A 72,089-nucleotide genomic window follows, 5' to 3' on the forward strand; every position below is an offset into this window, starting at 1 on the left:
GGTGGATGATTTACTATTGTAAATGATGTCATGGCTTGAAAATATGGTGGTTAAAAAGTTGTAGAGGGTAGATTGATTGCTTTAGGAGTTAGTTTGAAGTCAAATGAGTCAGTTTTTCACATTTAGAGGCAAGTTGTTGATGATGCCTATATTCCTGTTCCTTGTTTAGTATCAGTTAGATCAGCTCCTCATCTTAGGGATTCAACCCCTGAAGAAGGGAGGAGGTTGAATGCTTGTCTATGACTTCTTGTTCTTTCTCTTTGTGAGGGCTTGGACTCACTTGTGCTCAGAGCTTGATTGTACATCATTGTAAGCAGTTTGGCAAGGATATTAATAGGATTTGTAGCTATTTTTATGGGATCCCTGTGGTATGGAGTTTTAGCACAGTTTCTTCTTTTGTGATAGGTAGAATCCATTGTAACAGTGCTCTACCTTGGGAAATCATTCAATATTTCATGTTTTCTACTGTTTGAGAAGGATCCACGACTGTCACATGCCCTCCTTAGCTCCTCATCAGTCTTAAACACCTCACACCATTAAGCCTAAATTCCTAAACCCTATGCCTACCTTGACCCATAGAACACCCTGCATTTCTAACCTAATTTCCCAGACCTAAACTGCCTAGCTCCATTTGATCCAGTGAAACATCAACAAAACCCAATCAAAACTCCCATGCTACTATACCTAGCCTAAAATACTTACCTGATCCAGTCATCTCGACTGAGATTATGAAGGAGAGAGCCCTCTCATGGTCTTGTAGGGCTAGCTACAAGGCTAAGCTTGGTTTGTGGTTACCCTGGAAGTTGCCTCCCTTCAGCCTGAGGTAAATCTTGGTGATAACACAAGGGTTGACCTTGTGGCTGCAAGGGTTGACCTTGTTGATATAAAGGTTTTTTTTGCTACTCCAAGGGTTGACCTTACTGCTGCAACGATTATTGATAAGGCCCTTGTTGTACATAAGGTCTTTGTTGAGCAAAAGGTTGATGTTGTACATAAGGCTGCTATTGGTAAGTTCCTTGCAGAATCTGTTGAGTTCCAGTTTGGTACCGATAAGTTCCAGCCTGACCAACTGCCGCAAACGAGGGATTTCAACCAGGCTACATTTGGGGGCTTGCCTATTGAGTAAAGGGTGGATTCTGAGGCTTTTGAGAGTCATATAGAGGGTACGGTTGCTAGTAGGGTATCTGAGCTGAAAAGGGTTGTTGATACGGGATATGCCCTGATCCAGATGGAATTGATGATCCACTAGGATAAGGTACACTACTAACATTCTAACTAGCTCTGATATCATGAGTTTGAGGCACACTCACATGAGGTCCACCTAAAATAGGAGGTACATAAGGTGGAGGTGGTTGTTGCCCCTCAGGTGGTGGAATAGGTGGTGACACGTATTTTCCACCGGGAGGACCTTAAGAACTTATAGGGACATTAATTTCCCCAACTGTAATTGTCAGTTGTACAGGAACTGACGAAACTGCGGCTGGTACAAGAATTTGAGAGGCCACATTTGAAACAAACGAACCTGAAGTAGGCATAGTGCCCGATGACCAAATGGGATTGTGATATAGTTAAGATGCACTTGGAGTGCTTGAAACCAATTGAGCCAATGACGTATAACCTCGTGGAAATGTAGGCCCACTGCTTTTAGGGTGTGGTGGAGGTGCAACACTTCCTACAAATGGATAACCTTCGGGTGGAAAGTCATATTGAGAATCATTATCAACTCCAGGAGTATGAGTAGTTGAGATTTCTGGAGGACCTTGAGAAGAGGTTGGAAACTCACCTTTTAAAGCCATGGGTGGAAAAATTTGGCGAGGAATAATCTCATATGGTCATGGAGATAACTCCAAAGTAACACCAGGTCTGTCATATGGACTATAATGTTGTTTAGGAGATATCACCAACAGATCAAAAAGCAGATTCAGAGGGAATAAAACAAACCTCTGGGGACTCTCAGGAGTTTTTGGATCAGATTCCTGAGATGATGATGAGTCTCGAGGTGGAGGACGAGAAGCAAGGGGTTGGATATTTGGGATAATTCTAAGTTCAAGACCTTGGGCTTCAAGTGACTGTGAGAACTCAGGATGAACTCCTTGTGACGACCCTTCAGTATCAGATGTTGAAGGGGAAATGTAAGGCAAACATGGTGGTTCATCCACGGTGACTTTCTCTCAAAAACAATAGGAGAAGAGATGATTTCGTTGAGGGATTTAAAATTAAAATTTACAAGGAATCACTCAATATGAAGGCAAGAAATAACTGCATGGGCTCGACATATTATCGTGGGAAGTTAAATTTTAGAACTTAAAACAAGAAATAAATAAAAAATGGTGTACTATGCAAGAGGGTTTACCAAGTATTCGTGAACCATTATATACACCTTAGGCGAAACCAAGGACTTAATGTATGACGGTCGATCTCCCTAAATGCCATGTTCAGTGTATCACGTTTATAAGGTGGCTGACTCGGTTACCTGTTACTAAAGGATAGCAATCTAATGGGGTCTCCCAATATATACTTAATGGTACGGGGAGCACAAGTCCGTGTTAGTGTTGTCTAATGCATAACCATTCGATGAGAGCGTTCCCATATAATTGCCATACTGAAGAGCCTCCGATATACCCGAAATTACTAGAGAACCTTTGATATACTTCTATACTGGAACGAGATTTCACCCTCGGGATACAATGCACGCAGTTAACGACAATTTTTAGGTTTATAGATGCCGGAACACATCTCTAGCCTGGACCTCTAATTGTTTGCATTAAGTTCCAAATGCTCCTTATGTTAATTCAGTAAATTTTAAAGTGTTTCTTAATTAGGTTTCAATTTCGGGCTCAACGATGTCACCTGAATCCTAGTATGAAACTATATGAGAAAAAGGAAACCTTTCATTTCAATGAATTCTATGGTAACAAGGGAAGAGAGTACAAGAAATTAATGCATCAAACAAGAGAATGCATCAAACCAAATGCATCCACTAACTTTTTCCAAATGTGAAATGAAAAAGCAAAACTAAACTTCACTTTCACTAATGAATATGCAATCTATTGAAAGCAAAAAATGATATTCATTTCACTAAAATGCACTTTTACCTATATGATGCTTTTTTATTTTCAGATGTCTATATGCAACTAAGCCTTAACTAAAGCAAAAATGAAGATTTTGTTCAAAAATGCTCCTAAGTGCAACAAGACACTAATCAAAATAACACCAAATCAAAGCACTTCAATGAAATGTCTTTCACTTTTTCTTTCAAATAGATAATCAAATACGTTCATTCCAATTTGTAGACCAAACAATGTATTCATGTTCGATAAGCAACAAATATGGATTTCAAATGCTAGATGACCTAATACACATGAAAAACCACTTTGCACAAAACAAACTGAAATCAATGCAAGTTAATGTTTCAAGCAATTTTACCAAATGAACAGACCCAATCACCAACAAACTAGAGACTCAAAGACACTTACAAGCTATAAGAGGCAACCAATCAACCTCTAAACCCTAAAATCAATCAAATTTCACTCATATACTTGAAAGTTCAAAGAAGCAAAGATTCACTAATAAAACAAGGTAATCAACCAAAACATCAATGAAAAATAGTGATACAAGATAGAACCAGATCTCAGGGGCTAAGACAAACAAGTGTTTGACAGAGAAACCCTAATTTTTGCTAATGTTATGAAACCAACTCAAGAAAAGATAGATCAACGCCTTAGAATTCGGCCTCTTCGAGGGGGCAACCTCCTTTACATTACATAAATGAACAATTCTTGGATGATACAAATGAAAATACCTCCTTTCTATTTATAGGAGTATAAGGGGTCATAACATAATCAGAGCCGACATAACAATAATAATGTAAGGGCACAATAATAAAAATAGTGGGCTTTTATGGGGCACGATAGTAACAATATGGGCACTACATGGGTACATCAATATAATAAGTGGATTGTACTAATAACAATAAGGGGTTACACTAGTAGTATAGGGGCCTAACATGCTCCTCTCCTTCAAAAAGCATTGTCCTCAATGCTTTAGTAGTTCTTGATGCTTTTGTATAAAATTCTTGTCCTCCCATGTGGAATCTTCAGCGGGTAAGTTCTTCCACTTGATGAGATACTCTGAAATTGATCGATTTCGCAGCTGTCGGGTTCTTGTTTGTGTGACTGCTCCAGGTTCCAATATGATTTTTCCTTCCTCTTCAATTTCTAGCAATATTGTTTGAATTGGAATCTTTTGCAACTTTTGAATAAGTGGCCATACTTCTTCATCCTTCTTCCATTCATCCATTGCTTCGTTTATCCAATCTGGTTGGATAATAGAAATAGCACAAAACAATGCTTCCACATCCTCATCCTTGAAGAGTCTTCCCATTCGGTAAGGTCGCCATTTTTTAAGTGCATGTAGTATTTCCAACATTTCCTTCTCATAAATAGTTTGCTTGAGATGTAGCTATAAAAATACCCAATCACCTACATCAAAGCATTTTTCACTACAATGTTGATCTACCTGTTGTTTCATTTGATTTTGCACCGAAGTGGCGTTATCCTTTAAAAGTTGGAGAACTTGTTCTTGATGCTCGATGTGATCTTTCACTGCTTGAACATTTTTCTTCTTGATATGTCCTTCTATCTCTAGAGTTTGAGTGGTAATTTCTTCAAATCCTTTACAAGATATGGTCGGATTCATTTCTTGATGCTCAATGTGATCTTTCACTTCTTGAACATTTTTCTTCTTGATATTGTTGTTGGGAAAAGTATCCATTCGGAATGCCCCTATCCCACTCTAAGGTGTGATAGTGCCTTAGCAACAAACAAGGAAAACTAATTGAGTATTTCTTCTTTATGAAATGTAAATGAGGAGAAAGGATGTAACTAACCTGTGTCTTCCGCTAGTTTGTTGATCCAATCGCTCCTCTCTTTAGTGGCTCCCAGCTCCTTGCTCCTTCACCGGCCCAGCTTCACCGAATTCCTGCAAGATCACAAGAGAGAGAAACTACACGAAGATATAGATATACATTCATAAAAAGCTCAAGATCAAATTAAGCTAAACATGTAAGCATAACAAAACATCATTGGTACACAGCATGTAGGAGAAACTCAAATAGTTTATTGATAGAATAAGAAAGTCCAAGAGGAGATACAACCAAGTGAGTTTCGATCCAGCATCTACCTCCCAGCAAAGGAATCCCTTCCTCTCCTCCAACAAAGCATAAATCACCCAATGTACTAATCTCAATCTCAAACCAACAACAATTCTCTGCAAAGTACAAAATTCCAGCCTCTGGATCTCTGGGATGAGGGATCCATATATAGATGTAAGCAGAGAGGATGAGTCAGCTTATGTTTTGACTTGTGGCTTCTCTCTGTCAGTTCTTGCTTCCACTTGGAGACTGAGAGCCTCTTACTCATCACTTGGTCGAATTCAGTGAGGCAAGTGTCATTGGAGAAGATTCTGGAAGCTCCCATGGTCTCTCCACCTCGTTGAATGACTCTGCCACTTGTCATTTCCCGCTCAGCACACCTGGGTAGTGTATCCAAGTGCGTTGCAACGCACCTAGCCAGTGCATTTGGGTGCTTTGCAACGCAGGCAGCTAGTGGAGCTTCTGAATTGATCCTGAATTGACTGTTTCTGAGTGTTTTTTGGTGGAGAACTTCTGGGAGAAGTTGTCATTGGTTGACCTTGTTCCTTTAGGAGCTGTGACAACATCTTTAGGGACTTTGGATCCCTTGGATTATGGACATTTCATGCTTATAGCTGTAAGGCACAAAAATGTCTATAACAGTTGCCCCCTAAAGTATGAGGCCGTTTATCGGGTGAAATGCTTTATTAGGAGGATCCGAAGTTCATTCAATGCTGGGAGGAGACCTGTAATAAGATACAATACAATACATTATTTTTCATTTTGTTTTCATGATCTAGCTGAGGTGGGCATTCCCATGCTCAGCTTTATAAATTCATTTTTATGTACATAGGACAGACAATCGTCTGATGGTAGACTGATGATTCTGATGAAATCATCATCCTTTTGGTAGGATGATTATCTGTTCTGCAATGCTGTACATGTCAATGTCTTTATTTTTCCTGAATATATATCGCAGCCCGGATGGATGAAACTAGATCCGGGGTCTTCAATCTCGTCCGATCTTCACTCTAAGTACAAGTCGATCCATGTGAGAAATGTTTTGAAGTCGAACATGGAAAGACATCGCTTGATTACCAGTCAATGATGTAAACTGTTAACAAGCGCGAGAGGAATCACCGATAATGATAATGACCCTCAAGGTACTGCAGTACAATCCACGTGGTGTGAATAAAGGACTTGGCGTCGAACACCACGCAAAATCTTTCGGTCGAAGGTCATTGATGTATACCTGTCGCCGGAAGTGAGAAACTTGCCATTGAGGCATGCAAGTTTCAAAGTACTGAAGGGGGGTGTTCCTAGATCAAATTCTTGGATAATGAGCTGATGTCGACAAGAAGCGATCCGTCAAAGGAGGGCCTTGATGTATCCCACATCAGTGACACGGAACGGAGCAAATGATTTTTATGGAGGTGAAAACGATCTGATGATATATGGTTCAGGGTGGCGGTCATGAAAGAATGAAGGATAATGTATGGTAGTGGATGGGACACGGTTGACTTCTCTTGAACATATCGGCGACACTTGTGTGATGGATTGGTAGCATTTACCCCAAAGGTGGATGGTATGGCGAGACCATGGTGATGTGACCGGTGAATGAAACAACCCAACCCGACTCAGGCATGGAGTGGAAGTGTCATGTTCAAGAGCGACTTGCTACCAATAAAAGTTCTTTGAGTTTCTTCCCAATTTTTCCCCAGTCATTGCTGACCAGTACCTCTTTATTTTTGTCAAGCTTGAGGAGGATAACATATGCTTGTTCTATAATTTTCCCTTCGGGCAAACCCATCGCTATGTTTTAACGAGCCTAGCGATAGTGAAACTCGTTCTCGTCTAAAGACAAGTTTGTCGCTATTAATCTTTTTAACGAGTCTAACGACAAAGATAACTCGGTCCTTTTCATTTTTAGAGAGTCTGAAAATGTACGTAAAGTCAACTCCGGAAGTCCTTTTTCGTCATCTAATCCCTTAAGTCCGAAAAAGTATAAAACAATACAGAAGGGATGAATTTTCGATAGTTTTAACGAGCCGAACAAAACAAGCGCTCGATCTTTTTGTGCAATAATCCCTCAGGTCCAAAAAGATTAAAATCTAGAGGAGGGATAGCTCTTCCGGTCGCTTTAACGAGCTGGAAGGCCAAAACTCGGCAATCTTTTCATATTTTACGAGTGAGATGAAAAGAGCTTAAAGAAGACTCGTCTTTTGAGGAACGAGTGATAAAATGGGTAGCAGCTGATTCCAGGTAAGGGTTGGAATTTTCCAAGCACGGCAGTGTCACAAGGATGGCTAGTGAAATCACTCTTCGCAGCTGTTCCTCAAAATGGGTAAACAATCATATGGAGGTGAACGATCGGCCAATGGAAAAGTGGAGGTGACGCTGCAAACACGACCAAGGCTTTAATGGCTGATAATGTTACATTCACGGTGGTTATTTACCGGAGGGTAGTTCATTTTTTAACGAGCTTAAACACAGGTTGAAACACTTGCTCGGTCTTATGTTTATTTTTTAACGAGCATGAACTATGTGCTAAAACTGCTCGATAATCCAGTCATATGATAAGAATGTCTCATGTAAGATGCCATTTTTTATGGAGCTTGCGCCTTACAAAGCTATGCCCCGCATCCTTTCGTTATGCAAGTTCGGAAACGACTAATCCTACGAGTTTAAAGGGTTAGACCTATGGGTTTAAAGGGAGGACCTAAAAATTTAAAAAAAAAAAATAGCCGCCCCTTGCTTGCACTCCAAAAGGTTTGCATGCCCCCAGGTATAAAGTAGAGTTTCAAGGTTACCCCTCAATTTGCAGGAAAAACATTTGTTTAACCGGGAGAGGCCTACCTCTTTCAGGTTACCAAAGATTGTTTTATTAATATTTCAAACAAAACACTTCTTCGGCGATGTCTACTGAGATAGACAAAGGTGAGTGACAACGAGCGCCAAACACATAACTTTGACAAAAGAATCTTATTCTAGAATAACCCCTCTTCCAAGACGGACGGGGTACAGACTAGTCATATTCTCCCGCGGAAACCTATCCTATACCCGAAGTTTTCCTGCCGAAGCAGACCAGGACGCATGCCCCCTGGGTTCCAGTCATATCCATCCGAATTACTCGCGCTCATCAGGAGGATGGACCGTGGGTTGAGACATTTCTTGCGTGAAGAGACCATTTAGGGATGGTATATGACTATTTGCGATGCGTGATCTGGGAAATGAAAGCTGGTCCACGAGCTTGACCACTCTTCCTTCGTGCGGAAAACACATTACTCTAAAGAGTGAGGAGACGATGGCTCCCATGCAATATATATAGTCTCGTCCAAGGAGTAGGTTATAATCCAAGGGTCCTTGAACGACCATCACGTTCATTTGAACGGTCTTCCCTTTCAATGTGATAGGCACATTGGGGAGGATCCCTAAAGGTCGACTGGTTCCTTTATCAAAGCCTGTCAGATTTCTCATTTCAAGAAAAAGCGCTGGCGAACCAAGCGCTTTCCAAGCAATAGAAGAAAGGATACTCACAGATGCCCCCTCATCAATGATGGTGCCAGCCATGACCATTCTGTATATTTGGACGATAATTCTGAATGGTATGCTTGCTGGCAAACGGGGTCTGCCTAGTTGGTTCCAGTCGAAGGAGACAACTAGGTTGCTTGGTGGTGGGACCGAGTAGACGGCCGGGTATCGCTCTGACAAACTTCCTTCCTGCGATAAAGGAATGGGGGGATTGCCCCCATGCTCGTCGGAGTCTGTGTTGATGAAGAGAATTTGGATGGTGTCATCCTTGTTCTCTTCAGTGACTGTGTCATTCGAAGATAAATCCTCTGAAGGCAAGACCGGGTCAACTGCCGCCTCGACCTTTTGACTTTCGTCGGGTATGGATTCAGCTGGTTCATCTTCAATGACCGGCGCTTCAGCTGACCACTTGAGCGGGCCAGCTGGATTCTCAACTAACGAAGGACTCGGCAAGAGTTTTTTATATCCAGGAGGAAGTCGTAACGGTGAAACCGGACGATCATCCAAAACTCTTTTAGCTTCGTCTAAGAAGGGACAACGGTGGATGGCATGATTGCCTTCGCACAGTTTACAGGGAGATCTAGCTCTCCCTTTTTGTCCTGGGACTTCACTTTCGCTAGTTGACGGTGTGCTTTCAACATGGCTATCAGAGGTTGACACCACCGAATTGTGCAAACGGGGAGACCAGTCCCTTAGTATCCGAGGGATGCAAGGACAATCTCTGTGAAAGTGGTCTCCCTTGCATATGACACATGGCGATTTAGGCCTAGTCAGTGCTGTGTGTGGATTTTCATTAGACGACACTTGTTTGCCCCCAGCCGCTTTTGGCTCCTTCTTCTTCTTCTCTTTCTTCTTCTTTTCCTTCTTCTTCTTAGGAACTTGGTTTTTAGTTTTACCAGTTCCGTCAAGCGAAGAGGAAGGGAGAGAGGAAGAATTAGAGGAAGTAGAAGGCTGGTGGGTAACTCTGGACTGGTCTAACTGCTGACTCGACTGTTCAGGAATCGTGGTGTTCTGAACGACATTGGTTGAGAAGAGCCAGACTGGCAAGCCAATTGTCAGTCCTGGAAGCGACAATGTGGCCATATGGGGCGCACCAACATCTCCCCAAGAGGAGAAGGGACTAGGATTTCCACCAAGGGGAATTCCTTGGTTGGTAGGCTCCATTTTCTCAACCTAAAGATCAACGCAGGAAAAAGGGTATGAATATTCCGTTTAAAATAAATTTTAACGACGCTTGGACACAACTTGCTTTTTCAATTTTAAAGAGTCGAGAAAAAGCAAAAGATGACTCTAGTCGCCTTCGATGTTTTAACGAGCCCGAAGTGATAAATGCTCGGATGGACTTTTTCCGTTATAGAGTCTGAAAAAGGCCAAAAGGAACTGCTCTGGAGTTCTAGGTAGAGGGTGTGCCAAACTTTTCGCAAAACCGCAGAATACTTTTTAAGGTACGGGCGGTCAATCTTCCCGAATGCTGTGTTCAGTGCATTGCGATCAGTAGGGCGGCCGACACGGTTTCCTATGGATAAAGGTTTTATGCCTATAGGGGTCTCCCAATATATACTCGACGGTACGTGGGAGCACAATCCGTACTGGCGCTTATCGTCTCTCAGGAGGAATCACCCAACCATCAGCGAGATCGACAGTCACCAGGTTTTACGACGTTGGAACACGTCTCTAGCCTAGACCTCTATGTTGTGCGTTAAGTTCCAATGCGTTGTTAAGTTCATTCAATTTATTTTAGGTTGATCTTTCTTAGAAGTTTGCCTTTTTGGATCACCACGAGATGTATATACAATTCCTAAATGCAGTCTAAAGATGATAAGCAAGCATTTATCTCTTTTCAACAATGAAAATCCTAGCTACAAGGGGAAAAGAAAGACACAATCTTTTCTCAAAGAGCAAAGAGCACACTGTAAATGCACTTTTCCTAAATCAAACCATACAAACTATCAATATGCAAATGCACAAATGCATGTATTTGTTTTCACTTTCTTAATATTGATGCCTAAAAAGAAAGCTGTTGTACAAATTTGAATTCGATTTCAAGTGAAAAGACAAACAAGTTTTTTTTTGAAATCAAAAAGACGATTACGACACTTTGTGATTTTGAAGTAAACACTTGTTTCGACACTAGAAATTCACAAATTCAAACCAAAAGACAAAAGTAAAAGCGTAATCAACTGTGAACAGCAAACAAACTCACTGCTAGTATGACTAGTTTACTTTTGTAATGGGAAACTGCAAATGACGTAACAAATACATAAAAAAAATACAGTTTCTTTATACAACTGAGGCGGAATTAAGGCAAAGAAAAGGGGTTTCAGATAGGTACACACACTGATAACAGGCTGAAAAACAGAGACAAAACTGAGCAAAAAGAAGCAGGGAACCACAGTTGCACAAGGCAAAGGCTGATCAGCGCACCCCCAGCACAGAGAAACTGAACTTCAGCGCAGGTAGCCCTCTCGGGACCTGCGTTGAAATGCAGAACCTCTTCACAGAGCCTGCGCTGAAGCAGAAACGAGAATTGTCTCTGGGTTCTGGGTCACGGTTTGCAGTTTAATCTACAATTTTTTGGCCGGATAAAAGCTATCAATTAGGTACAATTAGGAGGATGATTTAAAGGAGGACTAAGATCTATCACAAAGGGCTGTTAGAGCACTTGTGGATCAGCTGTTCAGATCATAAACAGGCCCAGTGAATGGACTAGAGTAACAGATCTCTACTTTGCATTTGAAAATGGCAAATGCATTTCGATTCGGCATTCCTGAGTTTATGAGAAGAACAACAATAGAAACACAAATAAACTAACAAGATACGTTCCCCAGCGGAGTCGCCAATTTGTTGTTGGGAAAAGTATCCATTCGGAATGCCCCTATCCCACTCTAAGGTGTGATAGTGCCTTAGCAACAAACAAGGAAAACTAATTGAGTATTTCTTCTTTATGAAATGTAAATGAGGAGAAAGGATGTAACTAACCTGTGTCTTCCGCTAGTTTGTTGATCCAATCGCTCCTCTCTTCAGTGGCTCCCAGCTCCTTGCTCCTTCACCGGCCCAGCTTCACCGAATTCCTGCAAGATCACAAGAGAGAGAAACTACACGAAGATATAGATATACATTCATAAAAAGCTCAAGATCAGATTAAGCTAAACATGCAAGCATAACAAAACATCATTGGTACAAAGCATGTAGGAGAAACTCAAATAGTTTATTGATAGAATAAGAAAGTCCAAGAGGAGATACAACCAAGTGAGTTCCGATCCAGCATCTACCTCCCAGCAAAGGAATCCCTTCCTCTCCTCCAACAAAGCATAAATCACCCAATGTACTAATCTCAATCTCAAACCAACAACAATTCTCTGCAAAGTACAAAATTCCAGCCTCTGGATCTCTGGGATGAGGGATCCATATATAGATGTAAGCAGAGAGGATGAGTCAGCTTATGTTTTGACTTGTGGCTTCTCTCTGTCAGTTCTTGCTTCCACTTGGAGACTGAGAGCCTCTTACTCATCACTTGGTCGAATTCAGTGAGGCAAGTGTCATTGGAGAAGATTCTGGAAGCTTCCATGGTCTCTCCACCTCGTTGAATGACTCTGCCACTTGTCATTTCCCGCTCAGCGCACCTGGGTAGTGTATCCAAGTGCGTTGCAACGCACCTAGCCAGTGCATTTGGGTGCTTTGCAACGCAGGCAGCTAGTGGAGCTTCTGAATTGATCCTGAATTGACTGTTTCTGAGTGGTTTTTGGTGGAGAACTTCTGGGAGAAGCTGTCATTGGTTGACCTTGTTCCTTTAGGAGCTGTGACAACATCTTTAGGGACTTTGGATCCCTTGGATTATGGACATTTCATGCTTATAGCTGTAAGGCACAAAAATGTCTATAACAGATATGTCCTTCTATCTTGATAGTTTGAGGAGTGGTAATTTCGACCAATGAATTACAAGATATGGTTGGATTCATTTCTTCTTTCTCGATGTGATCTTTCACTTCTTGCACCTTTTTCTTCTTGATATGTCCTTCTATCTTGAGAGTTTGAGGAGTGGTAATTCTTGCCAATGCTTTACAAGATATCGTCTGATTCATTTCTTCTTTCTCTGGGGTGGGGTCCTGGCATATATCTTCTTCTTTTGACCTTTCTTGCTCCTTTTCTTCTTCCTCTTCGCAATCTATGTAGAATAATTTCTTCTCAGCACACTTATTACCTTTAGTGTATTTGCTATCACAACTGTAACAAAGCCCTTTTGCTCTTTTTTCTTTCAATTGTTGTGGTGTCAAACTTATAGGTTGTGGAAGACTAGGAGCAACAACACTTCCATCTTTATAGTTGTGAGTGGTATGCTTCCTGGTTGCCATAATTTTGCTTTCCATTTTTCTTGCTAACCTGAATGCCTTCTCTAATGAATCAGGTTCCCAAAGGCGAACATCATGTCGGATATTATTCTTTAAAGTCCATGTGAACACATCAATCCTATGTTCCTTTGGAATATTTTTTACCCTTATGTTTAATTTTTGGAACTCCTCAATGTGCTCCATTATTGAACCCTTTTGTTTAAGACTTATCAATTGGATAAAAAAAGTGTTGCTTTTTGTATCCTCATAATGTGCTGTCAATTCTTCCGTAAAAATTGCCCAAGTGATAATTTGTTTACGAGAACAAAGCCATTGATACCATATAAACTGATTTGGTTCCAAATATAAAGTTGCAATACACACCTTTTGTGTGTTTTGCACATTATTGAGATCGAAAAATTGCTCCATCTGTAATATCCATGTTGCGGGATCCTTGCCATCAAACTTCCTCATATTGATTTTTGGAATATGGTGGGTCTTCGATCCCACATTAGAGTCTAAGAAATCATGATTAACATTTCTTTTGTTCACATCATGAGTTTCCTTTACTACCTTTTCACCATTAGTAAGTATTTCTTGTAGAAAATTTGTCAAATCTGTCTTCAAATCTGCCATTTTGTCTTCAAATTTGTCTTCAAATCTGCCATGTCTCTCTTCAAATCTATCTTCAGATCTTCCATCTTAGCTTCCACGCCCTTTATCTTAGATTCCATGCCACTTATCTTAGCTTTTGTTAGCTTTTGTGAGAGTGACATTTGTTGCACTTGTTCTTGTAATTTTGATATATCATGTAGCATTTCTTCCTCTTCTTCATGAGTCATCTTAGAGCTTTCAGGTTGCTTACTAGGTGTTTGCATTTTCTTTTCTTGGGGCATCAGTTACCGATAATAATTCTCTACTATGCCCTTTGAATTCCTTCAAAATAAAATTTCAAACCAAGCTTAAGCAAAAATTTAAAAAAATCTACGCACCTTTTTTCACTTTGTAGGAGCTCAATATTACCTCTGATGTATCTCTATACTTTCCGCTCATCCAATTCTGAAATTGCGACCTACAGTAGCCCTCTGTGTCCTCTTTCAAATTCCACCAGTCTCACCCAAATTGGATTCTCCAAGGAAGAGTTATGCGAAATCTCCCACAGTGACTTGATTATAGACTAGTTCAGTAGAGCGAACTTGTGCCACATGCCACGAGTCACTGTTTCGACCTTTGGCTCTGAAAAATATCTACAAGAAACTACAGTCCATCCTCTTTCTGTACCTTGTTACGAAATTTTAATCTAATGCTCAGAGAGAAAGTTTTGACGATTTTCCCAAGGTCACCTATTTGGAATGTAATTCAGGAGTCTGCAAAAAGACCAAGTTCCTCAAATCATATCTCCCCAAATATAACGCAAAAAGCTCTGAAATTCGGACCCGAGATTCAGCACGAATTCTTATCAAATGGGTTTTTTTTTTAGCTTCTGAAACATCACAGAAAAAAAGTTATAGCAAAAATGCCACGATGACTTGTTTGGAGCAGCGAAACCCTAGAATCAAAAGCTCTTATACCAAATGTTATGAAACCAGCTCAAGAAAAGATAGAAAAGATAGAAAAGATAAATCAATGCCTTAGAATTCAGCCTCTTCGAGGGGGAAACCTCCTTTACATTACATAAATGAACAATTCTTGGATGATACAAATGAAAAGACCTCCTTTCTATTTATAGGAGTCTAAGGGGTCATAACATAATCAGAGCCGACATAACAATAATAATGTAAGGGCACAATAATAACAATAGTGGGCTTCTATGGGGCACAATAGTAACAATATGGGCACTACATGGGTACATCAATATAATAAGTGGGTTGTACTAATAACAATAAGGGGTTACACTAGTAGTATAGGGGCCTAACAGCTAATCTCAAGGATCAACGTGGTTGTCAAGGCTAAACAGGCGTTGAACAAGGGATAGGCGTGACTGTTTTATGAAAAAGCACGCTGGCAGTGCGATTGTTTTATGAAAAAGCACACTGGTAACGTGATTATCAGATCAGAAAATGCATCGATCAAGGAAACAAGCAAAAAATAAAAAAGAATTTCACAAACTTGACTAGACTGAGCACTCCAAGACAGTAACCAGTGATTGTGCAAACCTAAAACAACCCAAGCTAACTGAGAACGCTATGGGCGGTCAAATTGATTAAGAGATCAATTGAGAAAGGAGGTTGAACATAGACTACAACAGGCTTCATTGCAGGTTTCGAAAGTTGAATGTTGGGCAAGACATCCTCTTATATCCTCAAATACATTCAAATGTTTGTATCCTCATTAGTGTAATACCTAGGTCGAAAGTGGTGCACTGATCTTTGCCCACCAACCAATCTTCCACTTTGAACCACTTTGAACCGTTCAAACTCTGCCCATGGAACTTCTCGATCTCATCCCCATGACCCTAATTATCTTGATTAATAACTGAAAGGGGATTTAATTTTGCAAATGAAATTCATTATGATATGTCAAGGGGAATATATCAAAATTTGTGAAACATATCTAATTATGTTGTCAATTTAGTTGGTTGGCATTCAATCAATTGCGTACAACGTGGAAGGTAGTCACCTTTGTCCACCTTAGGGTCTATGTAATTCTCTGAAGTGTTATGACTCAAACATTGAACTAGCGTTCGATGTAATTTCTCTAGTTGTTTTTGGCTCTAATCCACTTACCTTTTTATAAAACCAACAAATCAATACAGATAAGCAAAACACTATACATGGTGATTAAATTGGGTTTTACACTTTGGACTTGCATTTCGTTGAAGAATGCCCAGGTTTCACAAGGGTGGTTATTCTTATTGCATAACAATAAGTATTCTTACCTTTTTCTAAAGCTAATAAATCAATAGACATGGGAAAAACACTAATAATGATGATTAATTGTGGTTTTAGCATTTCATTCAAAAAAAAATTCAATTTAATCTATTTGGATACTCTGTAATTAATGTAACTACAACAAACATTTAAGATATTAATGTACAATTGTGTAAATCTAGTGAGAAAAGAGAATAAGAAATTGAACTACTTACTCATTTTCTCTCTGTTATTTATTCTTACACACCAACATAAATTCATCATAACTTCAGATCTACCAAGCATTGAGAGGGATCAAAACTCAAGAAATTTAACTCTAGAAATTTGATTCTCTTGCTAGATCCTTAATTAAAATATATCTATGTTGGTTTTTAATAATATTATTTATATTTAGGGTCGCGGGAGGGGAAGTGATTCTCGTTAATCCGGAGGAATCATTGAATATAGATATGCTTGGAGGCTTGGATGGAAGACCAACAACCAAGCAGAAGTGTATGGCTTGTTTCTGGGCCTCACGTTGGCTCAAAAGAAGGGCATAAAAACAATATAGGTTTTAGGAGACTCCATGATAATTATTAGGGATATGATCTATGCTTCATCAGCTAAAAACACTACCTTAAACCAAATAATCAAGTGATCCCAGGGGTTGATCCCCTCCTTCGAAATGGTGTCTTTCTTGCATATTCTCGGAGGAAATAATCACGAAGTTTACAAACAGGCTAACCATGCATGCCAGTTGAGAGAAGAAATGAGCATTGTGAATGAGGCCATGGGCACGACTAGCATCCCATAAGTGTGTTGATAAGATACAAATTCTAGATTGTGGAGGTTTCTCTTAACCTTGCAAGGATGTGAACATACTTAAGAATTGGGGATTTTGCTTTTAGATTTCTTAGGGTGGCTGATTGGCCTCTCCTTCCTCCCCTTAGCCCTTCCCCTTTCCTTCTCCTCCCCTCCCCTTCCCTCTGTCTCCCCTCTTCCCTATTCATCCTCCCCTTCCCTCCCCTCTGTCATTCTCCTATCATTATCCACACACTCCCCTCTCCCATTATGTCATGCCTCCCCTCCTTATTGTCATGTTGCCCACCTCATCTCCTTGCTCCTTGGGCCTTGTCGCATCACTCCATGCGAGCCCTGGCCTATCATGGAGCCTCGTGGCAGGCGTGTCATTTGCTTACAACCGCAGTGCGTTTGTAATTGTCACCCTGGTACAACACCTATTTATAAAAGGGACCTTTGCGTGTGTATTCAATTCCCACACCCTGGTTCATGGCACAAAGGTCGGCGCACCACCTTGGGTGATTGCTAGATAATGGGGATTTCAGAGCACAGAACAACCCTGATCACTTGTGGGAGGAAGCTTAGGATGCGAATGATGGACCAGGAGCAGAGCTGGGAATAATGGCAGACGACTAGAAATTTATGGAAGTACATCAAGATCTCAGCGCCATCAGCGTCTTCAAACTGTATTGCACCATCACACAGTTATGCCGCTGTTATTTAAGGAATAACGATATGTTCAGTTTCTATGGTTTAAGGTTCTTTTCTACTTAGGTGGCCTCTATGAATGCTTGGCAGCTGACGCTGAGGTCGTTGTGAGTCAATTATTGGGTCTAGGTTGAAGGGCAGAAACAAGGTGTCGGCAGAGCCTGAGATTTCAAGTGGGAAGCTTCAAGGGGGCACGAGTCTAAGTGCAGTTAATGGTCTGTGTGTCATTGTTGGGTTGGGTGTTGTTATTTTGCTTAATTGGGAGGGGGTTCTAGACCATAACCTTGGGGAAGATTTGAGAGTAGACCCGCAAAGGGAAGTCAGTTTGAATACGGCTGAATTTAAGATTGTTGTTGGAGAGAATGTTTATAAACTTCTAGACTGGGAGGGTGTCATGGGTCAGAACCTTTGGGCTTCATTGGAGGCCAGTGAGGTGGACGGGGTGATGGATGGTTGGTCCCTGGAGAGGTGGGTCAAGAGCATCCTAGAATTGAGCGGGAGTGACAGAAGGTTTTGTGACATTCTAGGAACTATGAAGATGGATTTGAGTGTGTAGAGTGCAAAGGATAGTTCCCGACGATGCTCTTGGCACAGACGCAGTCCGATGTCAAGGAGGCCGCAGGTGGGAAATTCTCTAGTTGGTAAGAGAAATCGGCCAACCTGCATCAATTGTGTGCATGACCACATGGAATTAAGAGAAGACTTGGTTGTATTGCAGCATGGCATACACAATAAGCAGCGAGAGAACCTGACTATGCAAGAGAGACAACTGGAAAAGAGGAAGTGTATTTGTCCACTAGAGGATGAAGTGGATGCACTGCAGCAACAAATTGAGCAGCTAAAGCTCAAGGTGGAGGAGAACAGCGAAAAAAAACGACTCCACTGAGTTGGACCAAAACAACTGCACTAAAGAAGTCTCCACTGGCCTGGACCTAAACAATCCAACACCAATGGATATTTAGTCTCAATAAGTATTTCTCATTGTTTTTATATGGCACTATGCAAATGTAAATATTTAATGCTTCAATTTTGTCGAATTTATAGTTATAGGAGCTCTGGAATGTGGAATTTTGTGAGCAGTACAAAGAACACTTATACAGCAAGATTGCAGACCAAATGATGTAACATCAACCCTTAGAAGGCTTCGAAAAACTTTGTAAAATCCCAGTTTTGTTTACGAACGAGCACGCTATATTTATATAAAAAAATCTACTCATTCTGGTTAAAATATATATATTTCTACATTTCTTTATATATAAGTATTCTATTTTTAATTTTATTAAAAACTTGAATCATCTCTATGGAATATCTATAGAATATTTTTAATAGTGAGGATACAAGGTTTAAATAAATCTCAAAAGTACTTACAACTTTTTTCTTTTAGAATTAACTAAAAAATGTTATAAAATTAAATTAAAATAAACTATTTATAAAATATTTTGATTGTGAAATAAATTATCTTTTTTAAGCATGTTGTGTTGGCCCATGATATTGTACCAAAGAATATCCATGGTAAAGTAGGAGCGAATATCCATGGTTAAAAATCTTGTCATGATTTTTTTTATTTAAAATATTACTCTTAACTTTTTATTATTTTTTAATTAAATCAACATGTAAATATTTACTAAATTCAAGAGATTTAGAATTGCTCTAAGCAATGCTTAATCACTGCTTAATTAAATTAGTGTTGAAATTAGAAACACTCCATCTAAATCCATGAATGCATACCAAGCTCAATACCACTTTGCAACCTTTGCAAGGAATAAGACATAATACATGAACAATTCCTCACAAAAATCACCATGGGTAAATATTATCATCCTTCACAGCTAAAGAATGAATTTTTACTCAAACCCGTGTTGTTTAATTGGCTGTCAAAAACACGCCACTTCATGGCTTTTTCTTTCAGCATGATTTTCTCCTCAATGTAGTAGTTTTCTTTCTTTTGTTTCTTTGCGTTGCTATCAATATAATAGTTTTGCATTGCTATCAATATAATAGTTCTCTCTTTTGTTTCTTTGCATTGCTATCTTCCAGATGCCTTCTTAACTTCAAGCTTATTAAAAAACAAAGATGCGTGTCCTAGTTGAATATTTCATTCCAATTCAATGTGATAAGGACCATCTACATTTTAAAATAAGTCACATGCCACAATCAAGTGGAATTATTTTCATCACCTTTTGGACAACAAAATATGTAAAAACGAGCCAGAAAACAACAGTTTAGACATCGAAACAAGGCAAACTAGCCTGAAGAACACTGCCAAAATATTTTCTCCAAATGCAAGTAAAAGATAAAAAAGCATGAATAGCAAAATACATTACACCCTCCCAACCATACAAAGTTACAAACTGCCAAAACTAATGCAACCATTGCTATAATCTTCACTCACTATGAAATAATAAACCTCATCAATTTTGATGATTTTAAGACCTTATAAAGTATCCCAATTCAACGAGAGATTTGACAAGACCGCATCTATTCCTCAACTAGTTGTGCCCTAACATTTTGAGGTTTTTCTGTACCAGCCAGAGAAGTAGAATTTCTACTTAACCCAATGCTTTTCTGTAAATTGGAAATTACGGTTCCCATTCTGCCTATGAAACTAAAAAATATTTCTGGAGGGCAATATGGCTAACAATACCTAGCCACTGCAGTAAAACGCTGCTTATCAATGAGAAAGAGGCTTGTTCTGGAACTAACTAATTAACTCGAACATAGGCTGACAATATATAAGGGGAATGGGTTGGGTTTTACACCCTCGACTTATATGACAGGCTTAAAAGGAGTGGCCACTGCTAGAAGCCATTATACATCATTTCATTCTCAGATAGTTTAGTCCATCATGAATATACAATTTTCTTCCCTGTCATTTTTAATGGATCAGGTACTAAGGCTCTGAATTTAACCTTTTGATATCCCCTGGCAAATTCACAATAGTTTGCCATGGATTTAGAGATGCACTTGTATTTTCTACTAGATGCAAGTCGTGAGCTTGAAGCTCGCCATTTCACATCTGCGGAATACTAAGCCTTGGCAGAAACTTGATGGCTTATTTTGGATTTTGTTGATTGGAATCATGCCATGGGATGGGATCCTAGTGCGTTTGCATTAGACAATAGTTTCCCATGGATTTAGAGATGCACTTCTATTTTCTACTAGATGCAGGTCGTGAGCTTGAAGCTCACCATTTCACATATGCGGAATCACTAAGCCTTGGCAGAAACTTGATGGCCTATTTTGGATTTTGTTGATTGGGATCATGTCATGGGATGGGATCCTAGTGTGTTTGCATTAGACAAGGCATGCAAACATTAAGGTGCAAAGAGTTTAATCCATAATAGATAAGAATTGGAATGGGCCATATACGGATCAGCAACAATAACAATTACAAGAAATTGTTACAGTAAGAAAAGACCCTTGTTTCTTTCAAAGTAGCTTATACCTGAAAAAGATCTAAACAAATCCGTACACAACATTCTTGTACAAGGAAATATGGTATTCATCCTCAAAGATCTTGCACAAAGAGGGAAATGAAAATTGACATTGTTGTAAGACAATTTTTTATAACAGAAAATCAGTGAGCCAAGAGGCTCATTTTACAGCCCAGTATGATGTGTAACCATGTCTGTCCATCATCAAAGTTGAAATTTTGCTCATGTCAGCTAAAAAAAATTAACTATACAAAACATTTAAATAATGTCTACTCGTAAAAAAAAATTGCAAGTGAAGAAATTGAATCCCTCTCAACTCATATTAGATCCGTATTTAAGATGAATCTATGCTGGTCATAAGCCAAGCCTTACTATCAAACATTCAGGGATCTTGAAAGAACGGCAAATAGAGAGCAATGTCTTGAAAGAAAAGCACATAAATAGAGAGAGGGTTCTTGATACTTTCAGGAATGTATTATTAACATTACTAAGCACAAATAGAAGAATTGGGGGATCCAATGTCAAAAGGTTGGGAATTTTGCATCGTAATTCAATTTCCTACTAAGATAGATAGATAGATATATAGTTTATTATAATGATAAAATAATTGAATGATACAATATAGTCAAAGGTCGAAGATCAAATTGATGTACAGAAAACCTTTTCTACATAGCCATTCCATTGTTTGCTAAATGGAAGTGTGTGAGTAATGTTTCATAACCTCGTTGATGATACCATTTCATTGGGATCACATATTCAAATTCAGACGGAGATGGGCATGTACACCTTCCATTTACATTTATCTTAACCAAAGAATAAAACAAAAAAAATTCGCAGAGTATTTATGGTAGTAACTTAATGAATGGATGAATAACACTAGGCCAACTCATACCATTCAAAATGATCTCACACAAGGTGAGACTGACACGGTGACCACAATTCATATTCCCTACTGTTTAGGTTCACCAGAAGAATGATATCCAAAAAGCGCAAGACGCAGAGCAATTATATGGACAGACAGTGGTTGTTTCTAAAGAGGCAGCTAACCAAGGTGAAGCATTTAAAACAATATCAATATAGCCCCACCAGCAAATAAATAACGGATCCAGCAAAGGTTCAAAGCATCTTGTTTACAGTACAGATCACTGGACATTTTATTCCGTTAGGTTCTGTGTAGGCCCTCCTCGTTTTGGAAGTCAGGGCTGGTGGTCAACCAATGAAGTCAGCAAAGCCAAGAGGGCGGTCCCCCCACATTGTGTCTTTGTAAATAAATCAGGTACACAAGCATTTGCAGGTAATCAATTGCACCTCAACTCAAAGCAGAACATTATTATCCAGAGGACTATGTAATCTTGTATAATAATTACCACCAGGTAATGACAAGGCAAGAAAGGCATGTAACATATGTAAACAATTAATGAATTTGCTTTTGTTTCTGTTGTACATAAAATTTATACAATCTGCTGCAAAAAATGTTGTTCAATTGTTGAAAGTTTACCTTGTAAAATCAGTTGCCATTAAAAAAAGTGGAGATGGGCATTAGATTACATATATAATATGTTGAGATACATAGTTTCAACCAGCATTGCATGATACCATCTAATTATTATCTCCTCCCAAAGCTACGTAAAATGATGCACTGAATATTTAGCAGATCAAATCATGTCAATTTTATCGATATCCCATTGGAATAAAACATAAACGGCAAAGTATTTCAATTTTAATCCTGTAACAATATACTCAGAAAATACAAATTGGCATCGTCCATATTCATTTTTACTGCACAGTACCATCCTTTAAGTCTTCTACCAAAACATAAAGGATATGTCTATTGATAAAATTGACAAATATATATCTGTTTCCGGAAAAGGCTTGATTACTTGTAAAAGTCAAAGTCTGTGTCTGGTTTTTTAACATTGGCTCTGTAACCCTTTTCAAAATCCTTTGGGAGAATAACATAGCGGTTTTTCCGTACTGCATGCATACCAGCTTCTTGACAAATTGCAGTTATCTGCAGCAAGAATAGACATAGCATACATAAATCCTATAAACGTTAAACTCATTATAAATAACTTGAATTTCCAAATAGCTGCAGCACCAATTTTGTAGGACTGAGAAATTTAAACAGCAAATAGCTTGATGGTTAAGTAACACTTGCCTCTGCAGCACTAATTTTATCAGGGCGAGATACATAGTCTTCAAGGTCTACCTCGTCGCTGAGGTTCATTTTTGCTGTACAAACCTGACACACAATATGCCAAAATAATTACTAGCCTTACGATAAGTGTCACACATGCAACTGTAACAGTGAGGGTCGAGAATGCCCTAGAAGATGATTAAGAAACACAAATAGAATATTATTTTTACGGTATTGCATCTCAGCAAATATATACAAAAAACAGTGAAGGTTGAAGCTGCTTCATTAAACATTTGCATGACTATCTATAACCATTAGAAAGTGCACATTTTCCCGTGCCCGGTGAACTACCTGGAAAACAAGACGTTTCTGCCTCCTATCAGGCAGAGGAAACTCGATTTTCCTATCAAGTCTTCCAGGGCGCAGAAGTGCGGGATCCAGTGTATCTGCTCTATTGGTTGCCATGATCACCTTCACATTCACAGTCTGATCAAAACCATCCATCTGCACTAGCAACAGCCATCGATGTCATATTAAAATAAAGAACCATTAGCATTGTTGACAATGACAATTTAACCATCACGTGAAATCCAACAACACTCAGGTCCACCTGATTTAAGAGCTCCATCAAGATCCTCTGAACTTCCCTATCAGCTCCAGTTTGAGCATCAAACCGTGCTGTTGCAATTGCATCCACCTCATCAATGAATATTATTGCAGGTGCATTCTCTTTAGCAAGGCGAAAGACATCACGAACCATCCTTGGCCCCTGACATGAAACAAAAGATGAATCAATACCACTAGAAACAAAAAATCCCTTCCATCAAGTTTTCTCATGTGCTAAGTGAAAACAATAGTCTAGCAGATGAATTAGCCAATCAAACCATATCTCTAAAACTTGAGGGATATTGTGTAAAGTCCCTTCCTAAATTAATTTGGAACAAGACTAATTATTGCATTTTGGGGCCAATTTTGGAGATGGGGGGGGGGGCTATTTGATTTTTATTAGGTGGTTAGACTTAGGAGAAGTTATTTTGTTGTGGTTAAATTACACATGGGGGCCACCCACACTAGGAAATACGCACTCCCTAGTTCGGTTTGCATGAAGGTGATTAAGTTTTGCATGTAGGTGGTTAAGTGAGGGCCCACAATGGAGGGAAAAGTGTTCCACGAAATCTATATAAAGAAGGTAGCTCTCCTCATTTCATTCATCTTATTGGAATATATCGATTTCTCTTTAGTTGCTCGAGTTGCTTAGCCAAGTCACTCGCTGTTTAGCACGAGTTCTTCAGGCGAAGAGCTCACCCTTTCTTCGGGGCACTTCGAGTGCCACCCTAGAGTGGTTTTCTTCATTTCTTTAGGAGGAGGATCACATTGTGATTCCCAGCAGTAGCATTCCCTTCCAGGTTGTGCGTATTACAAGGGGACACAGTGGAGAGGAGGCCGAGTTCATTGGTGGTGCTTAGCAGTGGAGATTTGATGTGAGATTTTCCGGAGAGGAGGCTAGGGAGAATTGTCAAGACTCGGCATCTAGGAAAGTTTGGGAGCTGATTGAGCTTTTGGCTTGGCAGTGTGACTTTCACACTACCTGGGGTAGCGCAAAGGCAGTGTGTGGGAGCTCATTTGGTGGGTAGAGTATCAGTCCTTGGGGTTGAGTTTTGTCGTGGAGGTTAGAGGAGATATTTGGAGTGGTGTTTGCTTCCATTTCAGAGCTTGGAGGAGGAATTTGTCGTCATTCCTTGCGGGCCGTATCTCTAGCGCTATTTGGAGGGCGTGGGCCATAGAAGAGGTCGAATTTGGGAGGTCAAAATGCGGTCAAACCATTTCTAGGTTTTTCTAGGTTTTTGACAAGGATTCCAGATATAAAATTTTGGAATTTTCTGAGAACCAGAAGTGGGGTTTTCAACCGTATCTTTGCCGCAGAGTGCAGAATTGCTGGGAATTGCACAATGCCTTTGGGGGTCAATTCTGGAAGGTCAAAATCGGGCCAAAACATTTATCTGTTTTTGTGGGTTTGGGTCAAAGAGCTTGGGGCTGAATTTGTAGCATTTTCCGAGCAACAGAAGTGGAGTTTCTTGCAGTTCTTTTCCAACTAGCAGTGTAATTTTCTGGGCAACGCAGAGCATTAGAAGAGCAGTCATTTCCAGCATTTGAGATCATTGTATTATCACTTGGGTTCTGTCACGCTTGCCATTGAGGCAAGCCCAGGTTCATTCCTCCATACTAATATACTTGCTCCATTAATTAATAAAATGGCTTAGTTGGTTATTACTTCTGGAGTTTTATGAGCATTTGCTGATTGTTTAAAATTTATGTGCTGTAAATCATTTTTGCTTTGCATATTACTGTTTATTCAAGTTTGGAACATTACATATTGGCATCAATTGTAAGGTCACATCCCATCCCTTGATTAGACATGGCAAATGCAGCACATTTCATGCATTTATGGACTTCTATGGCTCATTATTACTAACCCCTGATAAACAGTACGGCAAATAATGAGACTCGTCTTTGTATGCAGGCCCACACATTTTTTGAACCAAACGAAGATTATTTCCCTTGGCCTGTTGGGATAATGGCACCTCAATATAGAACTCTTCAGTGGCAATGGTGGGCTTCAGGTTTAGATGACCATGGGGTTTGCTTTGCTTTTGTGGTATGCCTGGCACAATTAATCTCACCTCTCACCTCTTCCATGGATGTTTGGTAAGTCTCCCCTTGGTTTTTTCTGGATTGGAAAAGCCAACTGTGGGCAATTCAGTTCTCAGTAATATCACCCGTGTTTACAATACTGTTCTTGGGAAATTTATGCCACATTCACTGGAAGAGACCTCAACATGGAAAAGGTCAGTGTTTCAGGAGGTATTTTTTGTCAATTTTGTGGCCAACTTGACTTTTCTCCAGGTTAACTGGGAGTTGGAAAAGCACGCCCACTTTCTCTGGTCTGGAGTGCCTGTTCTTTCTGGGTTTAGTTTTCTCCAGGTCTGGAAGGTTTCCCCTGTCAAACTCTGTAATATCTCTATCCTCTCTGTGAATTCTTCCACAGTCAGCACACAGTTTGAACAGCAGAAGAAATAGCAAGGGCCATCCCCAGGCCCTGAGGGGTTCACCAGTAAAGTTCAGACTCCAATTTTCTGATGGATTATTGTTAGTTACAGAATATAAGAAGGCTACTCAGGACTCATGAGGAGTCTAACCAAAGAAACAGAACATCAATTTTCACTGCTACAACTAAACTACATAAAATTGATCAACAGGCCACCACTAATAATGCAACAGTAATCAGGACTTTGGTTCAGCTCAAGAGGCAGATCTCTATTCTGGAGGCTTGGTGTAATATGCTAGGGAACATGGTTCTCAATTAGACCAAGGAAGAGCATTCCAGGGCATCTAATCAGGTACAATCAGTAAACTCCGACTGTGAAGGCTGTGAGGAAGAGGAAACAGTGCACCAGCTGCCAGAAGCAAAGGGAATCATCAAGCTAGATTCAGATCCTGAGAAGGCATAGAAGCAGCCAGCTGTCATGTCTTTTGCTAGTTACTGGGATACTAGGTCCTTTTTATAGAATCTACATCACCGAGAAGTACTGGTTTGTTTTGCTTAAGGATTTTAATGGGTATAGTCATATAGAGGAAATTAGTATTTCCATTTTGGTCTAGTCGTAATAACTTTTGAACCAGACTCCTGATGCATCTTCACTGTGAGCATGCAGAACTAGTGACAAAGAACTGTAGAATTGCACCATAAATCCTTTCTCCATATCACGTTGCAGTGGTCTTTGTTGGAGAAGATAAAATCCAAACTTGGAACTTTCTACAACTTAGAAAAAAAATGACAAGAAATATATACATTCAAAACCACCTTCACTTTTTTTTTTCTCAATTTGAAATGGTTGGATTCAGGGCTCACAAGCACATTAAAATTTCTCAGCTACTCACTTTTCAGCGTAAGCTTGAGAGGAACACACTGATGAGAGGACCCTTAGAATCTAAATCCATCAAACCTTCAGATCACCTCAAATACTGTTAATTACCCATGGTAGTGTACAGTGGATGCCTCCAGCTGACAAAGAGACTTTGATAAATTAGTAATTGCCACCCAAGAGAATGTCCTCTATTTAAAGTGAGCTATGGATAATAATAGCAATTTTGATTAAAAATCTCCTTTCAGTAAATGAATGTCAATAACGTTTAGCAGGTTGTTACTTCTTTAGAGGATTTAATTTTAAGGGACGCAGCAAGAGAAAGATCCCTATTTGAAAGGTTATGATGTACTCTTTTGGATGGAAAAAGAAAGATTATGAGAAGATGAATTTAAGTCAGCTACCATTTATGCGAGAATGACGTCTCAGAAAATTCAGTGAATTTGCCTGAGTTTTGTGGTCTCATGGTTGAATTTATTCCTATCTTCACGCTAAAGCACACCCCCAGTTTACGCAGTAGAGGCCCTTGCATCCAAATGATTCTCTGAGTGACCTTGTCAGACAGTGTATCAGGCCCTTCAAATTCATTAAAGACTCAGAGGGGGAGACTTCCCAGCCTCGACCGCCAGCTCTACTACAAGCTGACATTCTCTTCCAGATGATGCTCATTCTTGTACTGTTTCCTTTCATCTCAGATCTTTATCTTCACTTATTGCTATTAGCTTAGATCTAGGAGCTGCTACAGAGATCCCACTTTGTAGTCCGCTGGTTATCCCTAGGATTCGTTACAAATTAGTCATCTCCCTGTATATATGAGATTCTTTCAAATTCTGCATTGTATATGTATGGTAATGTACTTTTCGTTGCTTATTGAATCATATTGCCAGAGTAACATATTTATGTGTGGACTAGGGTTCTTCCGTTTCTGTATCATGTCGAGAGGGATTTTGCCTCTATAAGGCTTGTATGATCATCCAAATACAATGGATATTTGATCTTGAGCTAAGGGGTTCAACTGTAATTCCATGTTATGCATACCTGCTCTCGTTGTTCCTTAGGAGGTCCACAGCCTATCTGCTTACAATTCCATTCATAGCAGTCCTAGTGACCCGGGCACTCTCCAAATCACCCTGCCCAAAAGGGTCCAACAAAGTCACTCAGGGTGTGGGGCTTGAAATCTAGACGAGAATAAAGAAAGACGGTGGCTAGGGATGGCAAATTGCAAATATTAAATTAGAGTTTAGAAGGGTTAATGTTTGACAAAAATATTTGTTTCAAGTGCAAATGCCAGAGTCCCGTGATGTAATTGCTTGGTAGGGTCAAAAACAACGAGTAAACATGCATCTGGAATACAAATTACCACCTGCTTATAAATTGCTACGAGGGGGTAATCGGAAGGCAATGTTCTTGCTTGGAAGAGGTGCAATTGGGGTTTGTATCGAAAGCAAAACATAGCAATGAGGAAAAAAAATACCTCTCCAAGATACTTTTGAACAAACTCAGAGCCAACAACCCGAATGAAAGCAGCCGTGGTGTGGTTTGCGACGGCCTTGGCAAGCATGGTCTTCCCTGTACCTGGAGGGCCATAAAGAAGAACACCCCGGGGAGGGTCTATCCCGATCTGCTTGTAAAGCTCGTGGTGTGTGAGTGGAAGTTCCACGGCTTCCCGAATCTCCTGTTTCTGTATGTCACAGCCCCCAATATCATTGTAGGTTACGTCCGGTTTCTCGGACTGGGAGAGGAGTGAGATAGAGGAGTCGGCCTCAGGTGGGAGGACGTCCACTAGGGCGTTCGAATGTCGGTGGAGAGCTACCGAGGCGGAGGGCTTCAGGAGCTCCCTGTTGATTGTGCTCAAAATCCTCACATAGTAGTTCGATCCCGTTGTTGAACCCACTATTCCGTTGTTCTGGTCAACCATCTCCATGAACTGCCCGATCACCAGGGGCACCGACTGGATCCTCTTCACCTCCTCCTGGGCTCTCAGCAGTTCTCTCTTTAGATTTTTTTGCTCATCCTTCACGTATTCTTCTTGAATGTCGATGAACTCCATCTGTCTCTGTAACGATTTCAATCGACTGTACAGATCTTCTTCGTCCATGTCGGAATGAGAATGGGGATGGGGCGGAGGCATACTCATCTCTATCTTGCCCGTTGGACCCTCGGCCACCGACTTCGGATTTAGCACCACTGCCGATGCAGCCATTGTCGCCTTACCTTGCCTTTCCCTCGCAAAAACCAGAACAGAGCCGAGGCTTTCTTCACCGAAAGGAAATTGCCTCAGATAAACAAATTGAAAGGTATAAATGAAAGGTAAAGAAAGGTATTGGTATGTTTATAGTGCACGGAAGAGGGCCGAATTGCATTGGACTTATTAAAAGTTTTAGGTTTTTCTTTTTAAAAAAAAAACACAAAAAAAAGAGTTTACGTTTTTCAGATTCTTAGATTTCCTCCTTAGTTTGTTTCGCTAAAAACCTCGAAAGGTTTTTGGAATTCGAGATTTGAGGCAGGGTTGATATTGTATCTAATTTGAGTGATTAAGGGGTTACAAAGATATGAATTGATTTTTGTATTTATTTTGTTATTTCGGGAATTAAATTATCTTCGTGTCATTTGTGTTTGATTAAGTTTTACATATTTTTTGTGATAGTATTTGTTTGTGGGCATTTAGTCTTTCTATTTAACATTGGAGTTTGCTTTGGCTTAAGGTCAATCTAGTTCGAAAAAGAAAAAGAAAAAATAATTTATTTTAAGATTTAAATGATAGTAGAGTCTCAAATCAAATTACTCAAGGGCTAGAAGGGATTTCTCTAGATGAGGAAGGCTTCCTAATGGAGAGAATTTATCCCTGAGCTGCCAAATTTTAACACTCCCTCTCAGCTAGGGAAGAATTATCGGTTGCATCATAAGTCCCATCTCAAATTTCTCATCGTCGTCATCGTTGAATCAAGTCATATCTCGTTTATGCTCATCTCTGCTCATTTGTACTCATCTTTTGAACATTCTTGAATCTAAAGAAGAAGAATCATCAACATAGGGGAGATAAATCAGCCACCCTATATCCAAGGACAATAGGTAGGATACCACTTACCATGAGAGGTAAGGATCACAGTCTATCCTATTGTTTGTTGATCTTCCCATATTAACCCTCAAGAGACAGTGATAGAACACTTCCATCCCATCACTTGAGCAGGATATGACTTACCATAAATGGTAAGGATCATAGTCTATCTTAAGTCTCCTCACCCTAGCTAGATGGATGGTAATCCCAACAAGCCCAACTTGTGGGTAGGATGCATATTGGGGTATTCTCTATTAAATCCCGCACTTGATGGTAGGGGGAGATACCCACTTGTCACGAGTGAAAAGGATCACACACACACACACCCTACAGTGACCATAAGCAGGATACTACTTACCATAGAAGGCAAGGATCATAGACTATCTTATTGTACAGAGTTCCCTCAACCCCAAGAGCTCTCCGGCTCAATTCATCTCCCCGTGAGCTCAATTAGGGGGGAAGAGTATAGCTTAGTGTCTTTGATCAATTGTGACCCTTACCTAGGGGGTCACATCCATCAGTCCAAGTTGCTTTATGAAGCTCAAGAACTTCCCTTTCGACAAAACCTTGGTAAGAATATATGTTATCCGCTCATCAGTCGAAATGTGATGGAGTCTTTTGACTCCTCTTTGCTTCATGTCTCGGATGTAGTGGTACCTGATCTCAATATGATTGGACTCGTCGTGGAACATAGGATTCTCTTCCAGTCGGATCCCACTCTTTTTGTCGCAATATATCATTATCATATCCAAAACCTACTTAAATAGCTCTCCAAAGAGCTTCCTCAACCATATTGCCTCATAGCTAACCATGTTAGTAGCAATGTACTTTGCCTCGATTGTGCTAAGGGCAACGGACTTCTGCTTCTTGCTCATCCAAGATATCATGGTTGATCTAAGGCTGAACCAACACCCTAATGTACTCTTTTTGTCAATAACATTTTTGGCTCAGTTAGCATCAATGTATCCATGAAGTCTCACATCTCCGACAGTATATCTCAAACCAAAATTAATCATCCCATGTAAGTATCTTAGCACATGCTTAACAATGACCCATGTGCATGAAGAGGCTCAGTCATAAATGCACTTAGTGTGTTAATTGCAAAATATTGTCTGGTCGAGTGTTCACAAGGAACATCAGTGCCCCAATCAACTGTCGATACTCAGAGGGATTCACCAAATTGGGTCTCGCAGCTTCTCCACATAACTTCTTGAAATTCATATCTATCAATGTGGTCATGGACTTGCATTCTACCATTCCAAATATTTCCAGTAGCTTCACCACATATTTCCCTTGAGAAAGGAAAATTTCACCAGGTCTCTGCCACACCTCTAAGCCTAGGAAGTAGTGCATCAATCCAAGGTCTTTCATCTCAAATTCAAAAGCCAACTCCCTCTTGCACTATAGCATTAAAGGCTCACCACCTGTCAAGAATAAGTCATCAACATATAAAACCAAAATCAAGGGCATACCTTGGACAACTTTGAAGTAGAGGTTTGGGTCAACATTGCTTCTTGTGAATCCAAGCTTCATCAGGTAGCTATCAATACAAACATACCGATCCCTAAGGGCTTTCTTTAATCCATAGAGACCTTCTTCAGCCTACACACATAATTCTTTCGGTCTTTACTTCAAATCCTTACGGTTGCTCAACATATACTTCTTCCTAGAGTATGCCAGGAAGAAATGTGGTCTTCACATCCATTTGGTAAAAAGTCCTTCCTTGACTAGAAGCAAGGGCTACAATAGATCGAATAGTAGTGTAGCAAGCAACTGGTTCAAAGACATCATCATAATCTTCTCACTCTTTCTAAGAGAAGCCTCTAGCCATGAATCTCACCTTATATTTCTCGATACTTCCATCTGTTCCATGCTTGATCTTGTACAACCATTTAGAAGTCACAACAAACTTCCCTTTAGGCCTCGTAACTACTTCACACACATCATTCTTCATTACATAGTCATATTCTTCGGCCATAACATCCTTCCAGACTTGCTCTTTCACTGCTTCTTTAAAGGTGAGAGGCTTAGCATGTATGATGGTGCTCATAGTGTTGACGGTGTTGGATGTCGCCAACATACAACGGGTCTCCCTGATGTGAAATCCCAGTTATACCTCACACCATTTGGAGTAGGAGCCACATCTAGTTATATGGTTTGGCAACCATTGCGAGTGATTTAGAGGCATGCCTTGGCCATAATACATACATTAGAGATCATAAACATAACTTTGGGGCACCAAGCATGAAAGCTTTGTGTGACATCGAGTGTAGAGTGCAAAGGAAGCTTCCATGGACAAGAGAGAAACGAGCCTCTAATAGGAAAGTAATAGTATTACCCTAAGGGAGACGTGCAAGCGAAGGAGAAAGACTTGTTGATTAATGTGCAAATCAATTCACAAGATAAACAACAATCATGAAAGCATAACAACACTCATTCAACAAGATCCATATCCAAAGCAATGAAATAGTTCATTATCTTTAGTACGTATTATATCAACATATACCACAAACATAAAAGAATAGTCTTACTACATTCATGCCACATACATGAAAGAGTGATGGCTCGCAAAGCTTCTGATAATTAATGGAAGATTCCAATAACATTGTCACACCGATGAAAAACTAGCTCCAATACTAGAACATGAAGCTACAACTTGCTTCTCCAAAGAATGACCATCTCTCCTATGCACCACTAGAGAAGCCAAGGCCAAATCTCTGAGTCCAAGCCACTTGTGTGAGTTATGAGGATCTATATATAATAAATGATAATGACTCTTGAGCTTCCTCATGACTCTTCAACTTCTATGGCTTATGGATTTACAACATGATTCTTCGCATTCTACATACATCTCCTTACATTCCACATGAGTCTCTTGAACTCCCTCATATTGGAATTACTATTTATAAAAGACAAATTACACATAAGGCGGTGACTATATATGACAAAAATCTAATAAGACAAAATATTCTCACATGGGAGAAAGGGACAAATTAGCGACATCATCATGGAGTTCATTTGTGATATATGAGTGTCATGCTTTGAACTCTGCTACAATAACCTTGACTCGGACGAGCAACTCTACAACATATTGCATATTTACCTCCAATGCCTCTGACAATATGGACTTGGATTTGGATTGTACAAAATTTTACAGCCAGGATAATTTCATGTAAAGCTTAGTTGGTGCAATTGCATGTTGTATAATAATGTTCTTGGTGATTTCCAAGCCTTCTCGTCCAGATATTTGCACCATTTGCTTGATGAACTGCTTTATCTCACGCATGATAACGTCCTTGCCTCTTATCTCTCCAAGTGCATCCACAAAAGGAATTCCATGTTTTTGTATTGGGGATTCCAAACTGTTATGCAGTCGACCAAAAGCATCTATAGTGTTGGTTGCTTGTTCACCGAGACGACTGTAGTTTTGAATATGGAGCCTCAACTACACTTTGTCCATCTCCGTAACAATTTTGTCCTTCCTAACCAACTGCTCTGGAACATTTGGATACTTAGCACCTCACTCCTATATCAAATCTACAACTTTGTTTGCAACCTTTAGGAGCTTCAAGATCTCTTGAGATTTCTTATGTATTTCGATCAGGGATGCCACTACCTCATGTAAGAGAATCATCTCATTATACAACAGTTTCATGGTGTCCTCCATTGGTCCCATTTCTTCAAGTATAGCTTACTGGAACTCCATTGTGCTAAAATTGTTAGAGGGCAGCCTTTGATTCTTTGTGGTGAGGTGATCTACTTGTCGCTTTACCGCAGCTAAATCCTTTCTCAACCATGCATTCTAACTCATCATATATTCTAAGTTGTCTTGTGTTGTTGTCGCGAAAGCAACAATAGCTGCCATGACCGCTTGAGGATTTCTCCTAGTATTAGTTTTTATTACCTTCTCAGTGGATATGGAGATTGGATGTTCAAGATAGTTGGGGAAGTATCTTCGTCTTTCTTGAACGATCCTCTTCTTCAATTGATCAAAGGTAACATTACATACATCCATGAGCCTATCTTCTGGTGGAGGGACAATTCCCATCTCGTTGAATGGGAGATGGCCACCTATAAGAGGAGCTTTTGATGGAGTGCCTGCTTCATCTGCAATAGGTTCAATAACATCCTCTTCTTCTAATTTTGCTTCCATCTCTTAGGTCACATGTTCTTCCTCCATTATTTGCACAACTTCTTCCTATTGTGACTGCTTCTATTGTTCTGCTTTTTATGCTCTTCTCATTTCTTCTTCTACTTCCTGCTTTTGTTTAAGCATGTCATCCTGCTTCCTCTTTTCTTCTTCTTCTTTTTGTGAGCACTCCTTCTCCCTTGCATGCTCTTCCTCTTGTTGCTTCCTTTCTTCTATGGCATCTTTGCACATGGGATCAAATTTATTCTTTATGTTATGTTCTACCACCAAATCATGCTTGATCTTCTTCCTACGTGTTGTTATGTTAACTTGAGTTGTTGTCACCTGTTGTGTCTCCTCCATTTGTGCATCTAAAGCTCGTGGGACTTGAGAGGGACCTGCCTCATCTCATGGTCGATTCTTTCTCATTGCATTGTACCAATTCTTAATATTTTCATCCTCAGAAGTCGTCATTGGTACATATGGCCAAGTGTGTTATATCTTATCGTAATGTTGCTTACACACCTTTCTAGGATCATATCTATGAAAATTTGATGTCCCAAAATGAAGATGCTTGAGTTCTTCAATTTCAGGCTTAACTTCGTTAAGGCTCTTTAGCTCATAAAGTCCAATTTGTAAAGGAAGAGTGGGCCAGGGAGCCTTTTTCCTCCTATGTAGTTGTGCAAACAGTCCATTATTCAACTGATAGGACACCTCCTGCAAGACCACCTTTTTGGTTACATATCTAGGCATAAGGTGAGGAGTTGGTTGGCACCCAAAACAACTAATGTATGTGCCTTGTAGTGAGGCAAACCAATCTGCAATGTCATATAGTATCTCCTTCACCTGATCGGTCATGCAAGGAGGGTCAGTCTCCTAGATCATCTAGTAAAGTACTGCAAATAAATGATCTGCCAAGTTTTCATAAAGTCCTCGAAAACTAATCTTTGATAACAATTTGCAATGAAAATAGACTAGGAGCTTTTCTTGTGAGGTCTAGCTCCATTTCATTCTTGTGAAAGTATGCCGAGTGCAGATCCCATCTAGCAAATAAGTAGACATATAGAACTATGGTGCTTGCTTTGCTTGTGTGGCATCTTTAGCCTATTGTACATGACTACGCAACTCATAAGAGAGGATATCTGCCCCATTGAAAACTCTACCATTGGTAACAACCAAGTTGAGCCGGAAGATCCAATTCTCCTCAAAGTCTTTTGCATTTTTTTTCACCCATGCATTATGCAACACGTTACTATGAGATGTTGACAGACCTTTCTAAAATTTCTTTTCAGGTACACAACGCTTGGTCTCTGATGGAATCTAGCAGGCTCTTGGCACCAGAATTTGATGATTTATTTAGTGTTGAGGTTTTCCCATGTTGCATAAAACCTTGTGTTGGCATATTCTCTAAGTTTTACCATCTTAAAGTAAGAATGTATGTCATGTGTATGGTAAATAGCAATCTCATTACCGCTTTCACTGTGTAAGATCAAATTTGTATTGTCCACATGTAACAGAATCCATTCAATGGCTTCAACACATGACAACACTAGGAACCTGCATGCAACTCTATGTATTATGGACCTTTTGATGTTGATGTATACCTCCCTATTTTCAAATCTTCAAGGAATTGCTTCTGCATGAAAGTATCCATAATATCTTTCCATGTGACTTTGAAAGATTTGTCCATAAAGCATTGTGTATATGTAAGAATAGGAATTGTAGGCTTGACCATTTCCACTGCCTCCTCAGTACTTGCTTCTGAGGTTTCCTTAGAGATAATTCGATGGGTAGTAGGAGGCATTGTTTCGACATACGATGAAAGAGAAATATAACTTGTTTTCAGAACACCTGCAAGTGGAATTTCACTTATGGTGATAATAATTTGTTTCAAGAAATTCCCTATTCTAGCACATGCAAACTTAGCAAAGATAATCACAGAGGGGAGATAATATTTAGTTGGATACACTAGCCTATCAATGATGAGACAAGGTGACTTGGTTATCCATTGGGAGTGAAATCAACAACATGCCAAGAGGAGGGTACATGTCGGGACAATAATGGCCAAAGAGGGCCTAGTTGAAGCTTGAGGATGTGTTGTGTGCTCAAGGAGGAAGAGAGAGAGAGGTTGGGGGTGTAGAGCAAAATCTCAAGGCACAAGGAAGGCACACTAAAGCTTGTGAGTACATTATACGCCCAAGGTGATCCATTGAGGGAGTAGTGTTGTTGGGAAAAGTATCCAATACGGAATGACCCTATCCCACTCTAAGGGTGATAGTACCTCAGCAACAACTGAATGCAAAGCTATTCAAGATTACTTCTTTATGAGATGAGAGAGAGAAGAGAAAAGGGATCCACTAACCGTTATCTTCCGCTAATGGTTGATCCAATCTTCCCTCTTTGCTGCTTGCTCCTAGCTCCTTGCTCTTTCACCGGCCCAGCTACACAAAGATCCTGTAAAAGCACAAGGAAAGGAAACTACAAGAAGCATACATCCATAACTGATTCAAGGATTAGAATAAATCAAATATACAAGCATCAATTCACCATAGAGATACATGCATATAGAAGAACCTCAAATACTTTATTAATAGAAGAAGTAAAGTTCTGAGAGTGTTACAACCATAATAGGCCCAATCCAGCAACACCTCCCAGCAGAAAGAAATCTCCTCTTCACCTCCTTCAAAGCAATCACCCAATAGTTCTATACTCAAACCAACATCACTTCCTTACTTGCACAAAATTCCAACCTCCATAGACCTCATGAGAGAGCTCTATATATAGGAGATTTGGAGAAAGGATGAGTCAGCTTGAGGCTGGCATGAAGCTGACTAGTGTCCTCTCCCACTTTAGTTATTCTTCAGTTCTTGAGTCCACTTGGAGATTCTTGCTTCCACTTGGAGATCAAGACCCTCTTACTCATCACAAGGCGAATTCCTTGACCCAAGTGTCAGTTTGGAAGCTTCCTGGGCAACTGACACCTTGCAGAATGACTGTGCCACTTGGCCAATCTCGCCCAACGCAGGTAGCCTTCATTAGTTTTGACATTCAGCGCAGGTACAGAGTGGAGCAGTTGACATTCAGCGCAGATGCTCAGTGGAGCAGCTGACATGATCCAGAAATAGCTTGTTTTGAGTGTTTTCAGGTGGAGAACTGATTTTTAGTGCTGTGGTTTGCTGACCTTGTTCCTCTAGGGGTAAGAACAACATGTTTAGGGACTTTGGATCCCTCAGATTATTGACATTTCATGCTTCATGCTGTTAGGCACAAAAATGTCTATAACAGTTGCCCCCTAAAGTATGAGGTTGTTTATCGGGTGAAATGCTTTGTCAGGAGGATCCGAAGTTCATCTAATCGCCGAGAGGTGCCCTGTAATAAAATACAATACAATACATTATTTTTCATTATGCTTTCATGATCTAGCTGAGGCGGGCATTCCCATGCTCAGCTTTATAAATTCATTTTGGTACATAGAACAGACGATCGTCTGGTGGTAGACTGATAATTCTCTGCTGAAATTATCATCCTTTGAGTAGGATGATCATCTGCTGCAATGATGTACATAACAAATGTCTTTATATTTCCTGAATATATATCGCAGCCCGGATGGATGAAACTAGATCCGGGGTCTTCAAAACTCGTTCGATCTTCACTCTAAGTACAAGTCGATCCATGTGAGAATTGCGCTGAAGTCAAACATGGAAAGACATCGCTTGATTACCGGTCGATAATGTAAACCGTTAACAAGCGCGAGAGGAATCACCAATAATGACAATGACCCTCAAGGTACTGCAGTACAATTCACGTGGTGTGAATAAAGGACTTGGCGTCGAACACCACGCAAAATCTTTTGGTCGAAGGTCATTGATGTATACCTGTCGCCGGAAGTGAGAAACTTGCCATTGAGGCATGCAAGCTTCAAAGTACTGGGGGTTTGTTCCTAGATCAACTTCCTGGATAATGAGCTGAAGTCGACAAGAAGCGATCCATCAAAGGAGGGCCTTAATGAATCCCACATCAATGACACGGAACGGAGCTAATGATTTTAGCGGAGGTGAAAACAATCTGTGAGATATGATTCAGGGTGGCGATCATGGGTGGATGAAGGATAATGTATGGCAGTGGATGGGACACGGTTGACTCTTTCTGAACACATCTCTTGAACATATAACGACACTGATGTGATGGATCGGTAGCATTACCCCAGATGTGGATGGTTTGGAGAGGACCATGGTGATGAGACCGGTGAATGAAACAACCCAACCCGATGTGATACGGAGGATAAAGTGTCATGTTCAAGAGCGACTTGCTACCATTAGAGCTTTGAGGTTCTCCCAATTTTTCCCCAGTCATTTCTGACCAGTACCTCTTTATTTTTGTCAAGCTTGAGGAGGATAACATATGCTTGTTCTATAACCTGCCCTTCGGGCAAGCCCATCGTTATGTTTTAACGAGCTTAGCGATAGGGAAACTCGTTCTCGTCTAAAGACAAGTTTGTCGCTATTTAATCATTTTAACGAGTCTAACGACAAGGAAAACTCGGTCCTTTTCATTTTTAGAGAGTCTGAAAAGGTACAGAAAGTTAACTCCAAAATTCCTTTTTCGTCATCTAATCCCTTAAGTCCGAAAAAGTATAAAACAATATAGAACGGATGAGTTTTCGATAACTTTAACGAGCCGAATAAAACAAGCGCTCGACCTTTTTGTGCAATAATCCCTCAGGTCCAAAAAGATTAAAATCTAGAGGAGGGATAGCTCTTCCGGTCACTTTAACGAGCTGGAAGGCCAAAACTCGGCAAACTTTTCATATTTTACGAGTCAGGAGAAAAGAGCTCAAAGAAGACTCGTCTTTTGAGGAACGAGTGATAAACAGGGATAGCAGCAGATTCCAGGTACAGGTTGGAATTTTCCAATCACGGCAGTGTCACAAGGATGGCTAAGTGAAATCACTCTTCGCAGCTGTTCCTCAAAATGGGTAAACAATCATATGGAGGTGAACGGTAGGCCAAATAGAATGGAGGTGGCGGGTGCAAACACGACCAAGGCTTTTATGGCTAATAAATTTACGATCACAATGGTTATTTACCGGTACTGGGTTCATTTTTTAAAGAGCTTGAATGTGCCAAAACACTGCTCAAAAGCTTATGTTTATTTTTTAACGAGCATGAACTATGACGCTAAAACTGCTCGGATCTCGCTTTTCTATTTTTTAACGAGCATAAATTCCGCGGTAAAACTGCTCGATTATATGGTCACATTTTGATTTTTTACCATTACTAGCTTTTCTCTTTTCAAATATAGTACTGCTTTTTCAATTGCTGCAGCAAAATTTGTTAGAAATGAATAATATTTGCATGAAAATGAGATTATAACCCTAATATTCCACTTTAAACTATGTAAAAAGCCATTAAAAGGTGTTTTTACCTCTCATTTACCATTTCATTTGCATTTGGTTTGTTGGAGCTCTGGAGGTGCCTCTTCCCCCTTGATTTTCACCAGCTGATTCCGGGAGATTCTGCGGACGATTTTCGGTGCCGTCTGGACCAGGTAGGAGCTAAACCCTAGCTCTTTCTTTTCATGATTTCCTTTTCCTGTTTTTTGCCTGTTTTCCGATCTTTCTGAGCCCCTGGGGTTTTGCCAGGGCGCCCTAGGATCAGCGCAGGTTTCCCTTTCGAAACCTGCGCTGAAGGTCAAGCTGCCTTAAGGCAGCCTGACCCTCAGCGCAAGTGGGAGACTTCCTGTCTGCGCTGGGCTCAAAAAGACTGAGTTTTAAGGTTATTTCTGATGATTTTTCGCCAGTTTTTCATCAAATCAAGAATTCACTCTTTCTCTTGTTTGCTTTGCAGGGAACCTTGAACAAAATGTCCCTTACATGGCGAGAACGAGAACATGAAGAGGAGGACATGATTGCCCTACATGACCCGGTCACGGTGAACGCGCTGTGGAACTGTGGCCTGCTGAAGTTCTTCCGTATCTCTAGCATGAGAGCACAGATTTCTTTACTGCAGTATATGCTTAATGCTTGGGATCCTGTTAACCAAGTGTTTCAGATTAGGGGGAAGACCATCCCCTTGACCATAGAGGACATGTACTTCTTGACTGGATTGTCAAGACAAGGTGCCCCTATTTCCTTATCAGGTACGGCCCGGGGGACTGATTCCACCAGAGATTATGTCCGCCAGTATTGTAGGGAAGGTTCTCAGCCGAGCAGAGACGGCAAGATTGTTATCCGTGAGATTACTGATCGGGCTCTCAGGTCCATTCTGTTCACTATTGGTAGGATGGCCGGTAGTGCAGCTTTACATGTTGCCAACAGGTCTTATATGCAGCACGCCTTGGAGTGTCTCCAACCGAAAGTATTCAACTGGTGTGATGCGGTACTTGTTCAGATGAAAAGTCAATTGACCAAGGTAAAGGACGGGAAGCTGAAGAACTTTGGATTTGGTTCTATTCTGACTGCCTTCGCCTTGGAGAAAATCCCACTGATGCAGCCCCAGTACATCATACTTGACTTGCCTTCTCCGACCGAGCCACGCATGCAGAGGTGGGTTGACCACATGTCTAGGCACGCAGGTCAACCTCAGATTACTTTTACTGAGGCCTTCTTTAGGTGGTTCGAGCGCCAGGAGATGGCGTTTTCTGAGTATCCATATGTGGGTATGGATTTCCGAGGTGATCCGGATTTGGTGCTACCGGACGGCGAGCAGTGGGGTGCCATTAGTAAACTCTTTGACCATATTACTGTTTATTGTTCTTATTCATAATGTTGCTGTGCTTTATTCTATCAAGACTTTTAATTGTACTCTTGGGTGCATGCAGATATTGGTCCTGTTCGTCCCGCAGTTCGTCCGAGATCGCCAGCTGCTGCCCCAGCAGGGGAGCCTGCTAGGAGAGTTGTTATTCGCGATCTTGACGACACTGAGACCCTTACAGCTGTGCAGGAGCAGGTTGAGAGCCTTACTCGTGGCCTTCCGGATGTACAGATTGACGAGTTACCTTCACAGATGCAGCGGCATACTATTAGTGTGCCTAGACGATGGACTCGTCTCTTGCGCATGATTGCACAGGCCGTGACGTACTATCATGAGCACCACTAGGCTAGGGTGCCCCCTAGCATCTTTTTGAGTTTTTAGGTCATATGACCAATTTTGTCTTGGTTACAGAACATTATGTATGAACTTATATAAACAGCTTATATATTTTGATTTTCGGGTTTTATTCTGGTTGATTTACGTGATCCATATGTACAATTTTTGATGATGTGTCATTTTTTTATAAATGTTGCAAATGTCTATCTAACACATAGTTCGCTAATGAGTCAGTTAATGTGTTTAAGTTTCTTGAAATATGTTGATATTGAATTGAATCAAATCGTCTTTCCAAGATCTTAACCCTTAGGAACATGCGATAAATAACTGGATTGCGAACAGAATATATACCATTGAGTTGTAGTATTACGAGCTGTGAGTCTAGCCTGACGATTAGTCGGCGTATGCCACGTGTGATGGCATCAGAGAGTAGTTCTATCAACGCGCTATACTCAGCGATGTTATTCGTTGATTGCCCAATACATACACCTCTGAAACTTACTAACTTGCCGCTTGGATCAAAAATGGCCCAGGTTGCGGAGGACAGGTTCCATGAACTACGACTCGCTCCGTCGGCATATCCAACACATGTCTCCATAAGGTTTGACATCTGCAATGAACGAAAAAGGCGGATCACTCGACCAAAACAAACACTTTAGTGAAAACAAAATACAACAAAAGCATATAGGTTACTATTTAAGCATAGTAACGCTTGAGGTACAACCCGTTGCGTGGCTGCGCCAGTGGAATTACATCGTAATCCATTAACTCGTAGGCTCCTTTTGCTAACACCCTTTTAACAATATAGGGGCCCATCCATAAGGACTTGAATTTACCTGCTCCCAATTTATTGGATTCTTGGTCATAAAGCAAGACCAAATCACCTTCTGAGAAGACACGGGGTTTGACATTTTTGTCAAACTGAGCCTTGACTCGTTTCTTATGAGCTTCGTTAGCCAAAGCGGCGTCACGACGGGTTTCATCCAACTGGATTAATTCCAAGAAACGGGCCTCTTCTTCTGAAGTTTCGGGGAGGAGGTCGATTGCGAGTTTAAGTGATGAAATTTCGCACTGGATTGGTAAGACTGCTTCCAGGCCATACACCAGTTGAAAAGGTGTGAACCCGGTTGCGTTCTTTACCGAGGTCCGGTAAGCCCACAAATCTGAGTACAGGATTAGGTGCCATCTTCTTTTATGAACCCCGATCATCCTTTGCAACATACGCTTCAGGACCTTGTTGATTGCCTCAACTTGTCCGTTGGCTTGCGGATAATATGGGGTAGAGCTGTCGTGAGATAGCCCTAGCTTAGCAGCTAATTCGACCATCATGTGATTGCGAAAATGCGACCCATGATCTGTGACTATAGCCTGTGGTACACCGAACCTGGTGACTACATGATTGAAAAAGAAAAGGGCAGCTGTTTCACCAGTGTTATCCAATGTAGGCATCGCCTCGGCCCATTTGGTAAAATAGTCAACAACGACTATAATATACCCATGCCCCCCGGTCGAGGTGGGGTTACATTGCATGAAATCGATGCCCCACTTGGCGAAGGGCCCAACATCAACTATTGGCTGTAAAGGTGCGGGTGGACGTCTGGTTTTGCTATCAAAGATTTGACAAGCATGGCAACTTCTGACTGCGGTTATGCAATCTTTGAACATGGTTGGCCAGAAGTATCCTGCTCGTAAGATTCTTTGTGCTGTTGCATATCCAGACTGATGCCCTCCACACGCGCTTGAATGACAATCATTCAGGGCTTTTTCGGCCTCCTCATGGGTAAGGCACCTCCTCAGAACTGTATCGACACCACGACGGTAAAGTGTATCACCGACGATCATGTAGTCTTTTGCTTGGTATCGTATACGTTTTTGTTCGGAGCGAGAGGTGTTAGGCCTGCATTTTTGGGTTTAAGATAAACTATGATATCTCCATACCACTCATCGCTTATAGATATCAGAAACAAACTTTCGTCCACGATTGACTCTTCCGATGTTTCATCGTTGGACCACGATGGGAGATCGCATAACAATTCTGCGAAAACTAGAGCTTTCTTTGATTTGGATTTCACAAATTCCAGATCAAACTCTTGAAGAATCGCTATCCATTTTGAATATTTGCCCCCCAGCAACTGTCGCGACAGTATATAAGTCATGGGGTTGCAATCTGACAAGATGTTAGTTTTCCGAAAGAGGACATAATGTCGAAACCTTTGAATCGCTTGAACAGCTGCAAGCGCTAGTTTTTCAACATAAGAATATTTACTTTCTGTATCGTTTAAGTTTTTACTCAAATAATAGATAGGATGTTCTATTCCATCGACTTCTTGTACTAAAACCATCGCAATGGTCGTATCTGCTGCAGCTAGATACAGGTTAAAATCTCTTTGATAGTCCGGGGCGTACATTAATGATGCCTTTACTAGACAATCTTTCAGAGCATCAAAAGAAGCTTGCGCCACCTGGTCCCAGACAAAAGGTAAATCCTTTTTCAAAAGACGAGTATAACCCTTAGCAAGTTCTGCGTAATTTGGAATGAACCTCCTCAGAAAGTTTGCTTTCCCTTGGAGTTTCTGAATCTGAAGCAAATTTGAAGGTGGAGGCAAATTAATGATTGCCTGAACCTTACAGGGGTCGAGACGAATCCCATCCTTAGAGACTACAAAGCCAAGTAAACGACCAGAACCGACGCAAAACACACATTTGTGTGGATTGAGTCTTATCTTGTAGTGTCGGCAACGTAGAAATATCGCTCTTAAATGCTGCGGATGATCAGTCCGCTTTCGCGAATGAGCCGGAAGATCGTCGAGATAAGGTTGAACAATGTTCTTGATGTCATGGAAGGCATAATTCATTGCCCTCTGAAACGTCGCCCCTGCGTTCTTTAAACCAAAGGGTAATTTTCAATAAGCGAATGTGCCCCACGGACAAATAAATGCAGTCTTTGACTGGTCCTGTGGGCGGATATTTATTTTATTATACCCGGAAAATCCATCCATAAATGAAAAGATTTCACATCCGGCGCATTCATCAGTTATCTGGTCGATGAAGGGTGTAGGGTAGTTGTCCTTCGGACAAGCTTGGTTTACATCCCTATAATCAACACACACTCTAATCGTCCCTTGTTTTTTCATAACAGGGACAATATTCGATACCCAATCGGTTAGAGGAACTGGGTAGATGAACCCAGCATGGAGGAGTTTTTCAACTTCCGCCTTAATGGCAGCGGCTTTCTTCGGGTGCACTTGCCGAAGCCGTTGTCTTACTGGTTTGACATCAGGATACATTTTAATTTCATGTTCAACGATACTCGAGTCGATGCCTGGCATTTCATCATAGGACCAAGCAAAGACATCTCTAAATTCGCGAAAAAGAGCGTTATATATTTCCAGTTCTGAAGGGGAACAACCTTTGCCGACATAAATATTCTCTACAACATCTGTTTTAGTCGAGATATTTATGGCTATAGTCTCTTCAATATTGGATAGGTTTCGCTCGGAATCCACCGTATTTACAGTATTCGTTAGGAATTCAAATACTGAAGGGTGATAAAGGTCACTTTGAGTATCTTCTTCATATTCCGGAAGAAGGGAACGATGGTGGTGATCATTCCATGGTGCCCCCTCAATCATCATTGATTGTAAGATTCCTTCGTCAGTCCCATGTACTTTCGACCAAGGATCTAATGGGGTTCCATATTCTCTAGATCTATCTACCCAAACGCTTGACGAGCGTTGATTTGGGCTCGCCTCCCATGCTTGAAACATTGATTGCTACAATATTTCTAAAGGGCTTGGGGGAAAAACCATTGAATGATCCATGTTGACCTTCGTGGAAGATATCATGTTGCAGGTTGCTACAAACGGTACATTTCCTATATAAATAGGAGGTGGTAGCTCGAAAGTTCCCATCAAGGCGGGGTCTTTCAATAATCCTACTCCGATATCTTGAATTGAATGGTTACTCTCATGGATCATGGGAATGCTTCCTGTAACTTGTGAACCATTAGGGAGGAAGTTCTGTTGGTCGACGATCGTAATCCCTCCTTCAAACGGGAATACGATCTTCCTAAAATAAGTCGACACGACAGCTGCCATGGCATAAATCCATGGTCTACCCAGTAGGATGTTATAGTCAAGATTTCCATCAATGACTTCTACATCAATTTCTACTGTTTTTCCTCCTAGTTCAACTTTCAAGTTATTAAGGATACCGTACGGGGTATAAGTCCTTCCGTCGAAAGCTTTTAATGTCGTCGAAGATCGCGACAAAGTTGGAGATCCTAAAGTTTTCCAGCAACTCATCGACATAATACATGTCGAGGCTCCCTCATCAATTATTGTTCTGTGAACAGTTTTGTTGAGTGCTTTCACTTGAATAAGGAAAGCTAGCTGAGCTGGTAACTGAGGATCATAGCCCTTGTGATCAAAGGATACCAGATTTGAGTCCTTAGGATCAACCCCACCAATTGCTGATAACAATGCCTGCCTTTGGGTTGGACAATTTTGTAGCACTTCAAGAGTCGACATAGCGGATGGCGATTGGGCCAAATCTTCCACTATATTATAATGCTGCGCCGCTCTGGCGCGAGGATTAAATGTCGACTTGTGTACTACACCCTTCGGCGGTTTTATTGTTAATTCAGGGATGGTGGGTGTTACAACTTCTGTCGAAGTTGTTGTCGAACTACTTGGTTGATCTTTACCTTTTTCGTTCGACACCTGGGGATTCCCATAATCTTTGTTCCTTGTCGAAATCAAAGCATCATTCTGCAGTTTTGAAACCGACAACATTAGGACTTGCGACGGGGAAGCATTTCCACTATCAACCAGATTTTGACCTGGGTTGGGAAATGGATCAGTTAACACAGCTGAGGTTTGGGAACTTTTAAAGAATCTCTTTAACTCAGCTTTGAATGGGCAATTCTTTGTGGTATGATCCTTATCATCACATATTAGACATGGATAATTTTGTTTCCCTTTGCCAGGAGGGTTTGAAGAATCTTTTCCAGGGGATGACTCACCCTGTTTCTTCTTCTTCCCTTTGTTTTGTTTCTTCTTCCTTCCTGGTTGATTGGTTTCTTTGCCCTTATCTTCCGATATGGCATTTACTTTCGAAGCAAGAATTTCTTCTTTTGCATTTTGATCCGAATTCTTACGGGCTTTCTTTGACGAAGCCTTTATCGATTTCGCGTTTGTCGTGCCAATCACGCCGTCACCGGCATGAGAGTCACTGTTTGATTTAGGAGGAGGAGGAATTGAAAACTCTGGTCTAGGGGCGTCAGGTATTTTTTCATAGAGTGTGCCGGACTGAGTATAAACTAAGTCCAAATATTGTGCACGAGCAATAACTTGCTCCTCTGTTACGACTCCCCCCTTGGCCACATCTTCCGTAATAGCCGGAAGTAACGACTTTATGAACCATTCAGCTAATAGCTGATCGGTAACATATGTTTTCACCATCCTACAACGACGACGCCACTCATGTATATGATCAGATATATGGGTAGCAGTTGTCTGTTTGAAGTTGGTTAATATTTCTGTTCCCGTTTCATACCTTATCGGTAATTGAAAGTGGGTTAAGAACGTCGTGGCTAGGGAACTAAAATTGTCGAAAGAGGCTCTTGGCAATTCAATATACCATTTAGCCGCTGGACCTGTCAATGTCCTCTGAAAAAGGCGAAGTCTTATCGAATCGTCGTTAAGGGTGTTCGACGAACACCACAGATGAAAAGTCATCACGTGATTCGACGGGTCTTCACCTGGATTTCCATTGAATTTAGGAATGTCAGATGGAAGTTTATGAGGAATCACTGGCCACCAAGGGGCATAAGCAATCGGATCGTTGGTTAAACGGTGTAAATCGGGTAACTCTAAAGTTGCCACGAATGGTAACTGTTGATTCAGGTTAGGTGAAGCGTAACCAGGGTACGATGGAATCGCTTGAGCAGTGGGCTTTTGCATACCAGCATAATGCAATTGATGTTGGTATGACTGATACGGTTGGTGGACTTGACCACTGTAAAGTGGTTGGTTTTGACCGTTTTGGATATACGGTTGTCCATTATTCGCAAAGATCTGCTGCTCAGAACCTTGGTACACTTGCTGGAACTGCGGTTGTTGGTATTGTACAAGCCATGGTTGTGACGCCATGTTCTGTTGCGCCATGCTAACCATTGGACCAAGGTGTGGGGTAATTGTACCCGTTTGTACTTGTGTCGTCCCACCAGTTGGCGATTGTGGTTGTGACCCATGGTCGAGCGACTGTTGCATTACAACCTGAGGTTGACATGTAACAGGTATCGCTTGAACTTGCGACACGGTTACAATAGTCGGGGTGGTTGGGATGTTCGTCACACGTACACACTGTTGCATAGAATATACAATCCTTGGTTGTTGAGGTAGCATAGGTACCCAACTACTTGATGAAATTCCAGTATAACCTGAATACTGTTGAGAACTGCCATATGGATATCCTCCCGGAGGAGGTAATGAAAGGGCATACTGCCCCCCATATGGTAGCAATCCGGAACTCAGAGGGATTGTTAGTCCTTGAGGACTAGATGGCCCAAATTGACCTCCATGAGGATCAATCTGTCGAGTTTCAACATAAGAATTACCGGGTATTACTCCGGATGAACAAACTGGAACAGACCATACTGTCGAAATAGTCCCTTGGTGGACTCCTTCTAGCTGTTGAGAGTTAGTTGGGACAGCTGGTATGCCGGCAAACATCGTTGGAGTGACAGCAGGGGCTTCTGCCGTCGCTGTGTCATTTGACACAGTCCTAGATGATGACGGTTGTTCAGACATTTTAAGTCTATCCAATAGATTGCCTAGCGATTCTACAGGGACTTCCACTTATGGTGGATTAACCTCTGATGAAGGAAAGAGAGTGACCCCTACTCCAAAATGAGTTGGAGTACTTGCTTGCGGATCCTCTGCAATTTCCTCTATCGCAATCAAACCCGGTGGAAGAGGAAGACCGTCAGGTCCGTAAAATATTTCTGGTGTCGAAGAAGTGGTTGTTTCGACAACGACAGTTGTTTGGGGAACAAAACTTTCTGGACCGGTTACAGATGGAACTGGTTCAGTTACACAAGTATTTGCCCCCAGACTAGGATCAGTATTACTGTCCTTCTGTGGCTGTTGAACTTCTTCTATAGAGGCAGGGTTTCCAGAAATGTTAGGAGTAACCGGAACCTCAGTTGCAGTTGGAACACTTGTTCTAACTTTCAAAGGAGATTTTGAACCGGTTAAACGAGTTCGCTTTGCCCGTACTGTTTTCGATTCTGGGGACAAAGACGGTTGACTCGTAAGCCTCCGCGAACGACGGGGTTTCAATTGACTTTCTTCCACGATTGCGGATTACTCGATCAACTAAAATATTAGAAGGGGAAATTTGTGTTTCCGAATTGAATGAATTTTATTAGACGCTTTTAGACACAACTTGCTTTTTCACTTTTTAAGAGTCGAGAAAAAGCTAAAGATGACTCTAGTCTCCTTCGATGTATTAACGAGCCCGAAGTGACAAATGCTCGGTTGGACTTTTTCAGTTATAGAGTTTGAAAAAGGCCAAAAGAAACTGCTCTGGAGATCTAGGCAGAGGGTGTGCCAAACCTTTCGCAAAACCACAGAATACGTTTTACGGTACGGGTGGTCGATCTTCGTGAATGCTGTGTTCACTGCATTGCGATCAGTAGGGCGGCCGACACGGTTTCCTATGGATAAAGGCTTTATTCCTATAGGGGTCTCCCAATATATACGCGACGGTACGTGGGAGCACAAGTCCGTATTAGTGCCACCGACTCTCAGGAGGAATCACCCACCTTCGTCGAGATCGACAGTCACTACGTTTAACGACGCCGGAACACGTCTCTAGCTTAGACCTCTAGATGTTTGCGTTATGTTTCAAAGCGTTGTTAGGTTCATTCAATATATTTTAAGTTGATCTTTTTTAAAGTTTGCCTTTCAAGGTTCACCACGAGATGTATTGATACAAATTCCTAAATGCAGTCTAAGATGAGAAGCAAGCTTTTTCAATCTTTTCGACTTATGAAAATCTTAACTACTGAGGGAAAAGAGAGATAAAATCTTTTCACACAGATCAAAGAGCACTCGCTAATGCACTTTCTCCCTAAATCAACATACAAACTTATATGCAAAATGCAAAGATGCAGGTATTTCTTTTCTCTTTCTTAATGTTGGTGTAATGCAAAAAGAAAGCTGTTGTATAATTTTTTTGAAATCAATTTCAAGTGAAAGCAAACAAGCTTGTCCAAAATCAAAAGGCACCTTAAGATTTACTTGTTTCGACACTAGAAATATATAAATTCAAACCAAATGACGAAAGAAAAAGCTCAATCAACTATGAACAGCAAACAAACTAACTCTTAAGATCAAAATGACACTTTATCACAGGTCTAGATCCAAGAGGCCACAACAAGACTAGTTCACTTTCGTTATGGGAAACTGTAAATGTACAAGAAATACACAAAGAACAAACACAGTTTCTTTATACAACCAAGGTGGAATAGTGACAAGGAAAGTTGGTTTCAGATAGGCACACTGACTGGTAACAAACAGCAAAAACAAGAGTGAAAACAGGGCAAGAAACAGCAGGAAACCCCAGCAGCACAAGGCAGGACTGGTCCAGCGCAAGTGGAACACTGCCGGTTTGACCTTCAGCGTAGGTAGCCCCTTCGGGAACTGCGCTGAAATGCAAACAGCCTTTGTACAGCCTGCACTGAAGAACAAAACTTTCGTTTCTGGTGGTTTCCGGGTCACAGATTGCTCAAAAATTCACAGTTTTTGCTCAAATCAGAAGCTATCAGTCAAGGACACACTAAGGGATGACAAGGAGGATGAAAAGCTATCACTAAGAGCTTATTAGAGTCCTTGTGGATCAGCTCTTCAAATCATAAACTTGCCCAGAAACCGAGCTAGAGTAGCTGCCCTCTACTTTGTATTTGAAGGATTCAAACACAGTTCAATTCGGTACTCCCTTTGTTTATGAAATGAATAGCAAAAACACAAACAACCAACAAGATACGGTCCCCAGCGGAGTCGCCAATTTGTTGTTGGGAAAAGTATCCAATACGGAATGACCCTATCCCACTCTAATGGTGATAGTACCTCAGCAACAACTGAATGCAAAGCTATTCAAGATTACTTCTTTATGAGATGAGAGAGAGAAGAGAAAAGGGATCCACTAACCGTTATCTTCCGCTAATGGTTGATCCAATCTTCCCTCTTTGCTGCTTGCTCCTAGCTCCTTGCTCTTTCACCGGCCTAGCTACACAAAGATCCTGTAAAAGCACAAGGAAAGGAAACTACAAGAAGCATACATCCATAACTGATTCAAGGATTAGAATAAATCAAATATACAAGCATCAATTCACCATAGAGATACATGCATATAGAAGAACCTCAAATACTTTATTAATAGAAGAAGTAAAATTCTGAGAGTGTTACAACCATAATAGGCCCAATCCAGCAACACCTCCCAGCAGAAAGAAATCTCCTCTTCACCTCCTTCAAAGCAATCACCCAATAGTTCTATACTCAAACCAACAACACTTCCTTACTTGCACAAAATTCCAGCCTCCATAGACCTCATGAGAGAGCTCTATATATAGGAGATTTGGAGAAAGGATGAGTCAGCTTGAGGCTGGCATGAAGCTGACTAGTGTCTTCTCCCACTTTAGTTATTCTCCAGTTCTTGAGTCCACTTTGTTAGACTCTCTCATAAAACAATAATAAATCCAAAAATTAATTAAAAATTCCAAGTTAGGAATTTGTGCCTAACTCTTGGGTTGTTCCTCTAAGATAGGAGTTAGTTTAGGTAACTCCTATATTGGTGTGTCTGGTGAGAAATTATCTCAACCAAAGGAGAAATTATCTCAACCAAAGGTGTCCAAGATAGCACGCACTATCTTGAGACCAATATCTCTCATCTATTTATTTGTAACACTATTTCAATTATTTTAATGTGAGTAATGTGTAATGAGAGAGAAGCATGAGGCTTCAGCCTTTTTCCGCCATATTGTGTCTCTGATTTTTATGTGTATTTTTCTGTAATCTGTTTTGAGTTTATTTCTATTTTCAATATGTGGTATCAGAGCTTCTGATTGTTGGGACCCTGTGACAAAGCTTGAGTGTTAAAAATTCTGAGTGCAAGGAAGGAGAACCTGGCGAGGAATTGATGGCTTGATTGAAGCGGCCATGATATTGTTCTGTACCTGAGCGTGGGAACTGATATTCAATGTCCGAGATCAGAGAGCAGCGTCGAAGAGCTGCTTTTGCAAGAGCAATTCAGGAGGAGGCCAAGTATCATCAGTGTGAGGGCCGAGAGTTTGTTGACTTTTAGAGGCTGAAACAGACCTGTGTTGGGATGCCCAAGACTCGTCTTTGCAATCCGATCTGTGCACAAAAAGACCGTGAATTTCCTTGCAGAGAGATAATGTGGTTTCATCAATTTAAGGTATGAAGATATTTCTTTAGTCTGCGCATTTCGAAGAGTTTATGATTTGTGTTTATGATCTCGTTAAGACCAGCGATTTCATCCTCTGAGAGACTGTCAGCTATAACACGAAGAGCCATATGGGTTGCGGCCTGTAAGAAGTGACAAATATATATTTATTAGAGATGTGAGAGGTTGTTCAACTATTGTTGAATGCTGCGCCACCGCAAAGATTCAAGTAGCAAAAGTGTGGAATTGTGGGTGATGACTCCAATAAAGTTTTGTTGATAATCGAATCCATGGGTTGGTTTGCAACATTCAGGAAAGCTACATCACTTGGAGCGGGGCTTTGAACCTGGAGCGAGGATTTGTTAACTAAAAATGGTTTTTTGCAGCAGCTGTACCATTGGATTAAAGGCGTGCGAATTGACTGCGTTGCAGTGGCAACATTGAGAGGCACGATGAAGACCAACGTGAAGCCAACAGAGCCAGCATAAATTGGTCCACGATGATCCAACGTAAGTCCTTGGAACAACTCGTCAAAAGATTCATAAAACGTCCATTCAGAAGCGAAAACGAGGGAGTTTAACGGTGACATTAGGCATAGCCGTGCCAAATGAAAAGTTTCAGAGCCATATCGATTGCCAGAGCCATATCGTTCATCACAACATCATTACTAGAATCGTTGCGCAGATTAGGTTGCGGGCCTTTTGGAGGGGAAGCTCCACAATTGCTTCTTGGAATCTTCAAGTCTTAAATCCGCTGGCATACAGCCAACAGGTCAGCAGTTTCAGGAACTTTAACCAAGAGGTCGACAATGTCTTTTGCCAATTTTTCTTCCATAGTAACAACAGCTCTTTCTAGGCACTCCAAGGCTTGAAAAAATCTGTAATCCGATTCGTTGTAGTAGCTTGGGCATCCTTCCTACAATTTGACATTGATGTCATCCATAGTGCCTCTACCATCCGGCCCTATATAGTACTCCATCAATGTAGCAACCAGCTTGGTGGCAATCTGGTCACCCTCATCTGAACAGACAAACTGATGAAACGTCAATTGAGCCAGCTTTTTTCACACGTTACTATCCAAGCTCTGAGCTAGTCGAGCCACATGGTGTTGAGAAAGAAGTTGCAAAAGTAAACGTGCCTCACCAGACCTTGAAGGGCCTGCAATGCCTATGCGTCCCCCACTATCAACGCTCAGTTCACCCTCCAATGTTCTACGGACCCCAAGAACCAGTCGAACGATGTCGAGAGCACAACCACTTCGACATGCCACCTGACAGAAAACAACAGTTCCTTTTGGTGGTGTTGCCATCTTTAGTGGGTTTTATTGGATGAGGAAGAAATAGGATGATCGTGTTTAGCATCTAGCATGACAAGCACTGGCTGTGTGTTGTTGGTAACAACATTCTCTACCTCAGATTGTGCCATCACAAACCTTCACAGTGAGTTGACCTTCAAAGCCTTGGAAAAGTATAAGGTAATACTTTATTGCTTTTAAGTCATTAAAGCAATGATTGTTATTTATAGAATGAGTTTTTTATTGAGAGATAAAGTGTGTTTTTAATGTAAACAAAATTTGAGTTTTAGAAAACAATTCACTTTCTAAAGTGATGGTTTTGGAGTGATAAGGTGTGACTTTAAATTTTTTGTTTTTTGGAGTGATAAGTTGAATTTGGAGAGGTTTGAAGTGATTTTATGGAGAGATAAGGTGAATTTTGTTTTGTAATATTTTGGAGTAATAAGTGTTTTGTAATTTTGGAGAGATAAGGAGTATATTTTGTATTTTTGAAGTAAGAAGTGATTTTGTATTTGGAGTGATAAGGGAAAGTTGTTGTAATTCAAAGTATTGTTTTACTTTGAGAGTGAGTGAGTGCAGGTAGTTTTTTGAAGACATTTTCTTCTTTCAAAAATTCTAGAACTCTGATTCCATGAAGATGTTGTGAAGCTGAACGCTTATGTACTCCAAAATTTAATAAAGACATATTATTTGTGGTGATTGTGTCCTAGATCCGCCCGAAATTGAATAAGGGGATCTTAGGTACACGAAGAGTGTGTTGATGATGGTGCATGCTTCATGTTTTTTGCTTATGATTTGTGTCTAGTTTTGACACATAAATGATCTCATTTATCACACATAAAGTTCAATGCAAGCAAGCACACCACTTGTAAAAGAATAGCGTCAAGGAAGGACAATTGAACTCGACACTTGCATCTGTGCAAATACAACTCATAATCATAGATTGTCAACATCAACATTCTACATCAACAAGCAAATTCACTTAATCAAGTTAAAGCATTTCAAAGCAAATTCTACATCAACATTCTTGCAAACAAATTTAAGAACTTGTGAATCAAATTCCAATTACATTGCATTGTACGGGTGCATTCTCGGTTGAAACCGACACCCACGTTTTGATTTGATCAGAAGTCAAGCACTTAGTCAAATTAAGACAAGTGAATTCCTTGTTTTATGTGAGTCATTAAAACCATTGTAAGTTTTTTTGGGTGCATTTTCGACAGTGTTCGACACCCTTTCTTTCAAGCACAATCAAGTGATTCCATGAGTTTTAATTCCTTGAAACAACCATCACAGCAACCAAAACAAGTTCAACTCTAACAAGTTGAGTTCGTCATCAAGCGAGCGTGAATTTAAGAAAGTTCTAACAAGAGTTCTCAGCAAGTACAATAAGCAACAAATCAAGCAAGTTGAGATCAACAAATCAAGCGAGCGTGACAGTCAAGTCCCATAGCAAGCGAGCCTGTCATTCAAGTAAAGTGCAACAGTTCAAAGCACAACATCTACAACAAGAGAGCCTGACTTCAAGTGAGCAAGTTCAGATGGCGCAACATATTCAGTTATTAAACATTCTTCACAGTTTGATCAGCTCCAGTGATGAAGACATGGTGCACGTCAGCAAAGAAACTCTTGCTGATATTTCACGGCATCTACAACAAACGCATGAAACCATTGAGTTTCTTCAGCTTGAGTCCCAACTTCAAAGGCATGAATTGCAAGAAAAGTCTTTGAATGATCCAAATGATAAGTCATTCATCCCAACAACTTCAAGTGTCGAAGTTGTTCATGATCAAAATCAAATTTCTTCCAAACCCATCATCAAGCCCTGGGAAGAAATTCAAAATAACAAGAATAGATGTGGCTTAGGATATGTCCCTGATGACACCAACTTACAAATCCCAGATTATTCCAAGCCAATTAAGTTTGTGAGTGCAGGATTTCTTGAACCACTCACCTCAGCAGGTTCTGAGAAAGTTGTAGACAAACAAAATTGCACGCAACCTAAAGTTGAAGTCCAATCAAAGTGTTCTCATTGTCAAAGAACTGGTCATATGGAAGATCAGTGTTTTGATCTCCATCCGTGTTGCCATTGTGGCAAGCCCAATCATTCCTCAGCAAAATGTCGCAACCACCAAAAATCAGGCAGATTGAAGATACATTATGACTGGATTGATCCTTGGGAATGGTCATCCACAGTCAAACGGTTGTCTCAGTTCTACAACCGACTCCAATCTTACATAGTGCAGCCAGCAGTGAATAGATGATGGTACTCTCATGCAGTTGAATGAGGGAGTACAACAGTGAAACTCTCCTACACTTGAAGGGGGGGAGTTCAAATATATTTTGGAGCAGATTGTCTCTCCTTTCAGCTGACAAACGGGGGAAATGTCAATGAAATTGACAAGTGGTTGTCAGACTGAAAGTCTCGACAACATCAGCGAAGCGGCCAGTGGGCATCTTCATCAGCCAGTGGGCATCTTCATCAGCCATTGGGGATTTGTCATCAGCAGTGAGCATCAGCAAATTCGCCAGTGGGCGATCGACAGCCAAAGCAGCAGTGAGCAGCTTTCATCCTCGCAAAAGCAACATTGAGTTGTTTTTTGACATCTTCAACCAGTGGGCAATCATCATCAAACTGTGTCAGTGGACACCGGATGCTGTTTTCAAGCAAAGGACAGTTGGATCCTTTTGCGGCTTGGCACATGATGGAGTTGTCAAGCGTCCTTCAGAGATGAATCAAGCATGCAACTGATTCATGTTCTCTTCAGATTTGAGTTTTTTCCAGCATCCAGTTTTGGCGGTTTTTTCAGGCAATGTTTTTGAGGATCAACATGAGAACTTGGAAGATGGTTCTCGTTCTTATTTTGGATCTATCATTGAGGGGGGGAATGTTAGACTCTCTCATAAAACAATAATAAATCCAAAAATTAATTAAAAATTCCAAGTTAGGAATTTGTGCCTAACTCTTGGGTTGTTCCTCTAAGATAGGAGTTAGTTTAGGTAACTCCTATATTGGTGTGTCTGGTGAGAAATTATCTCAACCAAAGGAGAAATTATCTCAACCAAAGGTGTCCAAGATAGCACGCACTATCTTGAGACCAATATCTCTCATCTATTTATTTGTAACACTATTTCAATTATTTTAATGTGAGTAATGTGTAATGAGAGAGAAGCATAAGGCTTCAGCCTTTTTCCGCCATATTGTGTCTCTGATTTTTATGTGTATTTTTCTGTAATCTGTTTTGATTTTATTTCTATTTTCAATATGTGGTATAGAGCTTCTGATTGTTGGGACCCTGTGACAAAGCTTGAGTGTTAAAAATTCTGAGTGCAAGGAAGGAGAACCTGGCGAGGAATTGATGGCTTGATTGAAGCGACCATGATATTGTTCTGTACCTGAGCGTGGGAACTGATATTCAATGTCCGAGATCAGAGAGCAGCGTCGAAGAGCTGTTTTTGCAAGAGCAATTCAGGAAGCAACAAATAAATAAGCAAAACATTTGCACATAAACACAAATGCTTACAGTGCAAGCACAACATTGTGAAATTATTGACTGCTTTTCTTGACAAAATATACCACAACTACATTTCTTAGGCTCATATCCATACAAAGTTTGATTGAATGCATAAAGGGACTTGACAAGTAGAACTCTTGTAAGTAATCTACAACGAGGTCATAATACAACCATATGAAAATCCTTGCAAAGTCAAGTTAACCATTTACATATCTACACCATATGCAAGATCAATATATAACTGTGCATCACATACAAATTGGAAATAATTCATGTTGGTGTGCAGGTCAAGCTCTTCAATGGATGAAAAGGTGTGTGATCACAAGATTTGATAGTCATTACATTCATCTTTTGTTTCCGAACCACATATCAAAGATTTGCATGAGGAAAGATGTAGTAGTCAAGGTTTAGATGCCTTATCAAACCCTTTATCTTGAGGGTTAGGAAATTGAACATGAAGAAGAAAAACTCACTCAAGAAAGAATTCACATCCCATGAGATAAAACTAATAATAGAATTTTGAAAAAAATAAATTAAACTGACCGAATTCAAATGTCATGTCGGGATAGTAGGAACCTAACATAACCATCAACATAGACTGAAGTGCCCCATATTTCTGGCAAAGCTCTAAATTGTTGAAATATGGACACTTGGACTAAGAGAGCATGATCAATTGTTTGTTCAAACAACACTCATCAATACATTCATCATGATCCAAACAAGAGCTATTTGAATCACGAGTTTCATGGAATGATTAATGTTAATTTGATATATTTTCAAGGCTGCAACAAAAATATTCAATGATTAGCATATCATTGTGTTGAGAAAAAAGATATACCTGAAAGAAACTCCTCAATGATCAGATTAGAATCCATTTGAAAATTCTACAAATCCAAATCTTCTTGTGAAAACAAAGATCCACCCATTACACTTAGACAATCATCATCTTGCAAATCAAAAGAAACAAGATAAAAGGGACAATGTTTGGCTAAGGGTTCAATTTGGTTAATGGGTTCAATATTGAAAATTTGATTATCAAGACTATGAGATGAATGATTGATAAGGCATAGAGTATCACCATCTAGAGAAAGATAAGAAAGGAAAATTAGTTCTTCATCGAGAGATTCCTTAGCATTAGGAAAGATTGTTGAATGAGATTCATGGATTTGATTTTCCAATCTTTTGATCTGAATAAGTTGAACACACAGAACATCAAAAGGAGGAGGAAAGGAATAAAAGGGGCATTAGATCCCTCCTCAAAAATTGAAGTTCTTCTTTACTAGGATCGTGTGGTGGATCTGATTTGAAATATTTCCTTGAAATCCTAACCAAGAATCAAAATTTCTCATCTGAAAATTCCCAATTCACATCCTCGTCTGCAAATTGATAACAAAGATGACGGAATCTATCAGCAAAGTGTTTAAGGGATTCATTCGATTTCAACCTAAGTTTATTAATTTCATTAAGAACGTCATGATAGTCATATTTTTCAAAGATGTGATGAAGCTCATTAACTGATTGTTTAAAAGAAAAGATAGAAGCATCATGTAAAGAATAACACCACTGCTTGGCACGACCATCCAATGTACGGGTAAACAACCTTGAAAGAATATATTTAGAATAAACTCCACTTTTAAAGCAGTATTGAACAAATTCAATCACATAATCAAGAACAGTTGTTGGACCCTTTTCATCGAACTTTAGATGTGGCAAGTTACATAAGAATTATGTGGGGATTGAAATATCTAAAGCTTTTGAAAAACACCTCGAGATTATGATTTGGGATGAAGTTGATCCGAATCGGATCCACAAAAGACTGTCAAGAACCTTGACTGTATCGAGTTGAACAAATCTTTGAAAATTCCAAAAACAACGATAAAAAACGCCTTGAACCAGTGGCAATTTCCGCCAACGTAGAACGACGAGGACCTCGGTCAAAGCGTGTTGACCGAGGCCCATGGAGACTGTGTAGGAGGTCAAAGCAACCCTTGGGAGCCCTGGATCGGCTAAAGTGGAAAAGCCTTAAGCACTCGGTCGCGTTGGGAGCCGGAGAACCGCGGGCGGAGAAACAAAAAGCACTAAAGGACAAAGGCAGGACCCGCGCTCTGGAAAACCGACGGTTTTGATCGGGGCGCCCTTAAACAGTAAGGGGCTTTGGAAGAAAGCGGAGCTATCCCACTCAGTGATTGATGCGTGGCAGCGGAGGTGAGAGAAAAACCGTCGTGATCGCGCGCTATCGGTCCAGCAAGTCAATCACGCTCGATGTGCATAAGACGTTGGATTTGGAGGAGCTCAGATTGGACGGCTGAGATTGCGCCTGATGGAGGAAGCAGAATCAACAGGGGATTAAGCCATGTTCTAAAGGGATTTGGAGTCTGTTTGACCGCCACGGTGGAGAAAGAATGCATACCCGGTGTAACGGAAGAAACGAACCGACGAAGCATGCTGGCACCAGTTAGATGGAGACACGTGGCCACTTCCCGAGCATTCATGCTGACGCCGAACAGGGAACTCCAAGCGCAGCTGCAGAAGGTGAATCGACGCAGGCGAGAGAGGAATCGAATAGGCATAGGGATCGAATGGCTAAAGCCATGAACAGAGACAGTCGATAGAAGGAGAAAAAAAGGGAGAAGAGTTAATTGGAAACCTGAATTGAGAGGAGTCCAAGCAACTAAGATAGACAGTGAACACAGAGAGCAGTAAAGCCAAGCAGAGGAGACAGAGGGCCGAGTTGACCACAGGCAACATCGAGCACCAGAGAGCTTGAAGATTCAAGCCTTCCCATAGAGGAATTTGTCTGGATCGAGCATCACAGTTGGCTCTTTCCACTGTAGACCAAGGGTCACAAAGCTGGTAGGAAGAACAAGAGTCTGTGTACTCCGAGTGGCTTGGGGAATCCAAGAACCACCCTGCCAAGAAAACCTACTTCAGGAGAACTCGCATTGAGTCCCTGTATTTTGTAATTCTCTGCTTAAAGACACAATAAAACAAGGCCACCACTGAGAGCTGGACCGGAGATGTAGCCCTCGAGAATAGGGTGAACTCCTTATTAAAAATTCTTGTGTCTTTGTGTTGCTTACTGTGTTTCTCTGTTGTCTTTCCACTTATTTTCTGTGTATTGGCAATCTGATCGATCCGTTGTTTCAATAACACAGAACACACACACCAGCACATGAGTCTGTAATACCTTTTGTTTAATAAATTTTCAAACTGAGGTCACTCATAGGGTGATTATCAGATCAAGTGGTATCAGAGCTCTAGGCCGTAAGGTTAGACAAGCTTGTGTTGGTTTAGCTGTGAATGCTCACTAGATCAAAGCTCAAATTAGGAGAAGGAGAGTTGGTGGAAACTAATCCTGAAATTGGGAGAGTCTATTCTCGGAAGGCAATGTCAGAGGAAGGTTCTATAGGGCCAGACCCTCAATTCATAGAGAGTTTCCTAGCTATAAAGTCTATGGTAGAGGAAATGTATAGAGACTTTAGAAAGCATAGGGATGAAAATTCATCAGGTTCTAAACAAGATAAAGAAGAAGATGAGTCTCATTCCCATGACCACTCCAAAGATGAGTCTCGTTCCCGTGACCACTCCAAAGGAAAGGGGAAAGAGGAAAGCTTTCTCACATCTCCTAATAGCCCCGTGCATAATAAGAAAGCATATTTGATTAAGTTAGATGTTAAATTTGATTTGCCTATATATGATGGAGAGATAAATGCTAAAAAGTTGGACAATTGGATTAGACAAATTGATGTGTATTGCAGAGTATAGAACATAGACTCAGACAAGAGTAAGATTCAACTGGCAAGCCTACGCCTAGGAGGCACTGCCTTAGTTTGGTGGGAAGGTAGAACCCAAGTTGATATGAAAAGACATGGTAAGACCATCTCTGTCTGGAGCGAATTTGTTGCTGCAATCAAAAAGCAGTTCTATCCATTGGCTTACATGCAATAAGCCATGATGAGTTGGCAAACTCTTCGCCAGTTGAAAGGGCAAAGTGTACAAGGGTATACTCAAGAGTTCAGAAAAAGAACATTGATGTTAGGTATCTCATTAGACTCACCAGAGACTCTTTTGAAGTACAATGGTGGTCTAAACAGCAACATTAGGCATACCATCCTCATGTTTAATCCCACTAGTATAGATGAGGTATCTATACAAGCTACTCCTCTAGAGGCCAGAGGAAAGAATGGAAATCCAGAAGTTGGGGGACCATCCTAACCCACTGTAGGCAAGAGCAAGGAGAAAAGGAAGCAGAAGTGGAAAGCAAGGAAGGATAACACTGCACAAAAAGGCAAAGCTTCATGCACTCACTGTGAAAAGGAGGGGCATGATGATGAGCACTGTTGGATTCTACATCTAGAGCTGAGACCTAAGAAGTCCGAGGGCAAGAAGAAGAAGACTGCTGCAGCTATTCAGAAAGATTTAGGGTCAGACTCGGGAGATGAAACAATCATTGCAGCCACAGGTATAAAAGGTAAGAATTCTGAAGCATCTATTAGTAATTCTACTTAATCTGTTATTGATGAAGAACATGAGAGAAAAAAACATGAGCTTTTCCATATTCGAGTTATTTTCAAAAATCAAAAGATTGATACTTTGTTTGATAGTGGCTCACAAGTAAATCTGATTTCTAAAGCAATTGTAAAGAAATTGGGATTAGCAACTACACCTCATAAGAAGCCATACCCGTCAGGATGGTTGAATGATAAAGCACAACTACAAGTGACTAGACAGTGCAAACTCAAGTTTTCTTTTGGGTCAGCATTTGTAGATGAGGTTGAGTTAGATGTAATTCCTTTAGATATATGTGGAATTGTTTTAGGAAGTCCCTACTTGTATGATAGAAAAGCTATTTTCTATAGAGCTGAGGACAAGTATCTACTTGTTAAAGATGGAATCAAATACTTTGTAAGGGCTCATAAGCTCAAGAATAATTATACTCTCATAAACTCAGGACAGATGAAAAGAATGATAAATTCATGCAAATAGTTCTTACTAATGGTTGTAAAGGAAAATAAATTTGATAAAACCAATGTATTTGGGGGTTGTAATGCTGATCAACAAGTTGATATAGAAAAGATTGCTTCAGAGTATGATGTCTTATTTCAAGAACCACAGGTCTGCCACCCAAAAAGGGAATAGTACATGATATTATTTTGCAGCAAGATGTTCCTTTGCCTAACATTGGGATGTCCAAGTTGTCTGCTTTGGAGAATGCTGAAATCAAGAAGCAGGTGCAGCAGTTGCTCGAGAAAGGGTTCATCAGGCCTAGCACATCACCATGTGGGTCACCCATCATCTTGGTGAGAAAGAAAGATGGCTCCTGGAGAATGTGCATTGACTACCGGGCACTAAATAAGATAACAATAAAAAATAGTTATCCCCTTCCTCGCATAGATGATCTTTTAGATCAATTGACGAAAGCTGTTTATTTCACCAAGCTGGATTTGCACAGTGGATACCATCAGGTCAGAGTTGCAGAGCAAGATGCATGGAAGACTACTTTCAAAACAAAGCAAGGGTTGTAAGAATGGCTGGTTGTGCCTTTTGGCCTAAGTAATGCTCCTGCTACTTTCATGAGATTAATGAATGATGTACTCAGACCTTTTCTTGATGATTTCGTTATTGTGTATCTGGATGACATTCTGATTTTTAGTAAAACGTGGGAAGAACATTTAAAGCATGTTAAGCAGACATTAGATGTTTTGAGAAGAGAAAAACTTTATGTTAAACTCTCAAAATGTGAATTTGGCAAAACCTCTCTAAATTATTTGGGTCACATAGTAGGGGGAGGTGAATTGAAAATAGATCCCTCTAAAGTGGCAGCCATTGTAAACTGGCCTAAACCCCAGTCTGCTACAGAAGTGAGAAGCTTCTTAGGAGCAACACAATATTGGAGGAAGTTCATTTCAAATTTTTCCTCAATTGCAGCTCCCTTACATGCTTTGATAGGATTGAACAAGGTGTTTCAGTGGGGAGGCAAACAGCAGAAAGCCTTTGACACCTTGAAAGAAAAGATTAGTACATCACCTGTACTAGCACTGCTAGATCTACAAAGACCATTTGAGATCCAAACTGATGCTAGTGACTATGCCATGGGAGCACTGTTGACACAGCACGATAAACCCATATGTTATCATTCAGAGACTTTTAATCCTGCAGTAGTTAACTATCCTACCTATGATAAAGAATCGTATGCATTAGTTCAGAGTGTGAAAAAGTGGAAACATTACTTAATGGGCAAAGAAACAGTAATACACACTGATCATCAGCCACTTCAATATCTACACTCCCAAACTAAGTTGCAACAATCAAGACATTACAGATGGATGGGTTTTCTACAACAGTTTTATTTAGTCACCAGATATAAAAAGGGCATACATAACAAGGTTGCAGATATGTTACCGAGACCCATTATAAATGCATCTACCATACTTAAGCATAATTCTGTGCTGCATGAAAGCTACATAGAACAATATGCTCAGGACATGGACTTTCAAGATGTATATGCAACTTTGAGTCAAGGCAAAAGAGTAGAAGAATTGGACTATCATGTGAAGGACCGACTCTTATATATCATTATGGGAAACTATGCATTCCACAAACTGAGAGAGTAAATATAATTAGGGAAGCCCACACTTCTCTGATATCAAGTCACTTTGGGGTAAGTAAAATAGTTGCACAACTGCAAAGGTTCTGCTATTGGCCGAAAATGAATGAGACGCTTTCTAGATATGTAAAGGGGTGTGCTATGTGTGCTAAAAGCAAGCCCAGTAACAGCAAACTAGGCTTATACACTCCATTACTAGTTCCTTCTCACCCTTGGGAAAGCATTTCCATGGATTTTGTTGGAGGACTGCCTAAATCTAGGAAAAGTCATGATTATCTGTATGTTGTTGTGGATAGGTTCAGCAAAATGTGTATCTTGATACCCTGTAGTAAACAGATTGCAGCTGAACAAACTGCAAAATTATTCTTTGAACATGTATGGGTTCATTTCGGATTACCCACTTCTATTGTATTTGATCAAGACACCCGATTTGTGGGGAAGTTTTGGTCAAGTCCATGGGAACTAATGGACACCAAGTTAAAGAAAAGCACAACTTTTCATCCACAAACAGATGGCCAGACAGAAGTAGTTAACAGGATGGTGATCCAGTTACTGAGAGGATATTGCAGAAAACACCCTAAGCTTTGGGATGAACACTTGTGTTATGTGCAACATGCTTACAATAGAGCCAAACACTCTTCTACACAAAGATCTCCTTTCGAGGCCTACTTTGGTTTCGTATCAAGGTCTCCTTTGGATTTTGTCTTTGGTAAAGATACCATGGTTGATAGACACAGTGATGTGGACAAGGCAACTAGGTTCATTGAACAGATCCAAGAGATCCACCAGGCAGTACAGGAACAGCTGGAAAAGAGCTAGGCCAAGTACAAGGCTAGGCATGATAAGCATCGGATGGAGCATAGTTTTCAAGTTGGAGACCAAGTCTGGCTGTATATCAGTAAGGACAGGATGCAAGGTGAAGGTAAAAAGCTAAAACCTATCAGGTATGGACCCTTCAGGATACTTGAGAAGGTTGGTGAAAATTCCTTCCGCCTTGAGCTGCCAGCTTACATGCACATCTACTCAGTCGTAAATGCAAACTGTTTGAGGTTGTTTGAACCTTCAATGGTTGAGGACTCCGAAGAGCAGAGTCAATTACCTTCTGTTGACGACCTGCTACCTGAATATCTTAATGAATTGCAGGAAGATACAGTGCTGGATAGGAAGGTAAGGATGACGCGCAGTGGACAAGTGGAATACCTCAGGATTGGGCTTAAAGGTTCGAAGCCGAGCAGTGCGAAGTGGATTGAGATTGGACAAGTGAGACAGCAGTTTCCTCACTTAGTCGATTCTTGAAAAGAAAACAAACTTTTGGTGGTCCAAAAGCTTTTTCAGTGAGAAGGCCGTGATCCGAATCGGATCCACAAAAGACTGTCAAGAACCTTGACTGTGTCGAGTTGAACAAATCTTTGAAAATTCCAAAAACAGTGATAAAAAACACCTTGAACCAGTGGCAATGGCCGCCAACGTAGAACGACGAGGACCTCAGTCAAAGCGTGCTGACCGAGGCCCATGGAGACTGCACAGGAGGTCAAAGCAGCCCCTGGGAACCCCGGATCGGGAAAAGGAGGTGATTTTCGTTGGGCAAACAAGGCTAAAGTGGAAAATCCTTAAGCACTCAGTCGCATTGGGAGCCGGAGAACCGCGGGCGGAGAAACAAAAAGCGTTAAAGGACAAAGGCGGGACCCGCGCTCTGGAAAAGCAGTTGTATTGATTAGGGCGCCCTTGAACGGTAAGGGGTTTTGGAAGAAAGTGGAGCGATCCCACTCAACGATTGACGCGTGGAAGCGGAGGTGAGAGAAAACCCGCCGTGATTGCGTGCTATCGGTCGAGCAAGTCGAGCATGCTCGACGTGCGTATGACGTTGGATCTGGAGGAGCCCAGATCGGACGGTTGAGATTGCGCTTGATGGAGGAAGCGGAATCGACAGGGGATTAAGCCGCATTCTAAAGGGATTTGGAGTCCGTTTGACCGCCACGGTGGAGAAAGAACCCATACCCAGCGTAACGGAAGAAACGAACCGACGAAGCATGCTGGCACCAGTTAGATGGAGACACGTGGCCACTTCTCAAGCGTTCATGCTGACACTGAACATGGAACTCCAAGCACAGCTGCAGAAGGTGAATCGATGCAGGCGGGAGAGGAACAGTCAATGCATAGGGATCAAATGGATAAAGCCATGAATAGAGATAGTCGAGAGAAGGAGAAAGAAAGGGAGAAAAGTTAATTGGAAACCCGAATTGAGAGGAGTCCAAGCAACTAAGAGAGACAGTGAACACAGAGAGCAGTAAAGCCAAGCAGAGGAGACAGAGGGATGAGTTGACCACAGGCAGCATTGAGCACCAAAGAGCTTGAAGATTCAAGCCTTCCCATAGAGGAATCTATCCGGATCGAGCATCACAGTTGGCTCTTTCCACTGTAGACCAAGGATCACAGAGCTGGTAGGAAGAACAAGAGTCTGTGTACTCCGAGTGGCTTGGGGAATCCAAGAACCACCCTGCCAAGCAAACCTGCTTCAGGAGAACTCACATTGAGTCCCTGTATTTTGTAATTCTCTACTTAAAGACACAATAAAACAAGGCCACCACTGAGAGCTAGACCGAAGATGTAGCCCTCGAGAATAGGGTGAACTCCTTATTAAAAATTCTTGTGCCTTTGTGTTGCTTACTGTGTTTTTCTGCTGTCTTTCCACTTATTTTCTGTGTATTAGCAATTTGATCGATCCGTTGTTTCAATAACACAGAACACACACACCAGCACATGAGTCTGTAATACCTTTTGTTTAATAAATTTTCAAACTGAGGTCACTCATGGGGTGATTATCAGATCAGAAGCCATTTTAGATAAGAGATTCAAACAAAATTTAAGGGATTAACTTGTCATTTTGCCCTCCTTCTAGCACCAGAATGTTGACAGTGTTTGATGTCGCCAACTTACAGGGGGTCTCCCCGATGTGAAGTCCTAATTAGACCTCACACCATTTGGAGTAGGAGCCCCATCCAATTATATGGTCCAACCAACATTGTGAGTGATTTAGAGGCATGCCTTGGCCACAACACATACACAAGAGATCGTAAACATGAATTTGGGGCAGCAAGCATGTAAGCTTTGTGTGACAACAAGTGTAGAGTGCAAGGGAGCTTCCATGGACAAGAGAGAGACGAGCCTCTAATAAGAAAGTAATAGTAGTACCCTAAGGGATACACGCAAGCGAAGGAGAAATAATTATTGATTAACCTGCAAATTTGTTCACAAGATAAACAACAATCACAAAAGCATAACAACACTCATTCAACAAGATCCATATCCAAAGCAACAAAATAGTTCATTATATTTAGTATTTATTATATCAACATATACCACAAACATAAAATAATAGTCTTACTACATTCATGATAGATGCATGGAAGGGTGATTGCTTGAAGAGCTTCTGATAGTCAATGGAAGATTCCAAGAACATCGTTACATCGATGAAACACTAGCACTAATAGTTGAACATGAAGCTACAACTCGCTTCTACAAATAATGACTATCTCTCCTATGGACCAATAAAGAAGCCAAGGCCAAATCTCTAAGACTTATGGACTTACAACATGACTCTTCACATTCTACATATATCTCTTTACATTCCACATGTGTTTCTTCACATTCCACATTTGTCTCTTTACATTCCACATGTGTCTCTTGGACTCCCTCATATTGGACTTACTATTTACAGAAGACAAATTACATATAAGACAGTGGCTATATAAGACAAAGCTCTAATAAGAAAAAATAGTCTCACATAGGAGAAAGAGATAAATCAGTAACTTCATTATGGAGTGCATTTGTGATATATGAGTTCCATGCTCTGAACTCTATTGTGATAACCTTGATTAGGATGGGAAGCTCTACAACATATTGCATCTTTATCTCCAATGCCTTTGATAATATGGACTTGGAGCTAGATTGTACACTATTCCACAACCAAGATAATCCATGTGAAGCCTAGCTAGTGCAATTGCATACTGTAGAATAATGTTCTTTATCTCACGCATGATAACATCCTTTCCTCTTATCTCTCCAAGTGCACCCACAAAAGGCAATCCATGTTTCTATATAAGGGACTTCAAACCACTATGAAATCAACCAAAAGCAACTTAGTGTTGGTTGTTTGTTCATCGAGACGGGTGTAGTTCTTAATATGGAGCCTCAACTGCACTTTGTCCATCTCCGCAACAATTTTTTCCTTCCTGATCAACTACTTTGGAACATCTAGATACTTAACACCCCACTCCTGTATCAAATCTACAAATCTATTTGAAACCTTTAGGAGCTTCAGGATCTCTTGATCTTTCTCTCATTTTCCAATCAAGGGTGATCTACCTCATGTAAGAGAATCATATCGTTATATCATTATTTCATGGTGTCCTCCATTGGTCCTGTTAGCCTCCTGCTGCAGCAGGTTAATCATCTTTCATGATCGACATTTTTACATGCCAAATATGTCATACTTTGCTTGCTGCAATGCTCCATATTTGCTACAGATAGCCAGAGAAGTATCCATGAGAGTGTGCTAATCTAAATGCAACTACTGTGTTCCAGTTTTGATGAGTAATCCATTTTGATCAATTTTCAAGTATAGGGAGGTCCAAACAGCTTAATCTTGGTCTCCCTAGGTTTCAATTTCCTGTTGTTGAATATAGAGAATAAATATCTGTCCAAACAGTTTAATCTTGGCAGATTTGTAGTTAGGTAGAGAAACAAGGGTTCTCAACAGCTTAATCTGAGCCCCTGGCTGAAATAAGTGTAGAAGTAGATAGGAGCACAAGCAAGAAGAAAAGAACAAAAAGCTGGGTATGCTAGTTCAAGTGCACCCAAACCAAAAAGAAGAGAAAATGCTAGGTGAATAGGCCGGGTAGGTAGCTTTGTGGTTGCAGAATCATGGCTTGTCATCCATTTCATATTGTCAAGTGTTATATCTATCATATCACAAGTTGAAGGTGATTTTTCAGTTGGAGGACTTCAAGAAATGCATGTCTAACTTCCCCCTTCTTCCTCTCCCCCAAATCACTCACTAACTTCCCCTAAAGAGGTTAAGATCTGCTTGATACCTCTTAGATTCATCATTCTCCATATTATCTGCCTTGGTGAAGATCTGCTTCACTAAAGGAATGTTCACACTTCTTCTATCAGTCATTTTCCCCCATTGATAGCCCAAGACATCATTCTTAGCGCTCTCTGATCATTTGTCGTGTTAACTATTAACTTTACTATGTAGCTCCCTATCTATTTCCCCTTCCCCTACTAAAACTATGTTAATAACTCCCCTATATACTTATCCCCTCCCTCTGGTTGAAAAATAACCATAAGTACATTTGGGAATTACTAAGTTTGCCTGAAACTTAGTAAGAACCCTCATTTTCCTCCTTAATCATCTTCCAAATGCATTGAGACTCATTCCTAAGCATAAAATCCCCCTCCAAATGTATAAAATCCATCTTTTGGCCTTGTTTTACCTTTTCCAAGGCATAAACCCCTTTCTGGCCTTAAACCCTTCTCAAAGTATATAAAATTCCTCTTAAATGCTTTCAGACTCCTTCCAAGCATTAAAACCCATCTTTTAAAGCTATCGGACCCCTTCCGATGCCTTAGAATCCCTTCAAAATATTAAAAGGGCCCCTCCGATTCCACAAAAGCCTCCCTTTAGTGTTAAAACCCTCCTCCGAATTCATTTGCCCCCCTCCGACGCAATATCGCTGTCGGAGGTCGCAGCGATCATTGTAGGCCCCCTTTTTATACCTCCGATCCATCCCTCGCCGATGCGATTTCGCAATCGGCGTATCGCAACTCATATGTGCACATATATATGCTCCCGACCCCTTCGCCGATGCGATATCGCTATCGGGAGCTCTCCGCATCGCAATTTCACGTTTTACCGCATATATCACATTTTACCGCATAAACCTAAGTTTTTCATAAAACTTAAGTTTATCGCAAAAAACCCACATTTTCACCTATTGCAAGCCTTATCGCGATATTGCTGATGGTAAAGCAGCGACCAAATCATAACCGTCCATCGTCCCGCTCAGATCAACGGTCCACATCGTTTCGGCGATCGCACATATGTGTATACCCGCTACCCCACCGATTGCTGAAGTGCCGATTTAATCTCAGCCGCCCATTCGGGCCCGCTGATCAACGACTCATATTGATTCGCAGCAACCCCATATATGGCTCCGACCAGCGGAGCCGAAAAGTAATATAGGCGCGGCGCATAAGGATTTCGGGTCCGAAAGGAGCCCGTCACACAGCGAAGAGGGATTGCTCCGACATGGCGGAGCCGAAATAACAAATGCAGCAGAGTTTAAAGGATTTCGGGTCTGCGGACCCGTTCCATTGTAAATCCGCCGATTTGGGTTCGTCGATGGGTCGGACCCGAAATGCAATAAAGAAGGGCCTATAATCAGATCGGGTCCGCCAGCTATTTCACTCATCGGAGGTTTTATATGTTGGGACCAATGGTCCGCCCCGATGCGATTTAGCGCCGGCCGTCGGATCGCCCTCCCAGATCAATGGTCATGATCTGTTCGCGGCTCTCCTCATGTCCTACTAGCGGAGCCGAAATAAATTATAGCGTGGCACAATAAGGATTTCGGGTCCGTAAGGATCCTTTGTACAGTGAAAAGGGAAGGCTCCGATATGGCGAAGCCGAAAAGTTATAAAGGGCAGCCTCAAAGCATTTCAGGTCTGCGGCAGTTCGGAGGTTTTATGTGTTGGGACCAATGGTCCGCCCCGACGCGAGTTAGCGCCAGCCGTTGGATCGACCTGCGCCGGATCCAACAGCTATGATTTAATCTAATGAACAGTGATCGCTCCCACCCTAGTTTTGGTAAAATTTCATGTTTTAAGGCATTTTTGCCTTATAAAAGGAAAACGACCATTTTTCACAGGGTTTCTTCTAGTGCCCGCGCCCGGCTCCAGTTAAAGAAATTCATGCATCCTTAAGCCATTATGGATTGCTCCAAAGCCCTGTTTAGCTCCAGAAGCCAGTCTCGGCCTCAGCACGATCAGCAGCATGCAATTCCTCCTTTTTGCGGCATTTCTTCAGAGTTTAATACTATTTTGGATCGGCCAAGCGCCGATTGCACCCAAAGGCCACGGAGGACATTAGCAGCAGTTAATTTTGCATTAAAGGGCAGAAAAGGGGCGATGGGATAGTTTAAAGAGTATCAGCGGTGAGAAAAGGCCCAGATTCAGTGCCAAAGTGTATCAGGATGCGGCAAAGAGTATCAGTCTAGTTTTTCAAAGCAGATGAAAGCAAAGCAAGCCCAGCAAAGTCAACAAAGCATCATTTAGCCATTAAGGCTTACCAACACTTCTTTTGTTGCTTTAAAGCCACCTAAAGGCATAGATGAAGGCTTTCAAGGCAGAGTTATTGCAGAGACATTGTTCCCAGTCATATTTTTGGAGCAGCGCTGCTTCCTTAATTGCGCAGTTATCACACAGAGGACAACGCGTGGCTCAAGGCACTCTTTCAGTCCATTTTTGAAGCTGCAGGACCCTGTGTAGCCCTAAAGAGCCATTTTGATGAGGCTGCTCCCTCATGTGCAGCTGTTTTAGATATTTTATTGCATTTATTTCCAGCACAACTTAGCATTAGAAGCAGTTATTGCACAGATCTCTTTTGGCTCTGTTTTGATAGATATTTTGAGATATTTTCGCCCTTGACACCTGTTCAAGGGATGTTTGTAAAGATTTTCTATTTAAACAACCATCTGTATTTATGTAAAGGGTTGGTTGGTCGATAACTTCCTCTCTAGACTTGCACTGTATTTTCTGAAAGTCTCTATAATCAAAGATCGCTGGAATGTTTGGGAGATGAACTAGCTGTTGTGTTTTAATGACTGAAGAGTGACTATGGAATCCTAACGCTTCGACATAGCCCAATAAGTGTTTCTTATCTCTATTTACAGTTTATATGTGTTTATGCCATCATTGTTTCACTATCTAAATAGCAGAAAGAAAGAATAGTTGAGACCTCACTTAGTTGTATTCTGTTCTCAATTTCTGTGATTTATCTATGTTTTCCTCTGAATTAGTCCTGAATATGAACACAGATTTGCTCATATTTACGCTAGTTCCTTCATATATGAATGTTGTTTAGGAATCCTTGATTGCTCCTATATAAATGTTCATTCACCTTCCCTCTGTTAGCATAATGAGAGCTACTTAGTTTCCTTTCATTCACTGACCTTCATTCCATCCTTATTCCACCTTGATATTGTTTTAAGTGTAGCTATCCTGCTCTGTATTCCTCTTATGACCAAGAAAACGCAACAACAAGCCTAATCCACGACTCCATGCCCAATGGTTTGAACTTCTCACACTATGCATCCCAACTCTGTTTGAAAGAATCCCCCATCCCACCAAACATAAACAAAACCCCTTGAACTCATTAGCTAGCCTAATATCATCTTCAACAAAGCTAAATCCTAAAGAGAGAGCCCTCTCTGATTGCAGGTAGGCTAGGACCTACAGTCCAAAGATTGGTTTGTGGTTACCTCGGCCGTATCCTTTAAGGAGCTTTAAGGACAACCTGAGTGATAACATAATGGCGACTCCACTGGGGAAAATCCTCAGATAATTTCACAAATCAAGTTGGAAAGCTCCACTGGGAAGGAACCAGACCTTCAAAAGTTTCTTTCTAACCCTTATATTCTTAGAAAAATCCCCAAAAAACAAGCTAGAAGCTGGCTCCCAGGAAGAATTCACGTTATACAAGGTCAAATCCAGACCCAAATCCTACAGCTGCATTTGAAAATCCGAATTTGATCCAAAGAAACCTCAGGAAATTAGAGCGAAGAGAGGATTTTGCTGATAATAGTCCTGAAGCAGTTCACCCACGATGTGGCCCAACCCCTGTCAAAGTTTTATTGCGTTCAACCCCTAGTTCCCCTTGTTCATCATCCACGTCTCAAAGCACTCCTTCCACACCTCCATTCACTGCACATACTACCACTACTACTCCTATTATCCCAGTTGTTCCTATTGTCCCTCTTATCCCTGTGAATATGGCTAACAGATATGCACCTTTGCAATTACCTG

General features: G+C 40.8%; 1 protein-coding gene across 1 annotated transcript; it reads right to left on the reverse strand.

The window, feature by feature from the left end:
* Positions 1-22,473: 22,473 nt before the first annotated feature.
* On the reverse strand, positions 22,474-29,159 carry RPT3 (regulatory particle triple-A ATPase 3). Its single transcript, XM_089378266.1, has 5 exons — positions 28,317-29,159; positions 23,530-23,688; positions 23,271-23,423; positions 22,941-23,024; positions 22,474-22,793 (listed from the first exon to the last, which is right to left on the reverse strand). Exons 1-5 carry the CDS (start codon positions 29,043-29,045, stop codon positions 22,659-22,661), a joined length of 1,260 nt encoding a protein of 419 aa, XP_089234392.1. The 5' UTR covers positions 29,046-29,159; the 3' UTR covers positions 22,474-22,658.
* Between the last annotated feature and the right edge of the window lie 42,930 nt (positions 29,160-72,089).

Source organism: Pinus tabuliformis, chromosome J (genome assembly GCF_031772625.1).
Source record: "Pinus tabuliformis cultivar Carrire ecotype Pingquan chromosome J, CPIR1, whole genome shotgun sequence".
Lineage (NCBI taxonomy): Eukaryota > Viridiplantae > Streptophyta > Pinopsida > Pinales > Pinaceae > Pinus > Pinus tabuliformis.

Coding starts and splice junctions, on each gene's coding strand:
- RPT3 (XM_089378266.1), bottom strand. CDS start 29,045: ATGGCTGCATCGGCAGTGGTGCTAAATCCGAAGTCGGTGGCCGAGGGT. Junction 23,689..28,316: donor TTCAAAAGTATCTTGGAGAG/GTATTTTTTTTC, acceptor GTTTCATGTCAG/GGGCCAAGGATGGTTCGTGA. Junction 23,025..23,270: donor AGAAACGTCTTGTTTTCCAG/GTAGTTCACCGG, acceptor ATTGTGTGTCAG/GTTTGTACAGCAAAAATGAA.